Below are 64,744 nucleotides of genomic sequence, written 5' to 3'. Positions count from 1 at the left end.
AAAATTTATTACTCTATTTCATAGAAGATGTCTTACATTCTTTTAATTTTTTAATCTTTTCTGTTTTCCTTCCTTTATCTGAATAATTTTCATTGACTCACCTAAGTCAATAGAAACTAATTCTATGTATCTTTTGCACCCTTTGATCAAGTTTTTAATTTGTTTTTATACTTCTTAGTTTCAGAAATTCTATTTACTCCTTTTTGTAGAGATCCCATTTCTTTAGTAATGTTCCCCATCTTGAAACCAATATTGTTGCATATGTTAATAAGAAAAGAAATTTAAAGTCTATGCCTAATAACACCAATATCTATTTCTCCCCTGGGTCTCTTTCTGTTGTCTTTTTTTCTCTTGTTCTTCTATCATTTGGACCTGAAGCCTGGCTACTCTTCACTCAATTACTGTCCTACGGAATGAAAATCTGTAGAACCTATGGGTGATGCTATCTTTCTTCAGAATGGATTTAATTCTGTTTTTCTGTTTTGACAGATTTTTCACAGGGGAGGATCACTTTGCCCTAATCAGGAATTGAGATGTCTAAGTTGTATTTCAGTCATTGTAAAGAGTGATATCTCTCTGATTTTACTTCAAAACGTACCCCTTTTAAAGTGTCAGCTTTATGGGTTTCAGCTTTAGGACTCTGTTTTTATTGTTACTGCCACACTATGAGACTAATAAGCTCTAGTTATTTTTTTTTTTTTCGGTCTGTACAATTTATACACAGAGACAGGGACCCAGCCTGGGCCCCTGCATCCCCTACAAATATAGAGTTCTCTCTACAAAATATAGATAATTTAGCTCCCCATAACAGTGGGGGGACGGTGGGGGGACTAGGTATTTTTTTTAAAGATTTATTTATTTATTTATTTATTTTTAAGAGAGCATGAGTGGGGGGGAGGGGCAGAGGGAGGGAGAAAATCTCAAGCAGAATCCCTGGCGGGTGCAGAGCCCAATGTGGGGCATGATCCCATGACCCTGAGATCATGACCTGGGCCAAAATCAAGAGCTGGCCGCTCAACCCACTGAGCCACCCAGGCGCCCCAGCTCTATGTATTTTCTAAGGCTCTTTGCTATTGTTTTCACTTGGCTTCCTGACCATATGCCCTATACATGATGAGTTTAAAGAGAAACACTTTGAGGAGGAAAGGGGCTCAGAATATCAGACTCACTTCTCTGTAGTTCTTTTTCTTTCTGTTACTTTGTCTCCTTAAATCCTGATTATCTTGTTTTTTGCTGGGCTCCAGTTTCATCTCTCTATGCCCATTGAGACTATCTAAAACTTTGAGCTATTTGTTTCTGCTTGGTATTTAGTCCTGAGCAAAGATGGAATTAGTTATGTGGAAATATGAATGTCAGAGTTACCATAAAGTGTTCCCTTTAAATGCACTATCTTGATACCCATAAAGTCTGGTTGAATTAGTTGATATTCAAAGTCTCCATACAGCTATTTTGGTATTTTATCTATCTCTTAGAGTTGTTTTGGTTGAGAGATCTGATCTAATGTAACCTACTCTCTGTAGCTAAAAGTGAAAAACCTATAAAGATTTCTAGTGAACTTTTGCAGCACTTTATCAATAACTATGTAAACTACTTAGTATGATTTTGATGCCTATTATGTCACATTTTAAGTAAAATTCAGAATTGACCACTTTACATATTTAGTATTCTAATCCAAGGACGTGGTATATCTTTCCTTTTCTTTAAGATTTTTAAGCAACTCTCAATAAACTAATTGAATATCCTGCAAAAAGTTCTGACAATAATAGCTTTATTGAGTTATAATTAATATAGAATAGATTGCACGTATTTAAAATTAACAATTTATTAAGATTTGACATATGTATAAACTTATGAAATCATTATCACATTCAAAATAGGGAACATCCGTATCCTTAAAAGTTTGCTTGTGCCCGTGTGTATTCTCTCCTCCTCAACCTTCTCTGCCACCCTATCTTCTTGTAACCACTGACATCTTTCCTGGCACTATAGATTAGTTTGCATTTTCCAAAATTTTGAGTAATGGAATTATAGAGTATGTGCACTTTTTTGTTGGGCTTCTTTTCATCAGAATAATTTCTTTGCAATTATTGTAGGTTGCTGTTTATGTCATCAGCTCATTCCTTTTATTGCTGAGTACTATCCCATTGTTTGGGTACGTTTATCCAGTCACTTGCTGTTGGTTATTTAGGTTATTTCTGGTTATAGCAATTAACACTACTATGGGCATTTGTACATAAGTCTATGGGCATGTTTTTCTTTATCTTCGGTGAATATCTAGGAGTGCAGTGACTGATCAGATGGTAGGTGTAGGCCTAACAATTTAAGAAATTACCAAACACTTTTCTGAAGTCATTGTATAATTTGACATCCTCATTATCCATGTATAAGAGTTCCATCTGCACATCAGTAATTATTAGGGAAATGGAAATCAAAACCACAATGAGATATCACCTCATGCCTGTTAGAATGGCTATCATCAAAAAGATGAGAGGTAATAAATGCTGACAAGGATGTGGAGAAAAGGAAACACTTGTGCGCTGTTTGTAGGATTGAAAATTGGTACAGCCACTGTCAAAAACAGTTGGAAGTTTCCTCAAAAAATTAAAAATAGAACTACCATATAATCCAGCAATTCCACTTACAGATAAAAACCTCAATGAGATACCACCTCAGAATGGCTAAAATTAACAAGTCAGGAAATGACAGATGTTGGTGAGGATGTGGAGAAAGGGGAACCCTCTTACACTGTTGGTGGGAATGCAAGTTGGTGCAGCCACTCTGGAAAACAGTATGGAGGTTCCTCAAAAAGTTGAAAATAGAGCTACCCTATGACCCAGCAATTGCACTACTGGGTATTTACCCCAAAGATACAAATGGAGTGATCCAAAGGGGCACATGCACCCCAATGTTTATAGCAGCAATGTCCACAATAGCCAAACTATGGAAAGAGTCTAGATGTCCATCGACAGATGAATGGATAAAGACAATGTGGTGTATATATATGCAATGGAATATTATGCAGCCATCAAAAAGATGAAATCTTGCCATTTGCAATGACATGGATGGAACTAGAAGGTATTATGCTAAGTGAAATAAGTCAATCAGAGAAAGACAAGTATCATATGATCTCACTGATATGAGGAATCTGAGAAATAAGACAGAGGGGTCATAGGGAAAGGAGGGGAAAAATGAAACAAGACGAAAGCAGGGAGAGTGACAAACCATAAGAGACTTTTAATCTCAGGAAAAAAACTGAGGACTGCTGGAGTGGAAGGGGGTGGGGAAGGGATGGGGTGGCTGGGTGAGAAACACTGGGGAAGGTATGTACTATGGTGAGCATTGTGAATTGTGTAAGACTGATGAATCACAGACCAGTACCCCTGAAACAAATAATACATTATATGTTAATAAAAAAATTTTTTTAATTTTAAAAAATTTTTTAAAAAAGGAAAGGAAAACACTATGTCAAAAAGATATATGTACCCCCATGTTCACTGAAGCATTATTTGCAATAGCCCAAATATGGAAACAAACCAAGTATCCATTGACAGTGGAATAGATAGATGTGTGTGTATGTGTGTGTGTATACAATGGAATGTTATTCAACCATAAAAAAAAAAGTAGGAAATCCTGCCATCTATGACAACATGGATGGACCTTGAGGGCATTAGACTAAGTAAAATAAGTCAGACAGAGAAAGACAAGATAAATAATGTATGATCTCACTTATATGTGGAACCTTGAAATATATATATATTATATATATATATATATATATATTATATATACATATGAGAGAGAGAGAGGTCATGTTTGTGGTTATCAGAGACAGAGAGTTAGAGAAGGAGAAACTGAATGAAGTGGCCAAAAGGCACAAGCTTGCAGCTATTAGATAAATAAATACTAGGGATCTAATGTACAGCATTATGACTAAGGTTAAAATGGCTGTATGGTATATTTGAAAGTTGTTAAGAGAGTAAATCTTAAGAGTTCTCATTACAGGGGCGCCTGGGTGGCTCAGTCAATTAAGCGTCTGCCTTCGGTCATGTCATGATCCTGGAGTCCCAGGATCGAGCCCCATGTCTGGCTCCCTGCTCAGTGGGGAGTCTGCTTCTCCCTTGCCCTCTGCCCCTCCCCTTGCTCCTTCTCCCTCTGTTTCTCTCTCACTCATGCTCTCAAATAAAAATGAAAATTATAAAAACATATTTGGAGTTTCAATTTCGAACATTTCTGGTACTTAAATAAAAAACAACTTTGTAAATAATTAGAAAGTACAAAAAAAAGAGTTCTCATTACAAGGAAAAAACATTTTTTTCTTTCTATTTTTTGTATCTATATGAAGTGATGGATGTTAACTAAACTTATTTGGTAATCACAATATATGTAAGTCAAATTATTATACTGTACACCTTGAACTTATACAGTGCTATATGTCAATTATATCTCAAAAAAACTGGAAAAAAAAGAATTCCATTTATACATCACATTTTCATCAAAACTTGATACAGTTTGTTTTTAAAAACCATTCTAATAGGGGGGTCCCAATTCAAGACAGTGACATAGGAACACGCTGATTTCACCTCCTCCACAGAACACAAGAATATACACCCATTAATAGAACAATTCCTCTTGAAGAACTGAAGGCTGACTAAACAGCTACTGAACAACCAAAGATAGATAGAATGGCAGTAGAACAGCAAGAGAGATGGAGACAAGGATAACAGAGGGAAACCCCACCCCTGAGGTGGCAAACACAGTGCGGGGGGGGGGGGACAGCCTGGGAACAGATCCCTCTGTCCTTGGGTACAGGAAAAAAAAAAAAAAAGCTGTTGTTTAAAAGAGTATATAAAGAGACAACACTAGAATTCTGACAAGTTGTGGAGTAGCTGAGGGGATACTCCCCAGGTATGAGGGACTGGAGAACACACAGTTTATGTTCCTACCCCACCTTAAAAGCCTAGACCAGAGCAGGATCTGGCCACCATAATGGGCGGATCCAGTTATATCAGTGAGCTCATGGTCCACAAGCCCTAGTTGTGCTGGGTCCACAAGTCCTAGTTCAATTTAATTGCCTTTGTCACAAATTATTTTGTTAAGTTTTGTTAAAATAGTTCTCATATGTCAAATATTAGAATGAGAGCAGGATGCAGGGGATAAGTTGGATCAGAATGTACACAGTAGAGTCACTTAAGGATATGTTTCTAATAAAATATGTTTATGTTTAGAAGTTATTCATTATGTAATAACATTTATATTGGATTTACAAATCTATATTAATTATTTAAATGTAATTTAAATATATACAGCTTCCTATATACAGAAATAAGACAACTATAAAATTCAAAATCTATGCCCATACTTCATTGCAGAAAGTACAATATGCTAATCAATGGGTTTTAAATTGAAGGCAGCGTCAATAGTAAAGAAATCAGTTGGGACAGGGTCTGAATGAAGGCAAATTATGAAACTGGAGAGAGAACCTTGATTAATAGCCATGAATACATACTACATGAATAACAGTTATTATTTTCATTTTTCAAAATAATATATGTACACATTTTACAAAATAGTTCAGAAACGCTCATCAGTCAATAAAAACATCTCTCCTCAAATGATGGTCTTGTTCCTGGAGGCAATTTTTTTTTTAATTCTTTGTTTTTATTTCTTATGATGATCATCTTTATATCGCTAAATAGTTTGTATTATTCCATATGGATTTATCAACTTCAGAAATTATCTATTGCTTTCCTGTTTTGATAGATGATTTAAGGCCACTGTCTCACTTCCTTTCCCTCACCCCTTAATATAAACCTTTACTTCTAATTTAAACAACCAGAGAGTGTTATCTCTAATCTCCCCACTGCATTGGAGGTAGAGATTGGTGCTGTCACCCTTCCTTCTATTTCTCCTGCTCTCCACCCTTCTCTTCTCATTTTGCTCTTTCTTAATCTCTGTCATTCAATCCTTTACTTTTACAGCTGCTAATATTGAAGTGTGCATATGTTCCATAGCCATATATATTTCATGATTTTACCCTTGGTTGATTTTAAGAGTGAATTTTAAAAATGCATTTATTTATTTACCACATTATGATTGGATAATGATGAATTCCATTGTAATAATTATAAATCTCTCTCCACATCTCCAATATGCCACTCAAAGCTCAGTATTCTCAGCATAAAGTTTAAGTGGAATTTTCTTATTTTGCCTCACTCATTGTTCAAGTCATCCCAAATTTGTGTTTGCTCCACATTTGGACATAGTTATCCTACAGTTATTTGCTTTTGTCTTTTTTTTTTTTTTTTGAGATTTTATTTATTTATTTGACAGAGAGAGACACAGCGAGAGAGGGAACACAAGCAGGGGGAGTGGGAGAGGGAGAAGCAGGCTTCCCGCGGAGCAGGGAGCCCAATGTGGGGCTCGATCCCAGGACCCTGGGATCATGACCTGAGCCGAAGGCAGGCGCTTAACGACTGAGCCACCCAGACACCCCTGCTTTTGTCTTTTGATTATCTAATTCTTTCTTCTTTCCTTAAATTATGTATAAGATATCCTCCAGATTTTTAGATTCTTTGCCATATTGTATTTTCTGTGGTGTGTCCTTTCCTCTCAGACGCATCCTTCCCTGAGTCTTAGTCCTCCTACTCCATTCTGGACTAGCATTATACAAGAGCTGTTACAATATTCATCCTGGGATATTTTGTCACTTCTCTCCTGAGTATTGTTAGCCATCTCCTACATCTTTCAGTTTTTGGGTTTCTGTCTTAGTTTGCTGAATTGTTATTATTTTTTCAGCTGGTACTTTGTTGTGATTTAGTCAGTGTGGGTATAAGCAGTGATGAAGGGGTTCTGATTCAAGGTTTTGGGATAAAGCATTTTAGGTAGTGAAACACCCCTAGAAAGTCTATGTGTATCAAGTTACTGGGATTAGACCAGTGGGTCCAGAGGTGGAGAACTGAATTAGTTCTTATTCAAATCAGATGAGGACACAGTACTTAACATATTTCCGTCCTTGGTCGTATTTGGCAAGGGATCCAGTTTGGCCCAGAAGCTGAAAAGAGGGAACATATTATGATGAAACTGGAAGAAAGGGGAAATGTAAAAATCCTCAGGGTGTCTGGGTGGCTCAGATGGTTAAGCATCTGCCTTCGGCTAGGTCATGTTCCCAGGGTCCTGGAATTGAGCCCCGCAACGGGCTCCCTGCTCAGCAGGGAGCCTGCTTCTCCCTCCCTCTGCTGATTGTGCACTCTCACTCTCTCTGCCAAATAAATAAAATCTTTTTGTTTGTTTGTTTAAATAAATAGAATCTCTAAAAAAAATTAAAAAATAAATTTAAAAATCCTGAAACCTCTGAAATTGAAAGAGCAAATAATTCACTTCAAAAAATTATTCTGGGGAGAAGAAGATAGCAGGAGGGGAAGAATGAAGGGGGTGAAATCGGAGGGGGAGATGAACCATGAGAGACAATGGACTCTGAAAAACAAACGGAGGGTTCTAGAGGGGAGGGGGGTGGGAGGATGGGTTAGCCTGGTGGTGGGTATTGAGGAGGGCACGTTCTGCATGGAGCACTGGGTGTTATATGCAAATAATGAATTATGAAACACTACATCAAAAACTAATGATACAATGTATGGTGATTAACATAACATAATAATAAAAAATGAAAAAATAAAAAATAAAAAATTATTCTGGGGGCACCTGGGTGGCTCAGTCATTAAGTGTCTGCCTTCGGCTCAGGTCATGATCCCAGGATCTTGGGATTGAGTCCCACATCGGGCTCCCTGCTCGGCGGGAAGCTTGCTTCTCCCTCTCCCACTCCCCCCTGCTTGTGTTCCCTCTCTTGCGGTCTCTCTCTCTGTCTCAAAATAAAAATAAAAATCTTAAAAAAAAAGATTATTCTGACTCATGATTTCAATAACTAAAACAGATGGTAAATATTATAGTATTAAATTAGCATATTTTTGTAGAATGATATTTTTGCTGTTACTATTCTCTGTGCCAAATGACACCTCCACAGAGAGGCCTTCCAGGAGTACCCTGTTCAACATAAAAAACTCCTCTCCTTCCTCTGCCACCCTACCTTTTCCCTGCTTTATTCCTATCTATAGCACTATCGCTACTTTACATTGTATTACTTATCCATGAATAAATAGCATAAAACATTAACATACAAGTATATGTACAATCAAATATATGAATTGTAGAATGTAAACTACATTAAGGAAGAAAATGTATCTGTCATTTGCTCTGGAATAACAGCACATAGTAAGTACTTGATTAATTTGTTGAATAAAAGAATGAATACATAAATAAGTTAATGTTCCTGAACTCCCAAGTAAAAATATTCATTTTATTTTTCAAAGTTAAATAGGCAGAATCCACCTATGAAATAAACTGCACTGCATTTATATTTATGGAGACAAAGTATATTGTGATCAGACTGGGGTGGGATGAAAGTCTGAACCTGTGAGAAGAAATCTGAGCCTTGAAGATTTAAGAGATACATTACTGCTTAAGGTTTCAGATGGAAGATTAGAAGAATGAATGATTTTTTTTTTCAGGTAATTCCTTACTAATAAAAGCACATTTATGAGGATGGGAGAAACAACTGTTGCTCCAGAGCAATTAAAGTCTGAAAATTCTGAGCTTCATGGCTGGCAGGAGTCTAGTCTTTCTCATTCTTTCAAGGCTTACATATCAGAATGTGGTTTTCCTGAAAAGAAGTATATTCTCTTTCTCAACACCACATTAAATGTTCCTTGATTTCTACATTTGTAGTATTGTGATTTTATCCCATTTTTATCCAGATGCTGTGCCTACTGCACAATGTCCCAGTCTTTCTTAAAAGTCAATAAAGGTATTCTTATTAATAACAGTATTTAACAGGTGCTTTTCACTGAGCAATGCTATGATTATTTCTGAATGAGTTAATAACTTACCCATTTAAAGTTATTGACTGAACATGTGGTATACATTTGCCACTATGCTAGATATTCAGGATGAAGAGTATGCTCTTTACTGACTAATCTTTGCTGGACTATGACCAAAGCACTTGAGCTCTCTGAAATTCATAACTCCCCAGTCTATAAAACAGGTTAATACACATATATACCCTACCTTCCAAACCCAAATTCAAGTTATTAGGATTTAGATACTAACCTGATAGATACACTCTAAATATAAAGAACTGCCATTTCTAAAATATATCCCCCTTCTTTTCAGAGGTTGTTCTGTGTGGAGGGTAGGGGTGGGAGGGGGACAATCTCTATTTAGTGTAGCTCAAACGTAGCTTTTTCTGCTTTCTCTTAGTATCACTTTTTTGATTTTGTATTGATCTATTAATATTCCTTTTTTATTTTTTTTATTTATCTTAGAGAGAGAGAGTGGAGGAGGGGCAGAGGGAGAGAATCCCAAGCAGACACCCCCCCACACACACACCAGCTGAGCAGGGAGCCTTACACAGGGCTTGATCTCACACTGAGATCGTGACCTGACCAAAACCAAGAGTCTGATGCCCAACTGACTGTGCCACCCAGGTGCCCCAATATTCTTCTTTTAACTTCTTTTTTTTTTAAAGATTTTATTTATTTATTTGAGAGAGAGAATGAGACAGCGAGCATGAGAAGGAAGAGGGTCAGAGGGAGAAGCAGGCTTCCCGCAGAGCAGGGAGCCCGATGCGGGGCTCGATCCCAGGACCCTGGCATCATGACCTGAGCCCAAGGCAGATGCTTAACGACTGAGCAACCCAAGCACCCCTTCTTTCAACTTCTGAAGACTTTTTTCAATCCACAAAAATAGGAAGGAAAAAGAAAGGGAACAATGTTTTGGTGAGAACTAACTCACTTGTGGTTTTCTGGGAGTTAGTAGTGGGTTAAGTGTTTTCAATTTTAACACTATTTTCACAGGCACATGCTGATTAACAACTTTATATATGCAGAAATAATGATACTTTTCCTTGTATTTTTTCACAGGGCCTTCTCAAGTCGAGAGATCACTGCCATTTTCCACAAATTAAAAAAAAAAAAAAGAATGTTTATATTTAAAACCCATATTTTTCTCTCAGGACCACTTCTCGAACTTGGTGTTTACTGGAGGAAGTTAAGAAAAGAAAGGTTAAGAGATGTGTATGGAGGTGAGAATAAAGCAATTCTGAAATTCTCAGTGGATCAGTTCTGTTTTCTGACACTATATTTTTGCTTGGTTTTTACAAAGGTAGATCACTGAACTTAGTCTCCACATGCATACATTATGCCACCGAGCAGCTTCTGTGAAGTTCAGTGAGACATGCACCACACACAGTGACGGGTTGTGCTTTATTTGTTCAGTATGCCTGAAGAAGTGACTTATGCTACTCTCCAATTTCCAAATGCTATCCAGTTGAAGACATCCCCGGAGAGCTACAGCCCCAAGAGAACAGGTAAGAGAATTGAACTTCCAGTTCAGTTCTGAACTATGTGGGATCAGACACATCAGAGAAGAGAACTATTTAACTACGCTGGTGAGTTCTCTTCGCCTTCAACTCAAGGCTCCTGGACTCCTAAGATTTCGATTACAGAGTGCCAGTCCGTAGTGAAGTTACTACGCCAGAGCTTAGTGTTGTCTGTCTTATTTAAGTTGTAAGGTCATAGTTTGTGGAAAACAAAACAAAACAACAAAACAAACCATGGTGGTCTAAGTCTCTGGAAATCCAGAACTCTGGTGTCACCAAAATAACATTTCTTACGTTTTTTAGACATTTTAGGATGATCTCACATACAGGCTATTATGGGAAGGAAAAACAGTGATAGCATGAACATAACTATCTAAGATTTTTATTTAACTGCTGAAAGATATAAAATAGACATATACTATGAGATTAGCAGGACCCTGGGATCCTAGTCAGTGATGATGCGGTAAACATTTGCTTCTTTCTGAGAAGGAACAAGACTGAAGGTTCCTTATCTCTACATGATATCATTCTGGGCCATATAATTCTAGTCTGTTTTATCCAGGAACTCAATTCCTAGAAAGTTAGGGGTAACAATGAAACCGTAGGAAGATGATTTGGGGGAACATCAAAATTGTATTTATATGAAATTTTTGTATTGCTATAGGATACATGGTTTCTTGTGCCTTCCCTGGGATTATGTTTTGTTATTTATATTTGGTTATTTACATTATTTTTATTCCTTTGTATTTGTTTTTAAGTCATTTTGATCTTACTATAAAATTATGCCCTCTCTCTCTCTATATATGTGGAATTTTTACTTTATAAATTGACCCCAAAGTATTTTATATTCAAATGAGGAAGAAAAATCACTTCTGGGAACATGTCTCTAGTTATATAATTTGAGGCATCAGGTTAGTGGATAAGGTTTTAGGGACCAGTTCCCCCAAATAGAGTCCTCTTCTCTGTGTCTAGATTGCCACTGTATGTACTGGGAAGTATTACATACTTGCCATCCATAGGCAAATGACTTAGGGTGCTTATAAACTGGGAGATGCAATTTATGTTCTGTTACATAGTCCCCAATACATATGTCCTTATGAAACAATTTTATCTTTTTGTATACAGCAGGGTAGATTGTTTGAATTTTATTTTTGTAAACACACAGTGTTTGTCTATTTACTATTTATTTATTTATGAGAGAGAGAGCATGTGAGCATGGCAGTGGAGGGGAGAGGTAGAGAGAGAATCTCAAGTAGGCTCCATGCCCAGCAGACAGCCTCACAGGGTGTTTGATCTCACCATCCTGAGATCATGACCTGAGCCGAAATCAAGAGTCCGACACTTAACCAGCTGAGCCACCCAGGCACCCCAGTGTTTGTCTATTTAAAATATCTATCATCAGAATCAGAATCAGATCAAGAACACTGGTAATATCTGGATAGTTAGAAAGTATAGAAGACGAGAGAAAGCTTTTTTTTTAATACTTTTACGTTTTTTTTTTTAAAGACAATCATGAAGTGCCTGAAATGGAGATGGATGGTGAAACTGAAAATAGAGAAAAGGGAGTTGAGAGCAGAGCTGAGTGGGCAGAAAGCAGAGCTGTAGCAGGTAAGCCCTCTGTGAATAAATGCAGCCACTGGGGCAAGGGGAAAGTTAAGAAAGGCATTGTGGGAGACACTGGGGCATAACAATGTGGGAGACACTGCGACATAACAATGTGGGGCATAACAATTAGAGATTATCTTTAAAGATAAAAGATGGACCCTGAGATCACTACCTGAGCAAAAATGAAGAGTAGGTTGCTTAATTGTCTGTACCACCTAGGGCTCCATATTTCCTCCCATTTTTCAGCACTTCATCCTTCTGTTCAATTTTATGGATGATTTTCTTTCCTTTTCTTTTTTTAAGATTCTTTTATTTATTTGTCAGAGAGAGAGAGATTACAAGCAGGGAGGAGGGGTAGAGGGAGAAGCAGATTCCCTGCTGAGCCGGAAGCTCCCCTCCCCAATGTGGGACTCAATCCCAGAACCCTGGGATCATGACCTGAGCTGAAGGCAGATGCTTAACTGACTGAGCCACCCAGGCGCCCTCATGGATGATTTTTAATTTACTTATTTATTTGAGAGAGAGAGAGAATGCCCACATGCGTGGTGGGAGGGGTAGAGGGAGAGATTCTTCAAGCAGACTCCCCACTGAGGGAGGAGCCTGAGAACGGGCTTGATCCCAGGACCCTGAAATCATGACCTGAGCTGAAACCAAGAGTCCGACGCTTCACCAACTGAGCCACCCATGTGCCGCAGGAGCATCTTTTGTTCTAATAAACTGAGTCTGAGTGGGCTTGTGGATGGATGGGCTCCTAGATGAGAGCTGGTCACAGGAAAGACCATGCCATGATAAGAAGCTTGGGATTTTCAGCCCTCTCCCATTCTCTTGAGCAGGGAAAAGGGCTGAAAATGGAGTCATTAACTCCATCAATCATGCCTATGTGATGAAACCTCCATAAAAATCCCAAAAGTATGAGGTTCAGAGAGCTTCCAAGGCTGGTGCACATAACATCAGGAGGGTGACACGCCCCTGCTCAGGACCCTCCCAGGCCTCATGTATCTCTTTATCTGGTTGTTTATCTCTATCCTTTATCATATCCTTTAATAAAGTGGTAAATGTTAAGAGGTTCTCTGAGTTTTATGACTTACTCGGGCAAATTAATTGTACGTGAAGAGGGGATTATAGGAAGCTTCATTTTGTAAACAAATCTGACAGAAGTTGTGGGTAATCTTCGGTCATACTTCTTTTTTTTTTTAAAGATTTTATTTATTTGACAGAGAGAGACACAGCGAGAGAGGGAACACAAGCAGGGGGAGTGGGAGAGGGAGAAGCAGGCTCTCCGCAGAGCAGGGAGCCCAATGTGGGGCTTGATCCCAGGACCCTGGGATCATGACCTGAGCCGAAGGCAGACGCTTAACGACTGAGCCACCCAGGCGCCCCTTTGGTCATACTTCTTGCAATTGTCATTTTAAGTAGGGTGGGAGCAGTTTTGTGAGACTTAGCCTTTACCCTGTGGAACTTGACACTATCTCCCAGTAGATAGTATTAGAACTGAGTTGAATTGTAGGACATGCAGCTGCTGTCTCAGAGAATTGCTTGATGTGGGAAAACCCTCCACACATTTGATAACAGAAGTATCAGAAGTGAAGTGTTCTGCATGAATAGTAAAGGAGACTCACCGGGAAAAAACTCATGGTAGAGAAGAAATTTTTTTTATTCCTACAACAGGTGGAAACTGAGGTTTCCCTTAATACCCTCTCACAGTCATTCTGAGAGAAGACTGTCTGGGACAGAATATTGAAGGAGTAACTAACTGGCCAAAGAGGGGAAAATAAAACAAACAAACAAACAAACCTATACAAATATTGACAATTGAGTTTCTCGGTAAACCACCCAAGTGCATGAAGGCTACATATATACCCTCATATACACGAGGTCCCACTCAATTAATTTGGTATCACACTCTTTTTAAAAAATATTTTATTTATTTATTTGACACAGAGAGAGAGAGCATAAGCAGGGGGAGTGGCAGGCAGAGGGAGAGGGAGAAGCAGACTCCTCACTGAGCAGGGAGCCCGACGTGGGCTCCATCCCAGGACTCTGGGTCATGACCTAAGCCAAAGGCAGATGCTTAACCAACTGAGACACCAAAGATCCCTTGGCATAACACTTTTAAATGAGTACAGGCAACCAAATATCATCAGATATTTGAAGAAAGCTGCCAACATGAAAGACTGAGAAAAAAAATGTAAAACAGACCAAATGACTTTAGAAGAAGCAAAGATAACACAATGAGAACACTTAAAAAGTTCTGTAAATAAACTAAAACTCTCTTATATTTCTCATGGAAATGTAACAAAGGAAAACAATTTTCACAGTTTCTTATAACAAACATACCCATCTAACTCAGAATTCTACTCCTATGTATTAATCTGATAAGATTTTTTTAAATATTAAAGTAGGCTCCACATGACCCTGAAACCAAGACCTGAGCTGAGATAAGGTGTTGGACACTCAACCGACTGAACCACCCAGGTGCCACAACCTGATAAAGTTATTGAAGTATAATTTAAATACAAAAGAATACACCCACTTTAAGTGTATAGCTTATTGTACTTAACAAATATAAACCTCTGTAACCACCAAAATAAAGCTATACAATATTTCTGTCTCCCCAAAAAGATATTTTGTGTGTCTTTTAATCAAAAGGATGGTACCTGCTTTCTCTAACCACCTCTCTCTCTTTCAAACTCTACACCCCATTTTGCATGACATTTTATCCTTGGAAAGAATAAGGCTATGACGTAGCAACTATTATCTGTGCTTCCTGTGTCTCTGTTGTTACAAATGTATTTGGGGATATTGGATGCATTCATTTTCTATAATAAAATTTCTTAATCAGTGTTCCCAAAAAGTAAGAACAAAATACAAAAAAACTTTCCCTCTCAGTTACCCCCACCACCGATTTTAGCCCCAGGTAATCACTGATCTACTTTCTGTCATCCTACACTATTCTGCCTGCTCTCAAGTCTTATATAAATGGATTCAAATAGCATGTAGTCTTCTATGACTGGCTTCTTTCATTAAGGATAATATTATTGAGATTAATTCATATTGTATGTTATCAATAGTTAATTCCTTTTCATTACTGAATAGTATTCCATGGTATGAATACACAAAATGTTTATCCATTCACCTGTAGATGGACTTTTCAGTGGCTTCCAAATTGGGACTAGTGTAAATAAAGCTGCTATGATGTTCAAGTCTTTGTGTAGACATATTTTTTTTTTAATCTTATCAGGTTGTGGCACCTGGGTGGTTCAGTCGGTTGAGTGTCCAACACCTTATCTCAGCTCAGGTCTTGGTTTCAGGGTCATGTGGAGCCTACTTTAATATTTAAAAAAATCTTATCAGATTAATACATAGGAGTAGAATTCTGAGTTAGATGGGTATGTTTGTTATAAGAAACTGTGAAAATTGTTTTCCTTTGTTACATTTCCATGAGAAATATAAGAGAGTTTTAGTTTATTTACAGAACTTTTTAAGTGTTCTCATTGTGTTATCTTTGCTTCTTCTAAAGTCATTTGGTCTGTTTTACATTTTTTTTCTCAGTCTTTCATGTTGGCAGCTTTCTTCAAATATCTGATGATATTTGGTTGCCTGTACTCATTTAAAAGTGTTATGCCAAGGGATCTTTGGTGTCTCAGTTGGTTAAGCATCTGCCTTTGGCTTAGGTCATGACCCAGAGTCCTGGGATGGAGCCCACGTCGGGCTCCCTGCTCAGTGAGGAGTCTGCTTCTCCCTCTCCCTCTGCCTGCCACTCCCCCTGCTTATGCTCTCTCTCTCTGTGTCAAATAAATAAATAAAATATTTTTTAAAAAGAGTGTGATACCAAATTAATTGAGTGGGACCTCGTGTATATGAGGGTATATATGTAGCCTTCATGCACTTGGGTGGTTTACCGAGAAACTCAATTGTCAATATTTGTATAGGTTTGTTTGTTTGTTTGTTTTATTTTCCCCTCTTTGGCCAGTTAGTTACTCCTTCAATATTCTGTCCCAGACAGTCTTCTCTCAGAATGACTGTGAGAGGGTATTAAGGGAAACCTCAGTTTCCACCTGTTGTAGGAATAAAAAAAATTTCTTCTCTACCATGAGTTTTTTCCCGGTGAGTCTCCTTTACTATTCATGCAGAACACTTCACTTCTGATACTTCTGTTATCAAATGTGTGGAGGGTTTTCCCACATCAAGCAATTCTCTGAGACAGCAGCTGCATGTCCTACAATTCAACTCAGTTCTAATACTATCTACTGGGAGATAGTGTCAAGTTCCACAGGGTAAAGGCTAAGTCTCACAAAACTGCTCCCACCCTACTTAAAATGACAATTGCAAGAAGTATGACCAAAGGGGCGCCTGGGTGGCTCAGTCGTTAAGCGTCTGCCTTCGGCTCAGGTCATGATCCCAGGGTCCTGGGATCAAGCCCCACATTGGGCTCCCTGCTCTGCGGAGAGCCTGCTTCTCCCTCTCCCACTCCCCCTGCTTGTGTTCCCTCTCTCGCTGTGTCTCTCTCTGTCAAATAAATAAAATCTTTAAAAAAAAAAAGAAGTATGACCGAAGATTACCCACAACTTCTGTCAGATTTGTTTACAAAATGAAGCTTCCTATAATCCCCTCTTCACGTACAATTAATTTGCCCGAGTAAGTCATAAAACTCAGAGAACCTCTTAACATTTACCACTTTATTAAAGGATATGATAAAGGATAGAGATAAACAACCAGATAAAGAGATACATGAGGCCTGGGAGGGTCCTGAGCAGGGGCGTGTCACCCTCCTGATGTTATGTGCACCAGCCTTGGAAGCTCTCTGAACCTCATACTTTTGGGATTTTTATGGAGGTTTCATCACATAGGCATGATTGATGGAGTTAATGACTCCATTTTCAGCCCTTTTCCCTGCTCAAGAGAATGGGAGAGGGCTGAAAATCCCAAGCTTCTTATCATGGCATGGTCTTTCCTGTGACCAGCTCTCATCTAGGAGCCCATCCATCCACAAGCCCACTCAGACTCAGTTTATTAGAACAAAAGATGCTCCTGCGGCACATGGGTGGCTCAGTTGGTGAAGCGTCGGACTCTTGGTTTCAGCTCAGGTCATGATTTCAGGGTCCTGGGATCAAGCCCGTTCTCAGGCTCCTCCCTCAGTGGGGAGTCTGCTTGAAGAATCTCTCCCTCTACCCCTCCCACCACGCATGTGGGCATTCTCTCTCTCTCTCAAATAAATAAGTAAATTAAAAAAAAAAAAAAGAGCAAAGATGCTCCTAGGGCTCTTATCACTTAAGAATTTATAAGGGTTGAGGATCCCTCTGTCAGGAACAGGGTCAAAGATCAAGTATTAGAAGAAGAGATGCTCTGGCGCCTGGGTGGCTCAGTTGGTTAAGCGACTGCTTTCGGCTCAGGTCATGATCCTGGAGTCCCAGGATCGAGTCTCGCATCGGGCTCCTTGCTCAGCAGGGAGTCTGCTTCTCCCTCTGACCCTCCCCCCTCTCATGCTCTCTCTCTCTCTATCTCATTCTCTCTCAAATAAATAAATAAAATCTTTAAAAAAAAAAGAAAAGAAAAAGATGCTCCTAGTGTTCTTATCACTTAGGAAAATATCAGGGTTTTAGAAGCTCTGTGACAGGAAGCAGAGCACATAGATAGATACACGTATAGATACAGATACAGATATAGATATATATCCTATTATCTCACAGAGGGTAACTCAGTTGTATGAAGTGGGGGAGAAAATATGGGGTGAGGGGAGTCTATCTGAATCAAATGTAGACTTTCAGGTACTTTTTCAGTTTTCAGGCTTCCCCCACACCTCCACTTGGAATGATAAGGTAGGAGGTTATCACCAATTTACATAACATTTGGGATTCTTTTTTTTAAGATCTTATTTATTTGAGAGACAGAGTATTTATGTTGGCTAATTGAACATAATAAAAAAAATGAAATGAGTAAAACATAAAAAAATATTTTATTTATTTATTTGAGAGAGAAAGAGAAAGAGAGAGAGCACCAGCAAGGGCAGAGGGAGAGGGAGAAGCAGACTCCCCGATGAGTAAGGAGCCAGATGCAGGGCTTGATCAGGAACCTGGAATCATGACCTGACCGAGGACAGATGCTTAACCAACTGAGCCACCCAAGCGCCCCTACTTTGGGGATTCTTAAATGAGAATCAGCACGTTTCTTCTGTTTTCTCATTGCTGATTTTGGTTCTATTTTCCCAGGGCCCACGAAGTTACTAGTAACTTTTCTTATCCTTCTTCCAAAATGCATTTCTGTGGTTTCCATTCTCCTCATTATTTTGAATCTATGCCTTCTTTATCCTCCTTTTATATTTTATTAGAATTTTTAGGGGAAAAAAAAGGTAAAAGAATGAGATCTATCTGTAAGATTAATTCCAGACTGATTTTTAATCAACATCTCAGTCAGCCCAAATGCAATTTTATTCTGCCCTTCATTCCCATTTCCTACTAGTAAGTGCCTCTCCTAAATGGAACTAGAAATAGGAAATATATTGGAAGTATGTCTATGTCCAAAACTCTTATGGGGTTTCAATGAAGAGAAGAGGTGATGCACTTGTTTACCTCTGTGCTAGTTAAGAGCCTGGAGATTCACAGGAAAAAAAAAAAAAAAAAACAACACACAACTTAGGGGAAGATTTGGGCCTCTTTCATCCTTGGGAAAGGTCCTAGTCTCTTGAGATTATTGAACTCCATAGCAGAAAAGTTGTACCAACCTTCCTATGTGGTCTTACGAGGACTTGCTTATCTTTCTGGTCTCGGACAATTCACATGTAAACTGAACGGACAGGCAAAAAAGGTCCTCTGTAATTCTAAATCAGAGAAAGTATTACACTTTATATCCACGAAGACACTGGACCAGATTTCTCCCTTTTTATGGAACATAGAACAGCTTGTCCCCTAGTATGCCATTGACATATAGTGGAAGAAACAAGTATGCTTTCCACTACACATAGGTTTGACGCTTCTCAAAGTATTCCAAATCTTGATCTCAAACTCCAGAGTAAATAAAACTAAGGGAAAACAAAAATAGCTGTTGATTTTAGGGGACCCAGAGGCCAAAGGAGAAAAAAAACAAAGGTCCCAAATAGGTAACTACTAGTAAAATCAAATGCCTGAAAGAGACAGATAACCAAATTAAACAACCAGCATAGTAAGACTATTTCAGACATTAAATTATGGAATCAAAAAAAATTTTAATTGAAACAACATGACTTTGACAGCAATAACTTCAGCAGATGAGTTAAAAGAAAGAGCAAAGTTCATTAAGGCCCAATAAGATATTCTGGAAGATCAGATAGAAGAAATTATTCAAAGTTAAAGAGATAATGAAAATCATAACAGGCTTGGATAATTTATCCATGTGATCCTATATGTAAATAAGAGTTCATAAAGAGGAAAAAGAACAGATATAAAAAAGGAAATAAATAAAGAATAATTAGACATCTTCTAGTACCAAATACATATGGAAGGGAAAAAAAAACCAACTGCCATTCACCTATCTTGAATTCAGAACAGATATAATTCATCCATTCTAACAAAATAAAATGTCATCATACACTCCATCTAAGAAAAATATTCAAGAAAATTTCCAGACATACAAGGAATTAATCAGACCTCAAAGTAAGGGGAACTTTAGGTGTGAGTCAAAAAGTAATAGCTGATGATGGAATGACTACAATGAAAATTATAATATGAAAGTGCTAAATCATTTTTGCAATGAAATAGATACACTGCAAGAGAAAGTTAATAATAGTCTAGAACAAATTTTACTAAACTGTCACAGTAAAACCCAGTGTTAGGAGAGAAGAGGTAAGGGAATAAAGGTATAAAAATCTAGGTTGGAGAGTCTAAATTTATCTGTAACAAAATTACAGATATTTAGAATATAATGCAAAGGAAAACATTTCTTTTTGGAAACAGCTAAAACTATGAAAGAAAAATTTATCACCTCAATTTTTCATGATGAAAGGAGAAAGAATATAATAACCCATCTTAATGTAAGTATAATAAAAATCACAAAAGAATTTAAGAGAATTGACAAATTTAAAAGCTTAAATCAATAAATAGAAAAATTCTGAAGAAAAAAATTTAATCTGAAGACTGGTTTCATTAAAAAGAAGCTAATAGCCAAATTAAAGAAAAATGGAGAAAGCAAAATGATCAGATATTAAGTTAGGGGCATCTGGGGGGCTCAATTAGTTAAGCGTCCACCTCTTGGTTTCAGCTTAGATTGTGATCTCAGGGTCCTGGGATCAACCCCAATGTCAGGCTCCCCACTCGGTGGGGAGTCTGTTTGTGATATTCTCTCTCTCTCTCTCCTTCTGTGCCCCCCTGCCCCCATGTTCTCTCTCTATTTTAAAATAATCAATCAATCAATCAATCTTTTAAAAAAAGGATTATGTTTAAATATGTAACTAAAACAGGGGAGAGAATAAATTTGCATAAGAATATAGCCTATGCAACTTCTTGGCAATAAATTTGATAATCTAAAGGAAGTAGATGATTTCCTAATAATATATTAAAGAGAAAACCTGAAAAGATCAATCATCAGAGAATGGATTGTATATCATATTAAATATTAGATCTCAATATTAGCATAGAAAAATTAGGAAAGAACATCCATCAAGTGTCCAACACTGATTTCCTGGAGATGGGAAGGATGAGGAAACAGCAAGATGGGGAAGATAGGAGGGGGAAAAACACTGCTAAAATATAAACGAGAGTGTCCATGAAAGTATCCAAAATATGTCCTATGATCACATTTACTTGGAATTATGTGTTTTCAGTGTTAGCTGTGAATGTAAAGATGTATTGAAGTTGGCTGAACATAAATGAGGACCTGGTTGACTTTGCAAGCAATTTTTTTCACTAAAAAATTTCCAAATACTCCTATACTTAAGGGGCAGGGGATGGAGAGGGTGAGGGAAAAAGGAAACAATATAAACTGTATTGCTTCATGTCATTTTTCTGAATTGGTGCTTCTTCATAGGACATAACACTCAGTCAAAAGTGTGGTGCACTGTTGCTTTCATTTCGATAACCGTGAACCTGGTGGTGTTGGCTGGACTGGGGAGCCTGGGCCTGATGTGTAAGTTTCCACTTTTCTCTGAGCCTGTCAATTGATTCTATCAGGCATATTGCAAATGAATCCAAGTCCTAAGACATATCCATATAATATTTCCAGATTAATAGAGAGGAAAACATGTTTCATTACTGTAGGACCATATCATATTAGTCATTGTCTTGAGGATATTTTAATATCAAATTCCCTCAGTGGCAACTACTCATGGCAGAATCATGCTAAAGATAGGAATGTAAAGCCTGTTTTTTTCTAGAAATTGTGAAATCAATACAACAAAAATACAATTATAGCCTGAGAGTGTTCATGATGATTTCATATGTTTAAAGCAAATTCTCCATTCTCCATGTATTTTCTTCTTGTCCAATTCATTCTAATTGCAAACATCCTTCAAAATGGCATTATCATACTTGATTTTTTTTCCTAATTCCTTCATTAATAGCCAGTTATTTTCTCCTAGGAATCACACCAATTTCAGGTGAGTATGAGCTGGTTTCATGGTGCTGTCTTTTGAAAGATAATTTCTCCCAAATGATTATTTTTTTTTCCTAAAACTTCTATAACTGTTCTTGACAATAGCATAGTAATTGGTGGGCAGGGCTTTCTCCTCCAATATAATGAAGGCTTCATAAGGGCACAGACTATGGCTTATTCATCTTTGGTATTCTTTGACTGAATGAATGTGTTAAGTGAATAAATGAGTGAGTTCATGAACAAATAAATAAATAAACAGAAATGAGTAGGCTTTTTAATATCAAAGCTGAAGTATCTTTATAAGAAAAGGAAAATTCTCAATCCACCCTTATCAGCAGTTTGTTCCACATTTAAGAAAAAAGGGAATCTCAAGTACTTTAAAATATATTTTCTCAATAAAGATCTAAAGCATGTACATTGCCAAAACTTCAAAATATAAAGAAGGACAAGAAACTAAAAGCAATTGGTATCTGCCAACGGGAGGTAAAAGCTATTAAAATATAAAAACATGCATTAATATCTTTGGAATCATAGAGTAGATATCATTTATATCAATATTTTGTTTAATAATTTAAATACTCTTATAACATATTACTTAACATTTTTGAGTACTAATGTTTTCCCAAGCTTTTCACATATAAATTATGGTTGTATCTGTCTAAGAAACTCAAATTACAGCACATAGGCTCACCAGTATGTTATGGTACCTCCTAACCTCACAAATGTGAGATTACTATACATTAATTACTGAATTAAATCATCTTTTATTTTGAAATCTCTGCTTCCCATGGATCTTTCTTGTTTTTTTATTTTTAAACATTTTTGGGCATTTCCCTCAATAAGGAACTAGTGCTCTATTGAGTAACATAAAACCTTTTTATCTCAAATAAATTTTCATCTTAAAAGTACATACAGTTAGTATTTTATACATATGTAGATATCATTTTAATATGAGTATTCCATTAAATTTTTAAATAATCATTGTGATATTAATATAATTTATTAGAAAACTTTGACTATGTTAAAGCCATTAATCTCCTGATATGAATTATAGATTACTGGAAACTCATTTTCAACAACAGAACAGCAAATGATATTGAACAAAGCAAAATACAACAGTTGGAGGAAAATGTAACACTATGCATGAGTATGTATAATAATGCCTCAGATGAGCATATCATTTTCAAAAATATAACACCAAACACATTAGAAGAGCTGAACAACTTTACCTTAGAATACTGTGAAGACTTAAAGAAGAAGGAAAATGGTGAGTGAAATGGTCTCTTGTTTCATCTAGTCTCATCCCTAACCAGGTTCTCCATTTTTCCCTAGACATTTTACAGGGTTCGAAATCTTGAAATATATCTGAAATAAAGAAAACATGGAAATACAGTAATCATTTACAAATTCTTGTATAAAAAACATTTTTTGTCTTTTTTGACTGAGTTTATGTTATGTTTAAATATTATTTATCAAACTAATCTTTCTCTCTCTCTCTCTTTTCCTCTATCTTTCTTGGGTTAGATTCAGTTTGTTTTTTAATTCCTTCTTTCTTCTTTTACACTCACATTTTACATTCTCATTTTAATGGAGTTCAGCTATAATGGAGTTTAGCTGGTATATGGGAGATAAATGTTCTGTCTTCTTGCATGTCTGAAAAGGTTTATTTTGGGTAGGTATAAATTCAAAGGTTAAAAATTAATTTCTTAGTGAGTATTGAGAGTTGCCTCACTGTTTCTAGCAAACAATGTTGTTAAGAAGTCTGTTCCCAGTGTAATTTCATCCCATAAAAATGACCTGACTTTAGCTTTTTTTTTTTAAGATTTTATTTATTTATTTGAGAGAGAGAGGAAAGAGAGAGAGCACAGGAGAGGAGAGGAGGGACAGAGGGAGAGGGAGAAGCAGACTCCTCACTGAGCAGAGAGCCCAACCCGGGGCTAGATCCCAGGACCCTGGGATGATGACCTGAGCAGAAGGCAGACACTTAACGAACTGAGCCACCCAGGCACCCCTGACTTTAACTTTTAAGATATCTTATTCATTTTCAGGAGCTGAAATTTTAGGATATTCTGGGTATGAGTGCTTTTTAACTGCTGTGCACTCTGTGGCCTTCTCAGTCTGAAAGTTTATGTCTTTTAAATTTAGGAAAAATACACTCTATTACTTCTAAGTTCTATTTCCTGTTCTTTCCGTGACTTCTCTTCAAATGTTCAGATTTGCAGATTTTCTCTTTTCCTCTGTATTTTCTTTTTTTTTTTAAGATTCCTTTTTAAATCTTCCTGATTATTATTTCAACAATCATATTTTTAATCTGATAAAACCTTACATGATTCTTGAGAGTTCTGGTTTTTGTAGCATCCTGTTCTTGCCTTATGTTTATAATATCTTTTGGAGTCCTCTAAGTATATTAATTAGAGGGGTATTTTAAAATATCACTCTCCTCTTTCCTAAATTCATTTTTGGGCAGGAGGGGGCAGTTTTTTCCTTTCCTTTCTATCCTTTTCTTCTTCTTTTTAAAATATTTTTCATAAAAATTCTCTTTCATGTGCAGGTGCTCCTATATACCTTGTGATTCTTGCTGAGAGAATAGATGGTTGGTGTGGGTTGGCTCCATTATTATTGAAAGAGGATAGTTTTTCCATTAGATCTCTTTGAAAGTGACAAATCTGTCTGGATAGTTTAAGGGTGGAAGCCCAAGATGGAGTGTATGAACAGGCAACTTTCCTTTTCAAATGCGACTGGATATAAATGATAATCACAACAATCACAGTGGAAACCTAGGCTTTTCCAGACAGTTCATCCAATTTCTTCAGAGAGGAGCCATGTTCTTTCCCCTCCCCCAAATTCTATACCTTCTCACTGATTTTTCTTCCCTCTTTTCTTCACTCTTTCCTTTCTTATCTTCTTTCATAAGAAAGAAAGAAAGAAAGAAAGAAAGAAAGAAAGAAAGAAAGAAAGAAAGAAAGAAAGGAAGGAAGGAAGGAAGGAAGGAAGGAAGGAAGGAAGAAAGAAAGGAAAAAGAAAGAAGAAAGAAGAAAAGAAGGAAGGAAGGAGGAAGGAGGGAAGGAAGGAAAAGAAAGAGAAAGAAAGAAAGAGAAAAAGAAAGAAAGAAAGAGAAAGAAAGAAGAAAGAAAGAAGAAAGAAAGAAAGAAAGAAAGAAAGAAAGAAAGAAAGAAAGAAAGAAAGGAAGGAAGGAAGGAAGGAAGAAAGAAAGAAAGGAAAAAGAAAGAAGAAAGAAGAAAAGAAGGAAGGAAGGAGGAAGGAGGGAAGGAAGGAAAAGAAAGAGAAAGAAAGAAAGAGAAAAAGAAAGAAAGAAAGAGAAAGAAAGAAAGAAAGAAGAAAGAAAGAAGAAAGAAAGAAAGAAAGAAAGAAAGAAAGAAAGAAAGAAAGAAAGGAAGGAAGGAAGGAAGGAAGAAAGAAAGAAAGGAAAAAGAAAGAAGAAAGAAGAAAAGAAGGAAGGAAGGAGGAAGGAGGGAAGGAAGGAAAAGAAAGAGAAAGAAAGAAAGAGAAAAAGAAAGAAAGAAAGAGAAAGAAAGAAAGAAAGAAGAAAGAAAGAAACTTCACACTATGTCTCAACACTTGGGAGACCTTCAAGAATATTAAGTCTTATGCACAACAGTAATAATTATCCCTTGTCTTGAGTAACTCATGGTATGATAGAAGCAGACAACTAAACAGAAAATTACAATTCAGTGTAATAAGTGTTCGTAAACATAAATATGTAATACAAGAAACAATATAGTTGGAAGAAACAGTTGAGATTGGGTGGGGGTGTAATATTCAATGCTGGGAGTGGAAGCATATTGGGATAAAATTGGTGATGGATAGCATGGGGTGCTCAGAAAATTCAAGGTATTCAAAGTGAATGGCTGACCGGAAGCTAAGTGAACTAATAGATAAGATTGGAGTGTCATGAGTGTTCCCATAGATAATGGGGAGGGTTTGAATTTTCCCCTGAAAGCTGCAGAAAAATATTAGACCACTTAAAGCAGAGTCTGATAGAAAGATCACTGGAAACAAGGAGGTGATAAGGTTTCTGTAAACAAACAAACAAAAAAAATTAGCAGACTAGAGATAGACTATAGTCTTGTTGCAGCAATCCAAACATATTGAAGTTTTCTCTCAGTGCTTTTAATAATCCCTTCATCATTTTTCTTCCTCTCAACTATGATTTTCCTTCTGTCTTCAGATTATTCCAGATCCAAATCCCATTCTATTTCATTATTTATTTTATTTTTTTTTAATGGAGAAGTGATACGGTCACATTCTTATCACCTCTTACCCATATTTCAGTAACTTCCTAGTTCCAGCCTTCCAAGCTTCTTCCATTAAACACATCCTCACACTGTTTCCAGATCACTCTTTAGAAAGCCTCTGACCATATCACTGGAATTTACAAAAAGCTTACATATATATATATATCACAAATTAATTATAATTTCCATTTTAATTCAGTGGCAATGAATAATTTATATAATAATTGTAATACAATGGCTATCGATGTGCATTATAAGATTCCTTTGAGTTAATACAGTTTTATAATAAAATAGCCATTCCATTTCAGATCCCATTCTCTTCCTTCTCTCATATTACAAGCATTCATAACACTCAATATGTAACTTTGGTTAGTCATTTCAATAGGTAATGCAAATGGTTGTAAATTCTGATATATATGCTAATTTATAGTATATCTGTGCATACATATTATGCTTATGTGTGTATCAGTATTGTATCTTTAAAGACCTTCCTCATGTGTTTTCCAGATGTCAGATTTCACTCATGTTTGGAGTCATGTATGTGGTATGGAAATGGAAGCCAATATCATGACCAGATGAATATGGACAATAAGACAAATTGCAACCAAACCCAGGTCTGTGTTATGATTTGGGGGACATCTACAGAAAGTTTTTAGTATTGTTAAGATACAAGTAAGGAGAATTTGGGTGACAACCTTAGTCCTTGGCTATTCCTAATAAATAGCCTTCATGCCCTTTACTTTTGCCCCCCCCCCCCCCGCGTTTGAGCAGAGTTATTGAGGAATTCTGCTATCACAGGTTCAAATGGCAAGTATGTACAATTTTAAGAGTGATCGGTCCATGAGACCTATCACAACAGGTAAGCTAAGGAACTTTATTTCCTTGGTATTTCTTATTCCCTGTGTTTTCTGGTTCTTGTAGAATCAGAAAGGAGAGAGCAATGATTTATTTCCAGCTGTGAGGCGTATTTTAATTGGCCATTGATACAAATTAAATCATGGCATTCTCGGGCGCCTGGGTGGCTCAGTTGGTTGAGCGACTGCTTTCGGCTCAGGTCATGATCCTGGAGTCCCGGGATCGAGTCCCGCATCGGGCTCCCTGCTCAGCGGGGAGCCTGCTTCTCCCTCTGACCCTCACCCCTCTCATGTGCTCTCTCTCTCTCATTCTCTCTGTCTCAAATAAATAAATAAATAAATCTTTAAAAAAAATAAATAAATAAATCATGGCATTCTCTTCTCCCTTAGAGTTGTTGTCCACTGATGAAAAATTATACTCTCAGCCATAATGTACTTGGCACAATCCTGCATATGACCTATCTTATCGTTACATATCACTACACTAATTAATGTTATTAGTTAAAATGCAAAGAAACAAATCAGGTAAATGTACTGCAGTGCTCATGATTATTTTGCTGTTGCTTTTCTTAATATTTGAGTGTAGAAAAAAATACCACATTTCCAACTGTAGAATGCTAAAACCCTTACAGTCCAGCACAATATGTTTATTTAATGTATATATAGCATGCTTCAAACAACCAGATTTTGTCATTAGTATTTACTTGAATGTGGTTCATGCCTCTGTGATTTTTGCCCTTTATAGTTGTATTACCTGAATTATTATTCTGTCTCTTTTGAACTCGATTAATCCAATTAAGTTTTCAAGTTTCAGCCTCATTGCTTCTTTAAAATTTTGCTTCCATCACACGAAACTCAATTAATATCTTTCTCTTTCATATTCCCACAGCATTACATTTTTAGTTAACAGCTATGAGTGTGTGTTTGTTCTGCTAGAGTTTTAGCTCCTTGGAGATAGAAAACATGTCTTGCTCATTATTGTATATCCACTTATGATACTGAAAACACCTTAAGCCTGGCTGAAGTACAAGTTTTTCAATATCTTGATTTTTTTTTAAATTGGGTTTTTTTTCTGTAGGCAAAGGGAGTACTTAGAATGTCATAGAGGAGATTTTTCATGATTTTAGCATATTATTTTGCTAATTTATGTTTTTGAGAAAAGAGACATCTGAATCAAGAGAAACAGTTAAAAAACAGTTAAGGAATTAAGAAAAAATAAAATTGTTTCATGCCACAACCTAATTAGAGATGAGGTATGAAGGGAAGAGCAGACTATGAGAATTTTAAGTTTTTTGTCTTGAATTTATTCACAAGGAAAAATGATCAGTTATACGTATGGTATTTTTGTGTTTGAGACTGATATTAAGTGCAAATTTTAATAGGTCAAATTTATGGTGCTTGTGAGAATGACATGGACATAAAATGCCTTTGGGGTTGGAGCTGAATGGGAGATGACTGTATTGAAGATTTTAAAAATTTGCCCACACATAATTTTATTAAACAGTCATTATCAAATATTTACTAACGATTACTATGTACTTTTACTATGTACAAGGGGAATTTGAGCCTGGTAAGTTTTGATCTATAGATTAGGCGATAATATCCAAAATAAATTAGTAGATTAAGAGAAGAAGCCAAAGGATACAATCCTAGATATCCACACTATAAATGGGGCAGGAAATTAGGAAAACTAGCACAGGTGTTTAAGAATAAGTGAGTAATGGGGCGCCTGGGTGGCTCAGTTGGTTAAGCGACTGCCCTCGGCTCAGGTCATGATCCTGGACTCCCTGGATGGAGTCCCGCATCGGGCTCCCTGCTCAGCGGGGAGTCTGCTTCTCCCTCTGACCCTCCCCCCTCTCATGTGCTTGCTCTCTCTCATTCTCTCTCTCTCAAATAAATAAATAAAATCTTTAAAAAAAAAAGTGAGTAAAGAAAGAAGGGGAACAATAGAAGGGTGATGCCATGGGAGCTAATGGAGAGAAGAGTTTCAAGAATAATGTAATTAACACTGAAAACACCTCCAAGAGGCTAAATAATACATACAGGTAATGACAAATCTTATTTATTATATGCCTACTATAAGTCACAAACTGGAAAAGATGTTTTATTTAAGCACAAAGCAATCTGCAATATTAGTTCCATTATATCTAAATTTCAGGTTAGGAAACTGAAGTTCATAGAGGATAAGTAAATTTCTTAAGGTCACATGAATAAGTAGCAGACCGAAGACTCAAAGCCTGGTTTGCCTACCTGCAAAGCCCAAGATATGTTTAAAAGTAAAAAGTTAGTTGACAATTAAAAAATGACTCTGGCAAGAATTTTACAAATGAAGTAATATGGGTTACATACTGATAACATTATTATTCAAAAAAATATGGCTTAAGTGTTTACTCAGGTCTGCAGCATGGACTACATGCTGAGGATATAACAAAAATCCATACCCTTATAAATCTTAGAGAAGCTTATAATCTAAGATGAATCGAGATAATAAATCAGTAATTAACAGATTATTAAACTGCAATTATTATGTTACATATACCAAAAAAAAATAAAAGAGTGCTCAAAGGAGATAGTTAGAAATGGCTTGAAATCCAAAGGACAAAGAAACAATAAAATCAAGTTTAAACTCCAGATTTTCTCTTAAGCATCTTGAAAGTTAATGGAAGATAAGCTATCTTTTATATCTCAAGAAAAATTTACAGTACCAGGAAGAGTAGGGCCCAACAAAGAGGGAAAGATTTAAAGAGTAGGATAGAGATAGGTAAATTGGAAAGGAGTGGACGGCCTCATTGGAAAGGCTAGTCCTAAAGGAATGGGAACCCACTCCACAGTCAGTGTGGAACCTCTGCCTATACAAGCATGGTGGTGTCTGGAGGAATGGGGACTTAGCTCATCTGATGACTTCTCCTGTTGCCTATCATCTGCTCAGTGTTAGAGTGTGAGGGTGTTAAAAGGAAGCTTGAGAAGAATAAAGGTTTTAAAATTCCACTGAGGGAAAGGCGACAAGGAAACAAGAAATGAAATGATTATTGAGTGGAATCTTGATGATATGAATCTGATTCTGTGGCATTTGAATTAGCTCCCATTGGTACAAAGGAGCAGTAACTGATGTTTTTTGGTTTGTTCATTTATAGCTGTTCTTTAAATGTCTTCCATCACCTTTCCCCTGGATGGATCTGAATTGTTCTCTCAAGAACAGAAATCAGGAAGAAGAAAGGGTTTTAAAATTTTGCGTTGTGACATGTGAGTTAAGCTGTCACTTGCTTCTTGTCAATGATAAAGGAAATCCAGTATGTTAATTTTGAAGATGTCTCTCTGACAGCCATCCTCCATATGTGGTCAAAATGTATCAAAAGAAGGTAAAATATTTCTGAGAGCATTTGCCTGTAGCTCAGGCAGTTCTTTTTCAGCAAAATATCTGTTCAATATAGAAGGAGTTCATGGATTTGAGAACCCAGAAGGTAGAAATTCAGAAACTCTGTTATGCTTCCCTGTCCTTCTTTTCACACTCCTAGTCTACGCTTTCCTAAGGCCCTAAGGAATGGAGAGAAGGTACAAAGACAAAGTCAAATCAGGGTCAAGGATATTACCCTGTGTGATACAAAATAGAATGGGAATCAGCATAACTATATGATTTGTTGTCCAAACCTGAACACTTTGAGAATAAAAGGAATCACTATTGATAATTACATTAAGACACCAGGCATGAATCTGAAGTGTCCTGGGCATACCCAGATTTTTCAATGACCTCTTGGGTGGAATTGTCAAGGAAAGACCCAGAGGTAGCTTTGGGCCCTAGACAGTTGAGGGTTCTGGTGAATCACCATAGTTAATTTTCACTTTGGTCTCTTTTAACTAAAATAATCTGATAAGAAAAGAATAAGTTTTGGCAATAATAGATTGGACTCTTAAGTAATTGTTTATTTTTCAAACTAAAGCACACAATTCATTTTTTTTTTTTTTTTTGGTTACAGGTGTGACCCTAATAAATATGTCAACTGCTGAAAACACGTAGCTTTCAAAGAAAATGAAATGATTGGAAAATCTAATAACCCTAGTAGTTATCATTTGTGAAAATAAAGTAGCTAGATCAACTTTTTAATTGTAGCTAAATGCAAACACTCCTAGTTTACTGTAATAGTGTACAAGATAAAGATGACCATGTAAGCTGAAACTTTGGACAATCGATCTCAGAATCCAAGAGAAACATTTTTGATTGTTTTACGACATTTAAAACTTTTTTTTGTCAAAACATTAAAAACTTCTTGCCATTGGTTAAATGTGTAGGGAAGTGAAAAAAAAAGTAAAATAATATTATGTATATGTTTTAATTTAAAATATTAGAAACATTGAGGATAAAGGGGTTTCTCTCATTTATCAAGAGCAGCAAGAGGAGTGCTACAACTCCTTTTTGTGACAGAACTTACGATACAGATTGAACATCTTTTCCATGCCTTGGCAACTTGTCCTACTTCTAAGTTAGGATCAGCTTTTAACTGTTTAGCCTTTGTGATGTCAAAGACATGAAAGATTTCCAACAGTTCCTTTAATGTGAAGTTTTTTGCTGGCATCACTTCCTGAAGGCAGCTTCATCTCCTCCAGCACAACTCCTTTCCTCATCTGTGCCAAGAAATTGTCTTCAGGAAGTTCCTCAGTTTTTCAGGAATTTCAGAGTCCTCCGAGACTCTGAAATGATGGTGGTATCAATTTTCTCATGGTCAGCTATTTCTTCTTTTTTATTATCTTTTAATTTTTAAAAAAATTTTTTGTTATTGAAGTATCATTGACAGCTGTTTTGTCTTTAACTCTGTTTCAATTCAATTCACATTCTGCAAAGTCATTTGCATGGTGTGGAAAAAGCTCTTGTCTATTATAAGGATATTCTGTTACCTCCTGCCAAGATGTTTGAGTATTTCCAGCTTATGCTTTCTATACTATTTCTTCTAAAACTCAGCTAAATAAATTGCATAATCTCCAGTTGGAGTATCAATAGTCTACAAGGTTTTTTGTGTTTTTTTATTATGTTATGTTAATCACCACCCATTACATCATTAGTTTTTGATGTAGTGTTCCATGATTCATTGTTTGCATGTAACACCCAGTGCTCCATTCAATAGTCTACAAGGTTTTAAAAGCTTAAATAACTCCTTAGATTAATGAAGTTGTATTTGGTGGTATAACAAATTTTCACATTTTATCTCAAGACCCTACGAGAATCAGTAGAAGCGCTTTAGAAGTTAAATTATCTTGTCTAAAGTATCTCCACAACTGAGAAACAAAGAGGGAAAACAACTGTATGCTTTACTAACAATATGTAAATGGAATAAGAGATTCTCAGTGACCAGTCATGGACAGACCTTGAAAGAAGAGACAAGAGTGGTCATTTATCATAATGAGCATCTGTTACTTATGTAGCAGGAATGTTTGTACTTTATGCAATTACTCACAATATATCGTAGTAAATGAAAACTGAACTATGTTGTTGGGGGACTGGTGTTATTTAAGTGAACCATGATCACTGAAATCTGTGCTATGGGAACCATGGAAAACAAGAACTATCTGTGCTTCCAATACAATTTGTAACTGCATAATTTGAGTACCTCCGTTGAATCCTGTAAATTATAGCAATTTTTTTTTTAAAGATTTTATTTATTTATTTGAGAGAGAGAGAGAATGAGAGAGAGCACATGAGAGGGGGGAGGGTCAGAGGGAGAAGCAGACTCCCTGCCAAGCAGGGAGCCCGATGCGGGACTCGATCCAGGGATTCCAGGATCATGACCTGAGCCGAAGGCAGTCGCTTAACCAACTGAGCCACCCAGGCGCCCAAATTATAGCAATTTTTAAATTCAGTTAATATCTACCTTAATTTTGCTATTATGTTTGTATAGGATACTGGATATAGAAATAATGACCTTGTCTCTTCCCTCAAGCTGTTCAGCGTGCACCTATAAGATATTAGTAAAAAGGGGCGCCTGGGTGGCTCAGTTGGTTAAGTGACTGCCTTCGGCTCGGGTCATGATCCTGGAGTCCCAGGATCGAGTCCCGCATCGGGCTCCCTGCTCGGCAGGGAGTCTGCTTCTCCCTCTGACCCTCCTCCCTCTCATGCTCTCTGTCTCTCATTCTCTCTCTCTCTCAAATAAATAAATAAAATCTTAAAAAAAAAAGATATTAGTAAAAAATCATTTCTTATTTACTTTTAACTCAGATGTTATGCAACTTGGTTAAAAATGCTTCAGTGTTTTTTGCTTAAAAAACTACTTGATTTCTCTTTAGCTTTCTTTTTAGTAGCATTCATTCTTTGTGCTACTACAAACTTCATATAAATTTCATGTTCCTGGAAACTTAGGCAGTTGAGGACTTCTAACATTTACTCCATAATCATACTTCCTCTCCATGTTTTACTGGATTAGCCTCTATTCATTTCCTAAGTATGTCTTTCTGGATAATTATATCTGGTATCCTGACAGATAAGGGAAAAATTTTGATAGACTTAAATAGCTACTTCTGATTTAAGAAGAAGCAAGAGAAGGTGGTGGAAGAGGAGAAAAAGGGGAAAACTAAGTGAATTAGAATGGTAGACTATTTCCTTAATATGTTAATGATTATATATGTAAAATTACCACCAAAATGAACCAAAATAGTGATTCTATGTATTTTGTGTTCACCAAAATGAGTTTATCACCATTATTATTTAACACTGTCCCAGAAGGCTAGCAAGTGAAACAGAGAAAAATTAAAAGATTAGCGACAATTGATTATAAAAGATAAAATATTAATTGTGGAATGTAGAAAATACAATGTTGAAAAAAATGGCTGAAAGTTATGACATAATATTATCAAGTTGGCCACTCTCATGACAAATAGCCAAGACATATTGTTTATTATATACAAGTAAAAAAGTCTTAGAATAACAAACTGTTCTAATGAGAGAAAAGGTATTTACCAACATAACAACATAAAACTCATGAAAAAATTAATAGTGAATATGAAATGATGAAGATTTAAAACTATAGTAAAAGATCATTAAAATGACTTGAACAAAAAGAGTAATGTAACTTATTCTTGGATAGAAATTTCAAATTTCTAAAAGTATTACTCCTCTCAGATTCATCAATAAATGAAGTGCAGTCAAAATATATATTCTGGAGGGCACCTGGGTGGCTCAGTTGGTTAAGCGACTGCCTTCGGCTCAGGTCATGATCCCGGGGTCCAGGGATCGAGTTCCGCATCGGGCTCCCTGCTCTGCGGGGAGCCTGCTTCTCCCTCTCCCACTCCCCCTGCTTGTGTTCCCTGTCTCGCTGTGTCTCTCTCTGTCAAATAAATAAATAAAATCTTAAAAAAATATATATATATATATTATGGAAAACATCCATAAAATTAGTTTTTTACTGGAAAACATGCTTAAGAATCCACTATGATGGAAAACATTTCATTCTTAAAAAAAAAAAGAAAAAATTTCTCTTCTTCCTGTTGTTGGTAGTTCTGAACGTTAGATATTCCACCCCCCTCCATGGGGTAAAAAGGTACCTAAATGTATGATTAAAAGTGGGAATATAGGGGACAGAAATCAGGTATTGGCAGTTTTTCCATTTTCATTTGTGTGTGAATTTTTAATATAAATGTGGGCACATAAAGTATTAATGCAAGTCAAAATGTTTCAGTGAACACATTTCAGCAGTTCAACTTTATAACAATCATAAATAAACCTGTTAAATTTTTCTGGACAATGCCAACATTTGGAGTTTTTTAAAACAAGTAAATTTCTTATTGACAGCAAATAAATGGTGTTTGAGGCATTTTTATCATGCAGCAGATTCTTTCTATTCACTATACTTTTCTAACTGACTTGTCCTACATGCAAGTACATATTTTTAATGTTGTCTGTCTTCTGTGCTGTTCCTGTAAATTTGTTATTAAAATACATTAAACTAAAAAAAAAAGTAAGAAAATTGAATTCTTTTTGTATGTAATTCCATGCTGATTCTGGCTAGGAAGCAGACTAGCTTTCATTAATATCGCATGCATTTCCTAGAATTTCCTAGAGTAAACGTGTTATTTCTGATATTTAAAAAAATAAGTTCAAATAATAAATAAAAGTCAACATCTAAAAAAAAAAAAAGTCAACATCTGAGGTGTGCTCTGTTTTGTATTCATGTTATCCTTTTCCTCCAGACCATTACATACTCTTATCAATGAGAAATCTATGAAGGCTTTCTCAGGATAAGGTTGATACTTAAGGAATTTATGATCTAGCCTAATCCTCTCTCTTACTCTTATGACGAAAATACTTTCATTCACTAAAATTAAGTTTTACATATGAAAAAATTCATTCAAGCCCTTAATAAGAAAAATGCAAATAACAAGTATTCTGAGTGTGACAAATATTCCACTGGTGAGATTGTGGGGGAAACAGGGAACTCACACACAACTGGGGTAACTGAAAGATGATGAAACTCCCAGTGCGAATCTTGCAAAATGACATATGCATTTACTCTTTGACCCTGAAATTCTACTTTTAGGAAATTATAATCAAAGTAGAGTGACGAACAACAAAAAAAAGAAGACTGTATGCGTAAGGCTCTGCCTAACAGCATTGTTGGTTCTCTGTAGTAAGAAAAGTAGCAGTAACTCAAATGTGCATCAATAGCTGACTAGTTGAACAAACTTTGTAAATTCATACAATGAAGTAATACGTCACTTAAAAGCAATGAGGAAGAGCCCATCGCTTATGTGGTGTGAGGTTATTTTCAAGAGATATTATTATAATGAAAACAGCAAGAAGGAGAACAATGTTTATAGTATGTAACTTTTTGCTTAGGAAAGTGTGGAGAGGACTACAATTTAAATACAGACATACATACACACATACATATGGGTACTTGATTTAGATTTTTTTAAAAGAAATAATTATAGGACAAACCACAACTAATAAAAATGAAGGAAAGGGATAGGAGATTAGAATGAAAGCTAGATTTGCATTATAGTTTTGATTTTAGACCTATAAATATTTTATATGTCAAAATTAAAAAGGCAATTTCTAAAAAAAAAGGACCAAATTGAAGTAAATAATCTTAAACATATACCAGTTTTGCAGCATAAGCACCCAGACAAGAATTATTTTAAGTGATATTAAAATAGAGTATTTGATTGTATCTCCCTGGGGAGATAGATCATAACAAAAAAATGAGAGAATTGTGAATTTACTGAATATTTGCCAGTGAGAGGTAAGATACCAAGATATATTTTGTCTGGCAAATTGGCATGATTGAATTTTCTGGGTATTTTAGAGGAAGTAGGGCCTGAAAGTTAAGTCAAATTATAGAAAGATATGTTTTCACACATTATTTTTTTCCTGTGGAAATTTGATTCTGCTGCATTTGCAAATGCAATCTTTCAGAATCATAAAAGATTAAGATATTATTACCACATGTGCTTCATTCTAGTCCTGCTAGGATGATTTCTTATTAGGAAATATGTTCATAGAATTGATTCTACTACAAGACTTGTGATAGAACAAAACACTTTATTATCTTCAGGACTACTGAAGTGCCCTTCAGAATAGCAATAACCACAAAAAATACAACATATTTATTGCAATTTTGCTCACCAGTTATAATGTGGTGGGTTTTTCCCCATACCACCAAGCAATTGGACACCAGGTGGGTGTCCTACAGTTCAACTCAATTCTGACACTATCTGCCCTGAGATATTGTCAGATCCCATAGATTAAGGGCTCAGTCCCACGAGATTGCCTCCAATCCAGATGCTAATTGCAAGCCCGGGTTGTTACCTATGCTTCTGATTGACTTGCTGTAAATCAAAGGTTGCCTGGATCCCTTTCTTGGGTTCCATTAACTTGCTAGAGTGGTTCACAGAACTCAGGAAATCAGTTTACTTACTAGATACCAGTTTATTACAAAGGACATTAAAGGATACCGGTCAACAGCCAGATGAAGAGATACAGATGGCGAGGTCCCGAAAAATGAGCTTCTATTCCTGTGGCATTTGGTATTTAGGGCCAGGCACAGTGGCAGGTGGAAGCTTTCTGATTTACCAACCTGGAAGTTCTCGAACTCTTTCTTTTTGGGTTTTTACAGAGATTTCACTGCTTAGGCATACTTGATTAAATCACTGACCATAGGTAGATTCAACCTCCAGCCTGTCACCCTCCCCGGAAATCATAGGGTAGGACTGAAAGTTCTAACCCTCATTTCACCAGTTGGTTCCCCTGGCAACCACTGCTCCCCTCCCCACCCACCAGCCCAGGGGATTTCCAAAAATCACTTCATTAACATAACCTCTGTCTTGCAAGTCCTGGTTGAAAGAGACTTGTTATGAATAACAGACACCCATTTCTGGGCTCTGAGGTGACTTGGTTTCAGGAAGTGAGGACAAGAGACCAAATGTTTTAACAAAAGATGTTCCGCTGCATTTATCACCTAAGATTAGGAGCTGTAAGCCAGAAACTGTAGATGGAAGACCAAAATATATATTTATTATAAACCACAGTATTACACTTGAAAATAATATTCATGAAAAACATGCTTTAAAAAAACCGAAAGTTTCTGGGGCGCCTGGGTGGCTCAGTCGGTTAAGCGTCTGCCTTCGGCTCAGGTCATGATCCCAGGGTCCTGGGATCGAGCCCCGAACCGGGCTCCGAATCGGGCTCCCTGCTCGGCGGGAACCTGCTTCTCCCTCTCCCACTCCCCCTGCTTGTGCTCCCTCTCGCGCTGTGTCTCTCACTGTCAAATAAATAAATAAAATCTTTAATAAATAAATAAATAAATAAATAAATAAATAAATAAATAATAAAATAAAAAAACAAAGTTTCTAAAGACACTTCCAGTTTCTAGTAATAAATGGCTACTCTAGTCATAAAAATCTGAAAAATATTAAAAGCTAACTAAAAATTGTAAAATTCTTAAAAGTAACAGTAAGGGAACTTCAGTCATACTTAAGATCACCAGTGATCATAAAATTGCCAATTAAGTAAGCAATTTTCAATCCTAGAGCATTTCACACTATGGATAACTACAGATAACTCATGTCTCTTTGAAATTCTCATTTTTAACCTCACTCATGGTAGTCATACTGCTTTACTGACTACTTTTCTATGTCTTTGGACTTCTCCCTCTCTCTCTCTCCAGTCTTTCCTTGAAGTTCTATTTAGACTTTCTTCTTTTTACAAGTGCTATTTTCTTAATATGCCAAATATATTAACATTTATTTAAGTGGGGATGAAGCTCACATCATTATCTCAAGCAGTCCTCTCTCCTAACATCCAGAGCAAGCTTTTTATCTACCTAATTAAACAGTTTTCTCTGGTTAATCTAAAGGAGCACCAAACTAAATAAAGACAAGTTTATTATACCAACTCTTATTTTTTCAGTGTAAAAATATAAGAAGCATTGTTTCCTACCTCAATTTTACCCCCTCCTGTAGCAAGCCAAATAATATCTAATTTAGGAACTTTATTCTCTTCTTGTGTATTTTATCACATTCTCCACTTTAGCTTATTCTAAGTCCTAATCATCTCTCACCATTAATAATGCAGTTTTGCATGTTTCCTCTATCCTAACTCCCGTTTATTAGATTAATCTTTCTTTAAAAAATCAGAAAATTTTAAATCCCTAATTAATGTATTTCATTAGATATAGCTTAATTTTTAGCAAGTTTTATAAGGAGTACCATGACATCAATACACATAGAACTATGCCCAAGCATATCAAATTATATAAATGTCCATGATCTGGACACAGGATCCTCTTACTCTTATGTCTTTATGCTATTTGCATAGGAAACCATCAGTCTGAGATAACTCACACCTCTGTAATCTTTTCAGGTATTCCCTATTTTCCACCTTATATACAACTCTAGTGTAATATAGTTTTGATTTTAGGGTGCTGGGCTAGCTCATTTGAAGAGCATGTGACTCTTGATTTTAGGGTTCTGAGTTTGAGCCCCATATTGGGTGTAGAGATTACTAAAAAAATAAACTTAAAAAAATAGTTTTGTTGTCTTCCATCCTTTTGTCTCCTCTCCCAGAGCATCCTGCATATCTGACATATAAAGCTCTCAATCATATGGAAAGAAACAAACCCCCATTGCTATTATGTACCACTCTCCTTCATAAAATAAGTTCCTATCATGCTTACTTTCCTAAAGCCCACCAAATGGATATCTTACCTCCAAGCCTTTGCCTATGCTGCTCCTTGCAACTTTAATACTATACTTTATATTTGCCTGATTAATTCCTAATCATCCTTCCAAACCTAGTGAAGGTGATTTAATGTTAGTGGAACATATCAAAATCATGTGGCCAATCAAAATAAACTTAAGTCACATTATTAATTAATGTTTGAGAAAAGATACAGAGTGATGATCTCTTGCAATAGCAATAGATAGAAAAAAAAACTTTACTATACTTCATTTTTAATTTTAAATAAAGAAAGAAGATTTTTAAATATTTTAATTTTACATATCTACCTTCCAACCATCCCAATTCAGGCAAGCTGTTTGTTGATTACAAACAAATACGTAGATACAATTTTGTTGTTATTATTTGAATTCTTAAGAATGGGAAATATAGAACATGCATTTAAGTTCAGTCCAGAAAATGTTTGCTATATGTTTGCCTCACTCAGATCTAGTAGAGTCCTTTAGAAATACTTGTTTCTCAAAGAATGGCTTTGAAGACAGAAGAAAGACACTGACTCAAGGTATTGTGAAATTTGGGGGACTTAGCACAGAGGATGTCTTTGATGACTCAATCTTTTTCTCACACCAAATACCTTCATTTTGTCTGAGGAAATTCCCTTACAGTATGCATACAATTTAGAATAAGCAGAGAGAAGAATGAATATTTAAGGCTAGATTAAAGGGGAATATGAAAACAAATTTTCACAAATGAATTTGTATTGCTTTCAAATACAGTAAGTGGACAAAATAAATTTTCTTTGGGGTATTAAAAATGCAAAATTTTAATATAAAAGATTGGAAAGAACAGTTTTCTTTTTCTTTTTCTTTTTTTTTTTTTTTACAGATTAGAAATACTTATATTAAGTTTTCTTAACCAACTAAGCCACCCAGGTGCCCTAGAAATACTTATATTAAGTTTTCTATTTAACATCTCATTCTCAATAGATCAAATATTCTGCCATGGATATATTTTACAGAAAACTTTTGCACAGCTGTTCCCTAAAAGCTATATTTATAATCTTCATTTCTTACTTTACAACTATTGCAATTCATACATTTTACTCTACATTTCTTAAGTAGCATCTTCTACCGTACACTCCTTAGTCCTATGTTAAGAGTCATGGGCTTCACATAGATATAAAAGCCAAGGATTCTAACCTATTCATGACTGCTTTAGCAGAGCTTGGAAAAGTTTTTCAGCATAAGAAAAAATAATTTTTTCTAAGGAGTTGGGTGATGATAGAATTTTTTAATGATACTAAGTTTTAGTGAAGTGACAGAACAAAACTGATCTCAGGGAAAGTAGAAAAATGTATTTCCCATAATTAGCTTTTATTTTAGACCTTAGCCTTTGCCTTAAATCAAGACTATCCTTCCTATTTTCATAAAGAATAGAATAAAAGGAAAAGGTGGAAGAAGACCAAGTGTGAAGAATTACTGATGAGAAAGGTAATTACAAGGCCAACCTGAAATTTAAATCACAACTAAGGATGGAAGCGTAAGAAGTGAAGTTTCTGAACTTTGCTGAGGACCTGCAAAAATAAGAAATAAGATCTGAAAAAATTCTGTAGTACAACAGTAAATTAAATGGACAAAAATCCCCACACTCTGTATTTTTAAACATTAAACATACATTCTCCCAGTTTATCAATCATGTATTAATTATTTTCTATGGTGTTCTTTGAAAAGAAATGCTTAATGTTGCATTTTCTCTAATATTTTAATTTTCTCATTTAGTTTGAGTGTGAAGTTTAGCTTCATGTATAATGCAAAACTAGGAACTACCTCTAATTTTACACCTTTATTGCTAGAATTCTATGCATGTTGTAATTTTTAAGCATTACATCAAAGGATGGAGTAGCAGGTGATATTAATGAAAAGATTTCATTTGTATAGCATGTGACATTAAAAATGAAGTTTTAGGTATTTTCTTCTTGTAAGTCTTACATGAATCTTATGATTTGCATAGATTATCATAATCATTCTCACAGTTAAAGGGAAGAAATTGAGTTTCACAATTTAGGTTTTATGCCTAAGATTGTATTTAATACACGATGAAGCCAAGATATGTCTTATGATTCAATGTTCTGTCTTTTTCCCACTTTACTACATTGCTATAGAATTTACAGAATGGGAGTTACTACATATCATTCCATGATTCCATTTATTCAGTAGAAGTGAGGATGGTTATTTGTTTAGAAAGTATTTGCTTAAAAGTTTTTAGGACTCACTCAGTTGAAATCCGAACTTAGTAAAATGATGATGTATCTCCTGGCTTTTTGTTATTGGTTACAAAATGTCTATACTTAGTCGAAAGAATAGAGGTTAACATAGACTAAAAACCTCAGTAATAACATAAGTGCATTACATGGGGATACAAGATTAGTTTCAGGGATATTTCAGATGAAAGGTAGGTAAAGCCTTAGAGTCAAGAATCAGGAAAACACTTTATTGCTGTCTCTACTTCTCAATATTATTTTACTCATTTGCATACCAATTTTGTATTCAGCCTTTACCACCAGACTGGAACTGTACTTTCAAATGACATCAATGATTTCCAGATTGGCAAACCCATGTCTATTGGTGTTAGCAGTACATTTACCTAATTTTATAAAGCGTTATTGATCAATCTGTGAATCTCTCCTACCTTTCTCTTCTTTTTTATCACTCTTTACTGGTTTTCTTTCATTTTCTTTTTTTCAATTATTTTGCATTCTCCTTTTTTGGCCCTTCAAATGGTGTGCCTCAGAGTTTTAACATATTCTTTGCACTTTTTATTACATATTTTCTCTTGAAGTCTTTATCTTTGTACATGGCTTTAAGTACAAAATACAGGCAACACTCAAATCTTTATTTTTTAGCCAAAAATAAACAGGCCAGAGTAACAGACCCAGATGAGGAATACATTGCTTCCCAAATGCAGAGAGGCCCACTAGGCCTTCTGCCTCTTTTTTGGTTGTAGGAAAGGCCATACGCAATGATTAATCTTATCTCAAAAGAGATATTTTAATATGCCTTACACCAATGGGTCCCTAGAAATTTCACTGAGAAAGAAGGCCCCTGAATTTTTGTCAAATTTTGTCTGAAACTTGTCAAACTCTCTGACACACAAATGTCTTACCAATAAATCGAGTAATTGCTACTTCTTGCTCATTAGGTCCAGTCCGCACAATGTCATTAATGTAATAGACCATGTGGAAAGGAAAGGTAATCAATATTTCTGCAAACTAAATTATGCCATGGGCCTTGAGAATTGATATGCCCCTGAGGTAGAACAATGAAAGTGTATTACTGGCTTTGCCAGCGAAAGCAGATTGCTTGTGATTGGTCTTATCAACAGGAATGGAGAAAAAGGCATTTGCCAGATCAATAGCTGCATACCAGGTACCAGGGGATGTACTGAATTTGCTGAAACAATGAAACTACATCTGGTACAGCAACTGCAATTGGACTACTCATCACCAGATGGTTACAATAAGATACAGTCTTTCTCTAAGATCCATACATCTTCACAGGCCAAATAGGAAGAATGAAACGAGAATTACCACCCCTGCAATTTTCCATTTCTTGATGATGTGTGGCCCTAATCTCTGCATTTCCTCCAAATGTGATATTGCTTTTGGTTTACTATTTCCTAGGTACAGGCACTTCTAGTAGCTTCCATCTGGGCTTTCCCCACTGTAATAGCACTCACTCCACAAGTCTGGGAACATATGTGGGGATTCTGTCAGCTGCTGAGTATATCTATTCCAATTGTACATTCTAGAAAAGGAAAATAACCATTGGATGTGTTTGGAGACCCACGAAGCCCACTGTGAGAGGGCTCTGAGCTAAACTCCATTGATCACCTGACCTCCATAAGTTGCCACTCTGATAGGTGGGCGACAGGGACATCTTGGGTCTCCTGGAATTAGTTCCAAGCCAGCGTCCAATGGTCTTTGAAAGTTCTGATTATTTCCTTTTGTGCAATGCACAGTTAACCTAGTAAAAGGCTGTAGGTCTCATTGAGGAAGGTTGGGGAAAAGATCAACAGTATAAATTTTAGTCAGTGTACCAAAATCCTTCCTCATGGAGACCCAGCGTCCCCTTCATTCTGGTTGTGTAAACTGGCTTACGTCTGAGAATAGACTGAGAAACGTGGCTCTATGTTTCGTGGTTCAGGTTAGACTTTTGTTCACTTGATCTAGAACTTTTCTGCTTATACTGATCAAATGAGGATGTAGTAGCCTTCCTATCTATTTCATTTCTGGGAACACCATAAGTAATTGGCCAATGCCACAGGCCCACGTAAGTCAGAGTATTCTGATGGCTGGCTTGGCTCTGCTATCCATTATAGGAACCACAGTCATCTTGCCTTTGCAGTTAAATACTGCCTTGGCCGCTGCCACCTGGGATCCAATTAGCTCCATTGCATCTAGGTTTCCCAATTCAGTGACTGCAGTTCCTACTGTAAGTAAGCCTAGTCCACAGAGAAGAGTGATTTCAGAGTTCTTCAAAGATGCTGGGGGTTTCCCTCACAAATTGATTTCTCATGGTGAAAGGTATGCCTTCTGGACCCTCCCAGTGTGGGTGAGTAGGTTTTAAATAACAAATCCACTCTAACATTCCAATCTCCTTCGGCTTTTCAATCTCTTTCTTTACATTAAACCAAAGCAGTTCTAGTATTTCTAACTTGCTCATGATGGGCCATCTTTTTGTTCATGCTTTAGTCAACCAACCAAATTGTTAGAGCCCTTTCTAACACTCCAAGCTGCAATATTAGTTGCAGAATCTCTGCTGAGTGAGCTCATATTAACAAATTTGGCCTGACCCAAATTCATGTTCCTTTCACCAAATGGTGAAATCCCACATCCTTAGTATTCATTCCCACACGTGTTCCCCAGATTTCTGTCTGTATAAATCAGAAAACTCAAGTAGTTCTTTTGAAGTATAGCTCACCTCCTCATGGGTCACACTTTGTACATCCACCTTTTGGGACCTTCTGGGACTTGAGTCTTGTTATAAGTTTAGAAGTAAAGGGGAACAAAAGGGAGCTACTGAGGGTATTCAGAATTGTCTTGCTCAGCAAGACAGGGAGTCCATGAAGTTTCCTCAGCATTGCAGTGATAATCTTCTCAGAAGGGGGTAGAGGGGCTACTCCCACTGGCAGTGAAAGGCTGCTCCTTTTGGGAATGGGGAGATCTCTTCCAGTGTCAAAAAAGACTCATCAGAATTTAGAGGCTCAATATCCCCAGCTTCATCAGGATCTTCCCACATGTCCCCATTCCAACTTTCAGGACCCCATTCCTCCCCAGTTAATACTCTCACTTTAAAGTAGATACTCCATGAGACTGGGAGTTCAATTTCTGTAGTAATTCAAATGATCATAGGATGAGATTCTAGGTTTGATTTTCAGCAATCCCAACCCTATAGCTAGGGGATATAAGGGTGTCTTTCATGACCTACATAAAGTTTTTAGATCATTTATGCAGCTTCAGCTGGGAGTTCAAATCCCTGAGCTAATGGTTTTCTTTCCCAACTTTGTCCAGTAGAAACAAACCAGCCAGTGTCATTATTATCTGTTAGTTTGCCAAAAATGTTTGAAAGTATCGTAGTCACCCAGCTTCTTGCTTTTTTTTTCTTTCAAGATTTTATTTAAATTCTAATTAGTTAACATATAGTGTGGTATAGTTTCAGGGGTAGAATTTAGTGATTCATCACTTGCATATAACACACAGTACTCATTACAAGTGTCCTCCTCAATGTCCGTCACCCAGTTACCCCATCCTCCCACCCACCTCCCCTCCAGCAAACCTTGGTTTGTTCCCTATTGTTAAGAGACTCTTATGGTTCTTGCTTTTTTTTTTATTTTATTTTATTTTTTTTATTCTTATGTTAATCCCCATACATTACATCATTAGTTTTAGATGAAGTGTTCCATGATTCATTGTTTGTGCATAACACCCAGTGCTCCATGCAGAATGTGCCCTCCTCAATATCCACCACCAGGCTAACCCATCCTCCTACCCCCCTCCCCTCTAGAACCCTCAGTTTGTTTTTCAGGGTATTATGTTGAGTGAAATAAGTCAAACAGAGAAAGACATGTATCATATGATCTCACTGATATGAGGAATTCTTAATTGCAGGAAACAAACTGAGGGTTGCTGGAGTGGGGGGTGGGGTGGGAGGGATGGGGTGACTGGGTTCTTGCTTTTTTAAGTGGTTGATTATGAGTACCCAGGGGTGATGTTTTGCATATCTATTGCCAGATCACACCATGGACCATCAATGCCCTCCTTACTACTATTTGGGTGAGCCTGGCACCTGGGTCCATGACAGCAGGCTGGAACCTGGGTCTGTGGAAGTAGGTCAGGAGTCTGCATCCATGGGGACTCATTGGAATGGAGGCAGCCCAACACCAGACTTCATGACAAAGTCAGATGTTCTCCTCTCTCCTGCCTCCATGAGAGAGCTCCCAGGTGGAGGGGGTTTCTCTGGGTACACACTCCCTGGGCATGGGGAGGGCTGATGTGTACAAAGTGAGACTGTCCTTCATACTCCCATCAGTGCATCATTTCTTATTTCCATGTGTCCTCCAGTTGCTGTAATCTCTCACCCAGATTCTATAACTCTTGTGAAGGTGTTTTTATATGTGGATGGCTGTCAAATTAGTGTTTCTGTGAAGGGATAAAAAACCTCCTATTCTGTCATCCTGCTGATGTCTCTTTCTCAATTTAAGTCTTTTTTCTTAGATTTATTTATTTATTTGAGAGAGAGAAAGGGGAGAGGGGCAGAGAGAGAACATCTTCAAGCAGACTCCGCCATGCTGAGCATGGAACCCAACACAAGGCTTGATCCCATGACCCATGAGATCATGACCTGAGCTGAAACCAAGAGTTGGATGCTCAACTTACTGAGCCACCCAGGTGCCCCCTCAATTAAATTCTTAAGGAAAGATTTTTTTCTAAAATATTTTAAGCTAACAAGTTTTGTGATTTAGGCACCTGTCATAGATTAACCAGTACTGACATGAAGCTGGAACTAAAAATTGCTTGCTATGTTTCTCTTTCTTTTGTTCCTTATCTCAAATAAGGATGTTTCAGTTATGTGTCATGTCTGCTAGCCAAATGGGTTTAAAATGAAATATTCATGAGTTCTGAGAACATCTTTTTTTTTAATGTTTTTGGAAATACAAGTATATCATGAAATTAGTGATTGAGTCACAAGCTGCTGTAGTGATATTTTATAAATGTACTGGTATTCTCTGGTGAGGATACTTTTTTTAAATTTTTTTATTGTTATGTTAATCACCACGCATTACATCATTAGTTTTTGATGTGGTGTTCCATGATTCATTGTTTGCGTATAACACCCAGTGCTCCATGCAGAATGTGCCCTCTTTAATACCCATCACCAGGCTAACCCATCCTCCCACCCCCCTCCCCTCTAGAACACTCAGTTTGTTTTTCAGAGTCCATAGTCTCTCATGGTTGGCTCCCCCTCTGATTTCCCCCCCTTCATTCTTCCCCTCCTGCTATCTTCTTCTTCTTCTTCTTTTCTTAACATATATTGCGTTATTTGTTTCAGAGGTACAGATCTGTGGTTCAACAGTCTTGCACAATTCACAGCGCTGGTGAGGATACATTTTTTCAGTATCCTGTTTCCTTTCTTAGTAAAAGGGCTGCTTTTCAGCTGTTGAAGATGGATCCTATGTTCTAAATGCTAACTCTTCCTTCTAGCTGGATCAGGATATAATAAAAACATAAATGAATATATTTTTGTAGCTTTTTGGATACTTCAGTGTTTTCATAGGTCTGCAGGTTTGTTTTGGTAGAGAAAGGAAGTTCATACTAAATTTCAGTGTGTCATAATATTTTTGGAACATCATATTTTTGGAACCATTTTTAATGGTGTCTTATTTGGGCTATGAAATTACTTGTGCAACTTCACTAACTCTGTTGGTTTGATTTTGAATGGCCTAAGCACAGTGTTGCCTTGAAGCAAAATAAATAAATAAATTAATTAATTAATAATAATGTAAATAAATAATAATAATAATGTAATGACATGACCCATTTCAGAAGCTTCTGGACATATGTAAGTAGTTGTAGTTGCACATTCTGAAAACCTTTACAGAATTAGTCATGAAAAGTTTTGTGAGGGGTGGTTCAGTTGGTTAAGCCTCTGCCTTCGGCTCAGGTCATGATCCCAGGGTCCTGGGTATCGAGCCCAACATCAGGCTCCCTGCTCAGTGGGGAGCCTGCTTCTCCCTCTCCCTCTGCCTGCTGCTCTGCCTACTTGGGATCTCTCTCTCTTTCTCTCTCTCTCTCTCTCTGTTGAATAAATAAATAAATAATCTTAAAGAAAAAGAAAAGTTTTGTGATACTCATTAGAGGGCTGTCTAATAAAATCTCAGATGGGTTTTAAATGGGTTTCTTTCCCTGTCCATTTTTGCCATTCTAACTGGTGTAAGGTGGTATCTCAGTGTGGTTATGATTTGGATTTCTGTGAACCTGGTCACATAGCCCTCTGTGTGAGCCTAGTTAGAGGACTCAGGGGCCTCCTATCTCTCCCTGCCTAGACTTTAACCCTTTCTTTAATCACAGTTATTACTTAGAAATGAACAAAAGAAAACTTTGTGACATTTGCAAATGATCGACTAAGTTTATAAATTGAGTTCATGAATTTAAATATTTTTAAATTCTATTTTTCTGAATTGAAATCGTAAAATACCAAGCAAGAATTGAGTCAAAAACATGAGCTTATATTTTCAAGGGAGTTGTTGGCCCCCTTTGAAAGTACCTACATTTTTTGTGTTTACGAAGAATTATCTGATTTAGTGAGGGTAAATTATTTTGATTATTCCATTATGAATTACTTGATTGAATGATGAAGCCAATCACTTAGGGAAAAAGCAAACTTGGAATATTACTCCTCTAATAAAAACAATTATAAAAGACTTGAGAATCTAGGAAATAGACCAGAAACTCGTGACTTGTCATCATTACCAAATTAACCAATAAGAATTTAAAAGTTCTTTCTATCATACCAATATAAATTGCCTTTGCTCAGTACTGTGAAATTTCGAGGGCTGAGATGAAAAGCAGTGCATAGTGTCTACAGGTTTTTCCCCTGGCTCTTAATCTAATAGTCCAGAGGTGGCTGTTTTTGCTATCACCTTGGCTTATGCTTTCTGTGATTATGGGGTAATGCATTAAAATTAGAGCAAACATCCAGAATGTCGAACAACAGAACTTTCAAATTCCTTAGCTGGTGCACACCGGCTAGTCTCACTGGTAGTCTACTGCCTCCTGCTGCTGCGGCCTAGAAGCCTCCTCTGGTCTTTCATGACTTGTATTTCTCCCCCTAAAAACCAAGCACCAGCACCTGCAATGCATAATCATAGAGGCTCTGGATGGAAAACCACCAAGACATCCCAAGCTAGACATCCCCACCTAGACATCCCAAGACATCCCAAGCAAGACATCCCATTCTCTCCAGGTGTGGCTTTTTAAAAATAGATGTTTGGCTTCCCAGAAACTATTTATTTTGACCCTTGAAATAGAGATTTACCTTGTCAGCTCACTGCTCTATTAAGGGATACTTTCCCATTCCAGGTGCTGGGCAGAGAAACTGGGAGATTATGCTGTGGACTGTTCTACCATCCAACTCTGTGCCAAAACTGGGACATTAAACTTCATCTTCCTGTCCTCTCTCAGAATGTGTCGCCTGATTTTATAAATGGCCTATTCCTCAGAGTATTTGAATTTTTAAGTTTATTATTATTATTACTATTATTATTATTATTATTATTATTATTATATCACATTTGGTTTCACAGTCATCTACACAATTCTTTTAGGAATTTTAAGAAAGTGTTGGCAGTCCAAACAGATCTGGGAAGCATGAACATTAGCTACAGACTGTATTTTATTATTTATACAGATTTGATTTATACCTATAAATGAAGTTACATTTGCATATACAAATAGAAAATGCATCCCAGCCGGAAGAAGTAATTAGAACGTGAAGAAAACACAGAGCAGCTTTTGGGTGAACACACCCGAAGCTCCATTATCAATCCTTCTTCAGTGTTTCCACATACAACACTCAGCAGATCCCTGCAGCATTACACCTATGACAGTGTCTTATGGATAGCTAAGCAACTAAAAGGACACACACCACTCTCACCTCTAACAGTGACTGAATGTTGAGAAAATAATTTCTCACTCTATCTCCACGTTACAAACAGAGATTAGAGGAAAATCTCCTAGAGAAATACCAAGTTCTTCTGGTCCTCAAAAGAGTCAAAAATATCCTTTCATGTCAGATTTTCTCCTGAGTCTTTGGGTAGCCACAAAACAAGCATTAATTTAGAGGTGGCCATTTAATTTAGCCCTATTGCTTCAAGATCACTAGGCCCATGACTATGAAAACTGAAAGAAGATCATAGGTTGTTTATATAGAATAAAATTAGAAATGATCTGCTGGGCCATTGAAAATGGCTTAATGTGTGAACCAGTGTGTTTTGACCCCAGTGTGTTCTACTTTTAGTCCTAGTCTTTGTAGATTATTGAAAATCATGCTAAGATATATTTTGAGAGTACTGAGGGGAGATGTACTTCATTTATATTTTATATATCTTGAAGGAGAGAGAAAAAAACCATGTTATTACTTCAAGTTACTGGTTCAGCAAGACTAACATACCTGAGGAATGAAACATTACATTTGCTTTGGGATCACCTTGCTAAATTTGACCCTCTCTTCAGTTCTCTGCTTCACAATGAATTCTCAATTTTAAAAGTTAATGATGTCCTCTTCTTGTCCAGTTTTACTACCAGAATACCTGCCCTGAGGAAAATAGCGTTAATAACATGTCCTTCACATCTTTCTCCACATATAAGCAAACGTATACAAGCGTGATTACACATAAACTGCTCAGCATGCGGCCTCGATTATACCATCGACCTTAGCTTCAGATAACAGTCACTATGCCCACTGTCCCAACGCCATGGAATCCTCACCAAGGGGACTAGCTCACTTGCTCTTTTAATATATAATGGAGGGTTGGCTATTTTGCCAACACGGTAGACCTGCACCAACATAATGGTCACTAGAATGATCTCAGTCCAGTGGTTTCCAACCTTAGCTGAAAATTAGAATCATAAAAGTAGCTTAAATTTTTTTTCAATAACCGAACCACACCCTTGATCAATTAAATCAGAGTCTTAAGAGGTGAGATAATCTCAGGCACCAACATGTCTTCAAAGCTCCTCAGTATAATTTCAGCATACAGCATGATTTGAAAACTATTTCCACAAAGCAAGATGGGTCAAATTGTGAATCACCTGTCTACCCTGACCACCCCAACCAATCTCCTCATTCAGGAGTTGTTAGACAAGGTTACAAAAGTGAAATAGCTGAGGTTTGAATTACTTTTGACCCAATTTTGACCTTACCTAACCTAATTTGGCTTACACAAACCAAACTAATTTTGCTAACGTAGGAGAAAGGGCTGTCCACTGAGATATGGATGTGTTAACTAAACTTATTGTGGGCATCATTTCACAATACATATATACATCAAATCATGGTGTTTTACACCTTAAACTTATACAAGGCTACATTTCAATTATAACTCAATGAAGCTGGAAAAAATAAAATAAAAGATAAATAAATAAAAATTTTTTAAAGGCAGAAAAGAAAGAGCCTCCAATTTGATGGTTCCACCACCTTTGCCTCTGAACATACTTGCTCAAGGAAGCTAGTATTGAGGTCATTTAGCCAAACATGGTCAAATACCCAGGCTGAGTTAAGTATCACCAATGGACTTTGTGAAACTTGCAGTTTTTGCCGTCTTGCCCTTCAGTCATTGAGTCTACAGATCTGAGATGTGGCCCGGGAATCTGTCCTTTTAAGGGGGGCTATCTCTATAAATCTTACGTGAAGACAAGTTTGGAAACCACAGTAGTCCTCAAGGAGGGAAAGGCAGTTATCCAAAAATAAATACAAAACATGGCCTTTCCCCAGGAATTTTGATGATGCATTTGTGTTGTGTGCATGTGTGAGTATATGTGTGTGTGGTTATCTTCCAGAAATTTTGTGGAGAGAGAGAGAGAGAGAAAGAAATTCTTGTCATATGCCATGTCTTATAAGCCAAGGTACCAGAAAGCAATAAGGGATAAATTATTCCGACAAAGAGTTTGGTGAATCCTCAAGACCTTTGGGCTTACTCATCCAGTGTAAAGGCTGCCAGGGATGACATCATGATGGCAAGAAGGCAGGGATGAGCGATAGGATCTGATCAAATTCCAGAGCCACTCTGAGGTCAGAAACAGAAATGTTCTCTCCTTTAGTGAGTGTGAAAGTCAGAGTGTGCATGAGAGAAGAATGAAAAGATACAAAATACCAGAGGGGGAAAGTATGTAACCTCTTTATAGGAACAAAATAACCAACAGAGAATAGCAGATCTTTCTATGGTTAGAAATAGAGGAATAAAAGAAGAAATGATCTTTCCCATGGGAATAAAGAAAAACCCAAATGTGTGGGAGTCAGGTGCAGAGTTGTTGACCTTTAATGAATAATTTTATCTTTGTGAGAATGACAGTGGGAGTAATCTACTAAAGAATGAAAGAATAAAGTTTCTTTTTTAATCTGTGTATATATAACTTATATTTCGGTTTCTGTATGATAATTAGTAAAGCCTGTTCACTTAAACTATGATGAAATAATTATCTATATTTTAAAATTTGTGTTTCAATATATTTTGCTTATAATTTTCACCGAATTTTCACATTAGACTTTAATTCTTGTGTTCTAGACTTTCTGTTAGTGTTTATATAAATTGTCTATTAGCTCACAATTTTAATTCTTTAGAGTGTAACAGATTACTAGATGTCCCTATGGTGATGCTCTTTTAAAGAACTGTCAAAATATTCTGAAATGCACCTAGCTCAGAACTCGGATCATATCAGTTTTTCCAGTAAATTCTAGATCTCTGATTTAGACAAATCAGTATCGCAGGTTGGTTTACTGTTTTCTTTAGCCTATACATAGCTATATAATTATATGTGGAGCAAATGAAAACTAACTCCTTCACCGTTATTCTTAAACCAGCAAGTTTGTCCCAGAAAAACTCTCAAGTTCTAGATTTACAAGGTTTGACATCTAAAGTGCAGGGACACTGACCAACTATGTTAAAGGAAAGTTCTTTTTTTTTTTTTTTTTTTTTGACAGAGAGAGACAGAGAGAGAGGGAACACAAGCAGGGGGAGTGGGAGAGGGAGAAGCAGGCTTCCCACTGAGCAGGGAGCCTGATGAGGGGCTGGATCCCAGGACCCTGAGATCATGACCTGAGCCAAAGGCAGATGCTTAACCAGCTGAGCCACCCAGCGCCACAGGAAAGTTCTTAAAAATAAAATATAATGGTTCTACTATCTTCAAGTAATTTTTTAGGATTTCTCTAAAGGAAATAACATTTCAATGCAAAGATTATAAACTTCTATTAATAATGTCCAGATTACCACAACAATAACCTCAGGATTTACTTAATCTAAATAAATGAGAATGTAAATACTAAATGATGTGCTACTTCACCTATATTACAAGGCTGGTACATGGGTACAAACCGTTTGCTAAGATACTAAGATATTTCCAAATCACTTGGCACAGTATTGCTGCTCTAGCCAACGGGACCCCCACCCCAGAATCCCCCAGACCGCGATCACAACAGGGTCTCCTGAATGCCATTCCAGGGCTGTGTCTTGTGTCAGTTCTGGCTGCTAAATATTTACATATCCTCCTGTGCACTTGTGCACATGCAATAACAAAGCAGGAAAAGAATCTTTTATTCAAGAGAGGGAATTCAGTGAAATGACGCTGAGATAGAATAATAGGGCCATAGAAGAGCTATTCCCCAGGGTCCCCAGCAATAACCAGAACATCAGATCAGAAGGCATCGACGATGAAGTGGAGAATGTTCTGTGAAGTTTATTTGCCTGATGGGTTTGAAATCACAGTCATTTTTTTCATCTGTTTTTGGCTCTAGTAGGGGAGCTTTCTCTTTCTTCACATGAATTTAACCACAAGTCCCTTACATCCGGGTGAATCTGGAAGAAGCATATTAATCCAAATCTTCAATCCTCACTAACGCAGCTGTCTTCTCACAAATCCAAGAAATTTCAGCACTGCAGCGGGAAATATAAATATTTCCTTTTTGAAAATAGGCACATCCTTTGGATCCATTGATCTGAGCATACTCTTTAGCGCTGAATCTGAAAATTAATCCACTTAAAATTAATTACAAATTTCATATCTGAAATCTGATCACAATTCAATGTCCTCAGTTACAAAAGACTATCTATCTGAACTTTGAGAGACTTCTGTTTCCATAGCATTCAAAGTTCTTAAAGCTGGAGAATCTGAGTGTTCCATTTCAAGTTAATCATAATCCCAGGTAGAATAATTTAAGGAAAATACTTAAATTCTGGGTTGAGAATTTGTATCCTCGCCATTATCATGGTAGAAACTACCCAGTGCAGATTATATCAGAAGCACTACAATTTCTTTAGTTTGGAACTTTATGAAGAAAAACAGACAAATGAGATCATATCCTGGGCAAAAAGTTATAACATTTCATTATGCACAAATATAATTTTGTATATATATAATTTTGTGTTATATATATTTATACACACATATGTGGAAGGTGAACAGAGGATAAGATAGGGGTTCAGAGAGAAAATGAATGATTACATAGATGTGGTTCTGATATCGGTCCCTAGTTCCTCTGCTAAGGAATTGGTGATAACTCTTCAATAGTATCATTACAGGGGCACCTGGGTGGCTTTCGTTAGTTAAGCCACCAACTCTTGATTTCAGCTCAGGTCATGATCTCAGGTGGTGGTATCAAGCCCTGTCTCAGACTCTGGCTGGGGCTCAGCGGGGAGTCTGCTTGAGATTCTCTCTCTCCTGTCCCTCCTTCCCATGCTTGCGGTGCACTTTCTCTCTCTCAAATAAATAAATAAATAAATAAACTTTTTGAAAAATGTCATTACTAAATTATGCTGATCAGATCTAAATCCCCATGTGCCTTTTTACTCAAATGATCTGTGCTACACTGCAGTATTCTTGCTTCAGGGCTGGGCTTACTAAATTTTTTTTTTAAGTCTTTATTTCTTTATTTGACACAGAGAGACACAGCAGGAGAGGGAACACAAGCAGGGGGAGTGGGAGAGGGAGAAGCAGGCTTCCCGCAGAGCAGGGAGCCCGAGGCAGGGCTCCATCCCAGCATCCTGGGATCATGACCTGAGCCGAAGGCATACGCTTAACAACTGAGCCACCCAGGTGCCCCAGGCTTACTAAGTCTTCCTCTTGGCATATGCATTTGCCGAGAGTAGCCTTACTCAGTAGGGAAGGTTCCGAAGCTCAGTTCCACCACCCCTACACCCCTAGGGTGGCAGGCACAGCCTCAGGGCGTCAGTGTCCACAGACTCCGAACCTTGCTGCAGGGGGCCACCTCCTCCATATTTTCACTAGGAGTGAGTGGAGGGGCCCGGGATGATGACAACTCCTTTAGGAGAGGGGACCCATCTTCTTGAAATTCAAAGTGGAAACAGCTGCACTTACAGGGTATCCTGGTCCTGTTCTATAAAGCCTCGGTGTAGCAGAAATACCTCAGGTTAGTTGGTAATCATCTCATGCCCAGGATCACTCCGTTAAAAAGAAGTAACTGTCATTTTTTGGGGGGGTGTTTATTACTTTGCATGTGCGTGTCACCATGATTACTTGCATGAAACCAGACTCACTGATTTAATATGACCAGTAGTGGACATTAGAGAGCAGGAAATTGCTGTGAGTGGGAAAAGCCATGACAGCATTCTTGGAAAGGGGTGAAGATAAAGTATATCTAGGGAGAAAAGTATAGACATATCATTGTGTGTTATTCAGGGAATTGGGGGAGTCACAGCAGAAACCTAGTATCCTTGATGGAAATGAGTGATTATAACTCAGCTTAAGGAAACTTTGACAGCGTGCATTAAGAAGCAAGACAGGAGGGAGGTGAACAGTTGAATAATTTGATGGGAAGGGAGGTGGAGAAAAACCTAGTACACCCAGAAAGGGGCCAAAGCTCTTAACACTTCATGTGATATGCAAATACCATATATTATATTAAAAATACAGATATAACTGTATCATTTTAATATAGTTGTGATGAGCTGTGTTCCTCAAAATATTTGGTTTGTAGTTGCTAAGAGAATTTTACAAGACTATGTGTTCCTTTCCATATTTTTAAGATAATACCTATTTTTCATAACTTTAAATAGTTGCAAAAACTGTAATTTTCAAAGTATCATATATCCTGTATGTACTTTAAATATTTCTTCAAAACCTTGAAGTGGCAGACTTAGCTCATTTTAAATCGTGAAAAACATTTGCCGTATAATCTAATTGGCAAATCCCCATCACAGAACTAATTGTTAAACTAATCTGTCAATTCAGACTTACTTGACCCTAGAAAATGGCTGACAATTATTGAATTTAAAGAAATGTGTTAATGTATGTTCTTATGATAAACCACCCTTGGGATTGTAAGTGGTGGAGAGCCAGGGGAGCTGAGAGGCCAAGCTCATGGTCACAGAAGCACTCAGTCCTGATTTTGCCACTCAGGAGGTAGTGACCTTGAGCAAATTATTTAATCTCTCTATGACAATTGTTTCATCCACAAAATAGGAATATAACAGTGCTTTTATCACAGAGCTAATATTTCACACTACTTCGAACAAAGTAAGTGTAAGTATTATTTGTTTATTATATAAAAAATAAATTTTAACCAATACATAAGCTTCAGTGTCTTGCCATGAGTTTGTCACATACACAAAATTAGGTACTCTTGCTTTCATTATTTCTTACTGAAGCTCTCTTTTCTTTGTATGTTGTACTCTTTTTTTGTATCTAGATTTATAATTCTTACAATTAACATTGATTTTCTCAGTATTCCACCCCCCCTGCCAACAGTTAGTGACTTACAAGGATGGAGAAGGGCCAGAGCCATCCTCCCATAGCCAGCTCCTTCCAGATGGGTCCCAGGATAAGCCCAACCAGAAGAAAGAGAACGTGGGTAATGGCTGTGACTTCAGAAAATCCTGAGAGGGAGAATGGGAACAATGTCATGTGTGAGCCACATTCTGGAATGCAGAAGTAAGATGTTAGGGGCGCCTGGGTGGCTCAGTCATTAGGCGTCTGCCTTCTGCTCAGGTCATGATCCCAGGGTACTGGGATCGAGCCCCGCATCAGGCTCCCCGCTCAGTGGGAGGCCTGCTTCTCCCTCTCCCACTCCCCCTGCTTGTGTTCTAGCTCTTGCTGTCTCTCTGTCAAATAAATAAATAAAATCTTTAAAAAAAAAAAAAAGAAGATGTTAATTCTCCTTCAAAATGTACTGAATTCCTACTTTGTGAGTCACACATTCCACTTGTTTTACTTTCTATGACATGAATAATTTCTCTAACCAGGGAAGGAGAGTCAACCAGACCTTTTCCTCCAAGCTATCTATCTTCACCAAAGTGGAGTTCCTGTCCATGCAGTTTTTCCTACTGTTAGTCCAGGTCTTCTCCTCATTTGTTGCAAAATAATAGCAGCTGTTTTGGTACCATTGCCACATCCTAGGACAAGGATTACATCTGTGGTCTGAAAAAGAAATTACACCCATTAGTACAAATTAAATAATGCTAGAGTGACTGGGGAAGGTTTTATTTTTTTAAAAGATTTTTAATTTATTTATTTGAAAGAGAGAGAATGAGAGAGAGAGAGTGAGAGCCCATGAGAGGGGGGAGGGTCAGAGGGAGAAGCAGACTCCTTGCTGAGCAGGGAGCCCGATGCGGGACTCGATCCCAGGACTCCAGGATCGTGACCTGAGCCGAAGGCAGTCGCTTAACCAACTGAGCCACCCAGGTCCCCCATGGGGAAGGTTTTAGAAACTAAATGATTGAACTTGGTGAGAGAGTCTGAGACCCAGCATTCTGGAACCATATTGCTTTAGGAGCCTGTGAAAATGAAGTCACTCCCGATTATGGGATGGAGCAACAGTGATTGAAATTCTCACTTCAGGGCTCACTTTACTGGCCTCAGAATTACCAGCTATACTTTTAGTTTCTTAAAATGTCAGGATCACCTAAAAATAGTTCACAAAATGAGAAGCTGAAGTATCCAGGTTGGTATCATTCCATGACGCTTCTCAAATTCACCTCTGTGTTTTCAAAAATATTAAATAAATTGATATCTTCCCGTGTCTTCTATAAATTTAGTGTGATATCATTAGAGGTCATTGGAGAACACAACTTTCTCATACTATGAGGTGGCACACGTGATCAATGCAAACTGGACAACAGATTGCACCTGACTGGCCAGTAGGTCCCAATTACCTGAAGTGTGAATGATTAGCTCCTGGCAGAGTTTTACGGCCATTTGTCCCTGCCTCTTCAATAGACTGGAGATCTGTGATTTGAGAAACTCCTCCTCGGTGGGAAAGTTTCTGTAGCTGCTCAGCTGCTCAGATAAGTTATCCTGCTGTTGGTGGATGAGTTTTTGAAGTTGATTTAATTTCTCTGAATCTGAGTTAATTTCATTAGATGTCTGCAAAACTCCAAGACATAACAGGAGATAAGTTCAAATATCTTCCCATTCTCATCATTGCCATAGATAATTCTTAACACAGAAATATTTCTCACATTGTTTAATATTTATCTGTAGCTTCCAATAATTGAAATATCATGGAAGGAACACACCAGATGCCTTTCTATTCCAAATTGTTTGGAGCTCATCCTCATAATTTTATTGAGATTTTAAATATGATTACACTTGTATTAAAATAATGAATTAATAATTATATGTCTTTGACATTTAATCTAAGGCTGTGCCAGGCATTTTGCCATTCATTTAGTGGAACTACTTTTCTTTTTTTCTATTTGGAGTTGGTTCATGTAATTGTTGTTTTAATAGGAATAGAATCCTTTAAGGCAATGGGTATCTCAAAGTATGGTATACAGACCACTTTTATCAGAATCACCCAAATATCTGGTTTTGTTTTAAATGAAAATTTTAATGCCATACTGGACCATTTCTGGCTCTGGATCCATAAAATCTGCCTTTAAAAAAAAAAAGATTTTATTCATTTTTTGGAAAGAGAGAGTGCAAGCAGGGGTAGGGGCAGAAGGAGAGGGAGAGAGAGAATCTCAAGCAGACTCCACACTGAACATGGAGCTGGATGTGGGGCTTGATCTCATGACTCTGAGATCATGACCTGAGCCAAAAACAAGAGTTGGAAGCTTAACCAACTGAGCCACCCAGGCACCCCAAAATCTACCTTTTTAGTTAACACTTCAGGCAATGCATCATCACAATAAATTTAAGAGTTATAGCACTAAAAGCACTGCACTTCAGGAAAAAAGGTTTCACCCTTCTATGGTGCACACATTTTCTATGGTGAACCAATGAATATGTATCATTGCATCTTTATTTTTTTAAAGATTTTATTTATTTATTTCAAGAGAGAGAGAAAGCACGAGTGTGGGGGGGAGAGGGGCAGAGGGAGAAACAGACTCCCCACTGAGCAAGGAGGCTGATGTGGGGTTTGATCCCAAGACCCTGAGATCATGACCTGAGCCAAAGGCAGATGCTTAACCAGCTGAGCCACCCAGGTACCCCTCATCTTCATTTTTAAAATATACATCATTATAGAAGATCAACTGCATATCCTCATAATGATTGGCTATTGAATATTTGTTACTGCTGCTAGAACATCCTATTTCTTTCTAAAAGAGCAAGCTACATCATTAGGCCCTATTCATATGTCTAAATCAGTATGTCTAAATTCTAATTATCCATGAAATCTTACATATGTAAAAATAAAGTAGCATGGAAGATGCTAGTGTCATTCAGAGAATAAACTTTCTTGACTGCAAGTTCCCCAAATGGGAATACTGTGCCAACTCACTACTCTGTCCATCATATAGTTAACAATATCCTACAGAGTATGGATTCTTAGGATATTCTTCCACTTATTTTTAGTTCAGGACTCCCTATCCTGTTCAACCCTGATGGCTCAGTGATGGGTCAGAACCAAGAGAATACTTTTTTTTTTTTTGGCTATTGTGCTTGGGAGTGGAGCTTCCCTTGTTATGTGGAGGTGGTTCAACTTTCGTTTAGAGGGTGAGGTATCTCAAGCAACTATTCCTCCTTGTTTGTATCTCTTTTTCCTTTATAGCATGCAAGCTATTTCTACACTAGAATGGTCTTGAGTGAGTAGATTAAGCCAGTCTTGTTCTAAGTCTTCAGGGTGAATGAGACAGCATGCTCTTCCTTGAGTCCACCTCCCTTGGCTCCCTATTTCTTACCATTGGAATAATAAGTGGATGTGTGTCTATGCAGAAAAGAACCTTCTTATTCCAACCAATAAAGAGGAATATAAAAGTTGTCTTCATAATCCAGTCTAGTTTATCAAGAGAAAATGGATTTAGAGCAAAATCCTCAAGTCTGTCCCTTGCTTGTTTATCTTAGAGACGTGGAGAATGAAGGAGCTATGATCACATAATACAACCAAACCGGAATTTACATAGTTTACAAACGAGTTTCCTGATCACTTTTCTTGGGTTTGATGAAAATATACTTACACATAATCCCCAAGGTCACCAACCCTATCAGCAGCATCAGACAAAGAGTTAGCAGACTCAGGGCAGCCTGACGCCAGATGGGTGAAAGAGCTGGATACCCTGAAGAGAGCCAACAGAGGAATTATGGCTACACATGAACTGTTTATTTCTCTCTTACCTCTTCAAAGTGCCATCTAGAAAATACCTAAAATGATGTGTGGTGAGGGCCCCACCATCAGTTCTCCTCCACTTCTCTTCCCCACCATTTTCCTTTCCTTTAAGAGTGTCTCCTAATTTTCAGGTTTTTGTTTTACATCATCACACATCCTTCTTTAAGTTTACTAAATTCATGTACTAGATGTTGTAGAAACTGCTTCTCTGGGTGATCCTGCCAACAGGAAAGACCTCAAGTTTTTGAGATTGCAATCCTCCACAAGGCAAGGGTTATTGTGGATTTTCTTTATATCTATTATCCAGTCTATTTATCATCTCATAGATAATGAATGAGTATGGAATGAAAGACAAAATGAATATGCACTCTAACCTACACTATTTCTTAATTTAGGATCTAATGGCATGTAGCCCAGTATTTCAGACAGATGTATTGAAAATTTCCGGGTGTGCTATCACATGCATCTCACCCACAACTCCTTTTCTCTCAAGGATTGCAGCTATAACTTAAACAAAATGTATAACCACTGTTATTAGACTCACAGCAAACCTATTTCCATTGTCTTTGTATATCACCCCCAAACCATGCACACACGTGCATATGTACACACACACACTTAAGTAAAAATAAATCCAAGAGAAGAAGAAAGTAGTTCCTATATTTTAGATGATTTGGGGTAACAGCCTGAACTGTCAACAGATTCTTGAAAATAAGGGATATAGTCTGATATACTAAACTGGATTCCTGACCACAGAGATTAATATTTCTTCCAACAGGGGATAAGGGAATGAGCTAAAGACTGCACTGAGTTTGAGCTTTTATCCTTTGTGGGAACTTGGTTAAATTGTTTAATTTTTTTCAGACTCAGTTTTGCTAATATTATTGCATTTACTTCCCAAATATATTTTGATAAAAATATGATATAATGCACATAAAATACTATGTGGATATTATTATTACTGACTCAACACTACTAATTATACTAGGAATTTCCACTCCCTAAAAAAAATTTTAAACTACTTATAAAACAGAAATTATCTCTTGTCTATTTCTGACTCTCTTGTCCTCCCATTTCTCTCTTCAGTTATTTATACCTTTGAAAAGAAAAATCTCCTCTATTTTCTCTATTTTAGTGACCTCCAATCTGGCTACTAAAAGAATATTCGCCTGGCATCTCTCACAAAGTATAAATATCAAGGACTTCATTTGTAAAAAGAATTCTATGAGCCCCCAAACTCGGTTTCTCTCATGTCCAATGTTTCACTATAACACAGAGCTTCATGATACATAGTGATGCCACACAATTTAAAGAGGTCTTGGAAGCCACATGTTTTCTGGCCAAAATTGGGAACACTCATTCTACTAGTGTACTCCACAACTTTGTCTCCATTTTGGAGATTCCACAGCATACCTCTCTTTAGCATCTGAACAAAAGCATTTATCACCTGTACATTCCCCAAGGTCCCATCGTGCTGTGTCTGAACTCCTACCTCTTTTCCTTAGGTTATTTCGATCGCGGTTATTTCTCTCTCCAACAGAATCCTGAAATGTGAGTGTCGCGTAAGTCACTTCTTCAGACATTGTAGAAGAAAGCACTATTATAAATTATGTAATTAATGTTTCAATATCTTCAGGCCCAGGAACGGGATGTTCTTCTCAAGGCTGGGAGCTTTTATAAACACACTCAACTGACACAAGACACACCCCACTGCCCCTCTGTAAAGACACAATGACAAACGGTTTTTTTGCAGAGAAAGTGAGAGAAGTCAAATATTCTCTTTAGAAATCAAAATAGCATAGATCTCAATCTGTCTGCTCTTGTCATCATTGTTTCTTGTGAAACTTAGATACTTAGAAGCAGAGAGGGAATGGTGGTTTCATGGGGGAATCCCCATGATCTTCAGGGTAGAGGCTGTTCTGAATTATTCAATAAAGGGTCAGGTTGTCATTTTTACATGTGTCAAAGGCCAGCTAATCCTGTATGAAGACATTGGATCTGGTTTATACTCACTCATATCAGAGAGATATGCATACGACAGAAAAAACTGTGTAGTTAATGACCACCCACACCTGGCTGATGTTTTAAGAAATACAAATGCGTGTGTGTGTGCATGTGTGTGCGTGTGTGTCAGACAGACAGAGACAGAGGTAGGGAGGAGGGAGAGACCCAGCGTTGGTAATGGGGCGTAGAGAAGAAATTGACAGTTGTTAAAACTGTGCATGAATGGGAGCTCCCTTGGCAGGGCTAAATCCCTAACAGAATAATCCCCCTGCAAATAACAACTAGCACGGGGTATGGTCCTTCCCCCCCCCCTTTTTTTTAATTTGTTTGTTGAGTTGGTTTTTAACCTGAGGGCAGCCAACAGTCATTGTTGTGCAGCTAAAATTCCTACAGAAAGCAGGCAGTCTTTCAGGTTTGAAAAATCAGAAGATGGCGTTTGGGGCAAATGCAAGAACAAACAGTGCTGGATATTCACATGGACCACTGGATATGGGGAATCCCTAGAGCATCTTTAAGTCTTGACGTCTCTTTGAGTTACAGGTTATATACATTTCATTTAAGAAATAATCTTATGGGGGGACACCTGGGTGGTTCAGTTGGTTAAGCGTCGGACGCTTGGTTTCAGCTCAGGTCATGATCTCAGGGTTCCGGGATCGAGCCCCTTGTTGGGCTCACTTCTCAGCAGGGAGTCTTCTTGTCCTTCTCCCTCTGATCCTCCCCATGCTCACACGTGCACTCTCTCTCTCTAAAATAAATAAATCTTAAAAAAATGTTTTTAAATCTTATAAAATAATCAATCTCTATTTTCCCTTTCTTAGAACAACAACAACAAAAAATGCCCTGAAAAGATGTTTCTAATAAAACTGAAGTAAACTCACTGCAGAAGGATTTAACTGTGATACTTTGTTTCAACAACATCACAGGAGCAGTAAAAAGCAGACAATTTATATAGAAAGCGTTCTGGCTGTTATTTGGAGGAACGTGAGAGGAACACAGCACATCACACGTGCAGTTGGTCACTTAGTCGGTGTCAGAGTCTTAAAGGACTGCATTTACTTCTAATGCCATCACTTCTTGTGAAATTTACTAATTTCTATAAGAAAATTCATTGTTATTGAGAACCTGTGAAAGGCAGAGTAACAGCCCCCAAAGCTGTGCATGTTCTAATCCCCAGAACCTCTCAATCTGGTAGTTTACATGGTAAAAGGGATTGCGGGTGGGAAGAGGATTGCAGACCTTGAGATGAAGAAATTATCCTGCATTATCTGGTGGGCCCAATTTAATCACGAGTCCTTAAAAGTGGAGAACCTTTTCTAGATTCGGTCAGAGAGATAGAACATTGCTGGCTGAAGGTAGAGGATGAGGGCCTAGAACCAAGGAATGTGGGCTCGGAGACGCAAAGTTAGGGATGGGCGCTCCCCCAGAGCACTCAGAAAGCAACACAAACCACCCCCCCCACACACCCTTGATTTACCCCCGTAAGATCATGTCAGACTTCTAACCCACAGAACTCTGAGACCATAAATTTGTGTTGTTTAAGCGGCTGTGTTTGTGGAATTTGCTATATCAGCAATGGGAAACTAACACAGAACTCAAAAAAAATATTTGGGAGTCATACAAGAGCAAGAGAACTAAAGAATCTTTTCTAAAGTTTCCTTTGGGGTAAGAAGGCAAATACATAACTCTACTGGGAGATGATTTGGTGTAGGTTTTTGTTTTCAGATGGCAAAAGGACTGATCTGAAACCTCCCAAGATCCAGCTCTGTGTGAAGATTATCTTAGTCAAAGTTCTCCAGAATAAATTGCATCTGTATCAGAGGTGTGAGTGAATATCCACTAGGTTGCAGAAAGACAGTGTAAAAATAATAATTCTTCAATAATATTTATGTACGATTTCTAAATACATAAATGTACATGTATTTCTCATTCTTATTCTTTTTTTTTTTTTTTCAAACTGATGCATGCTCAATCAAAAAAAATGTTTGGAGTCTCTGAGTCATAATCAATTAAACTCCCCTGCCAAAGATGTGGAAATAATTAATAAATCTATGTCTACGTTTACTATTCTACATAACTTAGGTAAAGACAAAGACCATCAATATGAGGAAAAGTTATATTGATTATGTGATTATGAAAATGAGAACGCAGGATGTTTTTCTGTCTCGTCTTTCACTTTCACCAAATTTTGCAAAGACTGAGTTTTCATTTTCATTGCCCTGATTCTTTCAGACCTTCAAGTTCCCTAAGAAAGCATTTAACCTCGTACAATCTTATACAAAAATCATACTTAGGTAAAACAGTGCTGAGGAATCTCACCTGGTTGCTAATAATTTCTATAAGAAAAAAGATTGGTCATACTCTCTATGCACTTTCTGTTATTATGATCCTAAAAGTCTTTTTATCTATTCTTAGACTATAATTTTATTAATTTAGAAACCAACAACTGTTTATACTTGTCTCCCTTAAAAATTTCCAGCATCTCTGTAGTTCATTTTATCAGATTATGCTATCAAATAGCACACCTTGTTGTAGTCATCTACCAAATTCTAGGACATTTCTCCTAAATCACCATTAACCTCCACATTATCACATCCAATGGCTCTTTCTTCAGATTCATTTTACTTAGCCTATAAGCAGCATCTGATATAATTCCTTTAACTTAAAATTCTTCTCCAAAATACTCTGCTCTACAGGACACCATTATCTTGTTTTTCTTTCTACTTCTCTACCTCATCCTCTCTAAGATTTGCTGGTTCCTCTTTATCCGACTTCAAAATGCTGTTGTGGCCCAGAGTTGAGTTCCTGGCCCTCTGACCTGTTTGTGCTCATCCTTGGATGAGCTCTTCTAGATCCATGGCTTAGAGTGACAGCCATGTATAAGTGATCTCCAAAAGTATATCTTCATGCCAGGGTTTGATCACCAGGTCCAAATATCTGACTGGAGACTTGGCATATTTATTTACATATGCTATAGGATTTTTAAATGTAACACATCAAAATAAATAAATAAATAAATAAATAAATAAATAAATAAATAAATAAAT

At 37.1% G+C, this 64,744-nt stretch overlaps 1 protein-coding gene across 2 annotated transcripts; it reads right to left on the bottom strand.

Moving 5' to 3' along the window:
• Positions 1-52,615: 52,615 nt before the first annotated feature.
• On the bottom strand, positions 52,616-61,279 carry CLEC12B (C-type lectin domain family 12 member B). Of its 2 annotated transcripts, none has more exons than XM_045870919.2 (6): positions 61,189-61,279; positions 59,548-59,646; positions 57,301-57,519; positions 56,412-56,566; positions 55,910-56,025; positions 52,616-53,154 (listed from the first exon to the last, which is right to left on the bottom strand). In XM_045870919.2, the coding sequence occupies exons 1-6, from the start codon at positions 61,277-61,279 to the stop codon at positions 53,004-53,006; spliced, it is 831 nt and encodes a 276-aa protein (XP_045726875.1). In that variant the 3' UTR covers positions 52,616-53,003. The 2 variants fall into 2 exon arrangements, with proteins under 2 accessions (XP_045726875.1, XP_045726883.1); XM_045870927.2 differs by having other exon boundaries at positions 52,616-53,067.
• Positions 61,280-64,744: the final 3,465 nt, after the last annotated feature.

The sequence above is a fragment of the Mirounga angustirostris genome, unplaced genomic scaffold (genome assembly GCF_029215605.1).
Source record: "Mirounga angustirostris isolate CCGP_5_RB_7025 unplaced genomic scaffold, mMirAng1.0.hap1 SCAF_5, whole genome shotgun sequence".
NCBI classification, from domain to species: Eukaryota; Metazoa; Chordata; class Mammalia; order Carnivora; family Phocidae; genus Mirounga; species Mirounga angustirostris.
The sequence above is the reverse complement of the archived record's forward strand: the minus strand, read 5'-3'. Positions and strand labels throughout refer to the sequence as shown.

Bases quoted from the DNA above. Each gene is read 5' to 3' on its own strand.
- CLEC12B (XM_045870919.2), bottom strand. From the start codon at position 61,279: ATGTCTGAAGAAGTGACTTACGCGACACTCACATTTCAGGATTCTGTT. The intron at 59,647-61,188 runs GTAGGAGTTCAG...GGCTCTCTTCAG, and splicing joins AAATAACCTAAGGAAAAGAG to GGTATCCAGCTCTTTCACCC. The intron at 56,026-56,411 runs GTCTGGTTGACT...TCTCCCTCTCAG, and splicing joins TAGATAGCTTGGAGGAAAAG to GATTTTCTGAAGTCACAGCC.